The 60948-nt window shown below is 41.4% G+C and overlaps 1 protein-coding gene across 3 annotated transcripts; it reads right to left on the bottom strand.

The window, feature by feature from the left end:
* Nucleotides 1–2164: 2164 nt before the first annotated feature.
* On the bottom strand, nucleotides 2165–46426 carry TCEA1 (transcription elongation factor A1). 3 transcript variants are annotated; one of them, XM_075826243.1, is made up of 10 exons: nucleotides 46326–46426; nucleotides 42404–42466; nucleotides 40247–40352; nucleotides 39764–39851; nucleotides 34642–34793; nucleotides 27591–27647; nucleotides 25932–26086; nucleotides 9177–9323; nucleotides 6294–6365; nucleotides 2165–2793 (listed from the first exon to the last, which is right to left on the bottom strand). In XM_075826243.1, exons 2-10 carry the CDS (start codon nucleotides 42422–42424, stop codon nucleotides 2785–2787), a joined length of 807 nt encoding a protein of 268 aa, XP_075682358.1. In that variant the 5' UTR covers nucleotides 42425–42466; nucleotides 46326–46426; the 3' UTR covers nucleotides 2165–2784. The 3 variants fall into 3 exon arrangements, with proteins under 3 accessions (XP_075682358.1, XP_075682356.1, XP_075682357.1); XM_075826241.1 differs by having other exon boundaries at nucleotides 46131–46419; XM_075826242.1 differs by having other exon boundaries at nucleotides 34642–34790; nucleotides 46131–46418.
* Between the last annotated feature and the right edge of the window lie 14522 nt (nucleotides 46427–60948).

The following is a 60948-nucleotide window of genomic DNA, read 5'->3' as shown; positions in this document are numbered from 1 at the left end:
CACTGGGAAATATTATAAATTAGAATTTAATTGATAATATTTCCGGACTAGTGAAAAAAATTTAAAAAAAAATTAGAACAATGTTTAATCACCTATACTAATTATACGAATTGTTTAACTAAAAAAAAAACTACTTTTTTTTATAGAAACACTTTCCCTTTAAAGAGGATCTGTCACCACATTATAAGTGGCCTATATTGTACATGATGTGATCGGCGCTGTAATGTAGATTACAGCAGTGTTTTTTTATTTCGAAAAACGATCATTTTTTACGGAGTTATGACCTATATTAGCTTTATGCTAATGGATTTCTCAATGAACTGGGCGTGTTTTACTATATGGCCAAGTGGGCGTTGTACAGAGGAGTATATGACGCTGACCAATGAGAAACTCATTAGCATAAAGCTAATATAGGTCATAACTCGTCAAAAATTATCGTTTTTCTAAATAAAAAACTGCTGTAATCTACATTACAGTGCCGATCACATCATGTACAATATAGGCCACTTATAATGTGGTGACAGAGCCTCTTTAGGTCAGGCGAGTTTGCTGGCCAATCAAGCACAGTGATACGGTGGTTATTAAACCACATTGGTATTTTTGGCAGGTGCCAAGTCCTGCTGGAAAATGAAATCAGCATCTCCATAAAGCTGGTCAGCAGAGGGAAGCATGAAGTGCTGTAAAATGTCGTGGAAGACGCTGCGTTGACTCTCCGTGAGCCCACTCCATACTTCCCCCTACCCGGCTGTGAAGTAGCCATATATCGGGAAGGAGTTAAACAACCTTTATATATGACAAGTATTTTCGAAAAATATATTTTTTTAGGAGACTAAAGATTTTTCAAGTAAAACACATGCTGTCCCGGATGATAGGTCCACTATGTTCAACAGTAACAAAAAAGACTTTCAGAAAACTGCTAAGTTTTTTGATGTTCAGATGCTACATTAAAGTCTATAGTGCAATATGAAATGCACTTTTGGTGTAGCTTTTAGGCCTCATTTACACGAGCGTGTGCATGCCCAAAAGGCACTTGACAGCTCCGTGTGTCATCCGTGTATGATGCGCGGCTGCGTGATTTTCGCGCAGCCGCCATCATAGAGATGAGGCTAGTCGACGTCAGTCACTGTCCATGGTGCTGAAAGAGTTAACTGATCGGCAGTAACTCTTTCAGCACCCTCGACAGTGCATTCCGATCACCATATCGAGTAACCTGTTTTAAAAAAAAAAAAAAAGAGGTTCGTACTTACCGAGAACTTCCCGGCCGTTGCCTTGGTGATGCGTCCTTGGTGACGCGCCTCTCTTGACATCTGGCCCCACCTCCCTGGATGACGCAGCAGTCCATGTGACCGCTGCAGCCTGTGCTTGGCTTGTGATTGGCTGCAGCTGTCACTTGGACTGAATTGTCATCCCGGGAGGTCAGACTGGAGGAAGAAGCCGGGAGTTATCGGTAAGTCAGAACTTTTTTTTTACACGTTCACGTATATTGGAATCGGAAGTCACTGTCCAGGGTGCTGAGCCAGTTTAACTCTTTCAGCACCCTGCACAGTGACTGTCTCCTGCCGGGTTCGGTCAAAACGAGTTCGGCCGAACACGGTAAAGTTCGGTTCGCTCATGTCTAAGACACTCCGTTCGGATGTTTGTAAACAGAAAAGCACGTGGTGCTTTTCTGTTTACATTCAGTTTGACAGCTCTTGCGCGAATCACGCAGTTCGCACGGAAGTGCTTCCGTGCGACCTTCGTGGTTTTCACGCACCCATTGACTTCAATGGGTGCGTGATGCGCGAAAAACGCACGATTATAGAACATGTCGTGAGTTTTACGCAACGCACTCGCGCAAAATTCACGCATCGTCTGCACTGCCCCATAGAGTAATATAGGTGCGTACGAGACGCGTGAAAAGCACGCGCGTATATTACGCTCATGTAAATGAGGCATTAGGGTCAGTGCGGTCTTATTCAAAACGCGGAATGTTGTGAAAATGTTTTTGTTGTTTTTAAACATAGGCTTTTCTATAAAAGACTTAAAAAAGAAGTTTAAAAAAAACCATATAAAAAATGTAATGAAATGAAAAAAAAAAAAGCGTATACGTCATGGATGCCTAAAAGGATATTCCTCCAGCCTCCCAACCCCTCCAAAAAATAACAGCAAATAAATATCAATCCAGTAATTACAAACAGTCTCAGTTTTAATGAAAAGCTATATAAAACAAAAAATAAGCATGACAATTTTTAACAGGAATGAAGATCAATCTAACCATGACTTAACAAAATAACTTAATTTGGTGCCTCATAGTTAATTTTATATCGAATGATTAGAGCATTTCTAACATTGAATTTCAGGGAGGAATATTTGATCTCATCCATTGCAAACTATGTACATGTTCAGAACAGCTCAGGGGACTGCGAGGGTGCAAGACTATCAAGCATACAATACAATCGGCACATGATCTAAAGTCAAACGGATTCTTAAATGTTCACACAAGATGCCACAGCTGTATCCATAAAATTTAAATGTGGACTCTGTTATAAAAAAGATTTCTAGATTTTTTTTTTTTATATTTTTGCACCATAAAATTGAGGCTCTCAACTTTTCAAAAGGAAATAGTTCCAAATTGTTTCAGTCTTAAAATTCCAAAAAGATCCCACAAGTTGAATCCAGCTTTAATTAAAAAGAAAGAAAAAAAAAAAACAAGACGACAAAAACTGAAATTCTGGAAGAGTACTTTGTCTTCCCAATTACAAAACGGCCTCTTCCTCGGTGTTTAGTGTCAGAATACGATTTCTCTTAGCAAAACTAGGGGGAAAAAAAATAAATATATATACATATTAAAAAAACAACTAATCGTCATATACATCTTACTTGTGTTAAAAGCTGTAAACAAAGAACATTCACAATTTAAAAAAATAATTTAAAAAAAAGTGAAAAAAAGTGCTTGCGAGTGCGTGATAAAAGATACATGCCACTCGCAAAGCACACTGGATGCAAAACGCAAGGCACACTGACAGATTTACATGTGTTTTTTACACGCGTAAATCTATCACGGTCGTGTGAATGTAGCCCAACAATCAGTTTTTCCTGAGCTCCGCTCCAAAGGGGGATGGGCACTACCTGCTATCTTCTCCCGCACTTAAAAGCACTGCTGCACCCGGTCTACCAAACAATTCTGGGCCTGTTTACAATCAACTAGTGGAGGGTTCTGATCAGACACCGTAGCGGCAGTGATTACACTCCTCAATACTGAAATTGCAACACCAAGAAGGACAAGCCGTAAGGCTCTGCAAATCAAGGAAGTAGCAGGTGTCGCGAAGATCTGCAAATTATCACATTTTCAAGCACCAAGCTCCAATCCGCGGCATGGGGGGGGGGGGGGGGGGGCATAAAAGCCAGATTGAAAGCAACGTTTTTCAGCCACATAAAACCTCAAATCAGATCAAGTGGTGTGCGATGATTGTGTGATGCCTCCGGTTTGTCGACGTGACCGTTATCGCCACTTATCGCAAACTGAGAGGGACAGAATCCTTGAGCTGAGAGACCTGGGTTTATCACTCCGGCAGATCGCTACGCGCCTAGCCTGAGAGGTCAGCACTGTTCAACATTGCGTGTCCCGGAGATTGGGAGAACAACAACGAGTGGGAATGACAGCAAGAGGTGGGCGGGGGCGAACCTGTGCATGGACAGATAGTTAATTGAAAGAATGGCGCGTAGTGATCCATTCTGTACTGCAAGGAAAATTGGACGTCACATCCCAAGCCTAGCGCGGCAACCAGTGTCGACACAAACCATCAGAAGGCGTTTGCACGACATTGGGCTACGAGCCAGATGTCCAGCTACAGGTATTTAATTGACAACACGCCACCGCTCTCTAAGGCTATCATGGTGCATAGCAAGACGGCAATGGAGGTCTATCCTTTTCAGCGATGAGTCCCGCTTTTGTCTGGGATGCAATGATAGCCTGAGATTTGTCTGGAGACAACATTGGCAACGCTGTGCAGAGACCTTCACAGGGGAACGTCACACCGGCCCTATTCCCAGGATTACGGTGTGGGGTGGAATAATGTACGGTAGCTCAACCCCTCTAGTCTTCATTTCAGGTTCACTAACAGCTCGGCGTTACATTGATTTGGCCGTGGAACCAGTGGGACGGCCATTTTATCTAGTGTTCCAGAAGCCGTTTTTCAACAGGTCAACGCCAGTTGCTTGTGCTACTGTGATCAGCCTGCATGGTCTAAACCTGCTACCATGGCCCGCAGCGTCTCCTATCGAGCACATCTGGGATGTCATTGATTGGCATTTGCAAAGTAAGCTGCCAGCAGCCAATCTTGATGATGTGTGCCCGAGTGCAGTGAGCATGGCATAACATTTCTCAGTCAGCCATTAATAATCTCCTTTATAGCATGCCAAGGCGTGTAAGTGCGTGTATTTCTGCACTTGGAGCTCATACTCTATACTAAATGAATTAAGATGTTTTTAATATTTGGTTTCCATTTTTTTATGATTTGCAAAATCATTAACATGTCTATCGATCCTGTGATTACCCCAATTCCAAAACTTTTCTTTCTTGGTGTTGCAATTTCAAACGTTGAGGAATATATATACATAAGATTTTGCACTGGAATGATTGAGCAGTACTACTCTCAAACAAGAACTAATGTGAGATCTGTTTAGCAAGAGGAGCGGTGTGTCTGTAGGCGGGCTACCCCTCCCCACAAACACTCTGCCGATCCCCAAGACTGAAAACTCTGGTGCAGATTTACATAGGCTGGCATTTCACGCGCCAGTCTTTAATACATTTGGAACATTTGACTCCAGTAAGACCTGAATTAAGAGGCGCACGCCATCTTTGGCTGTCAGTGCCACAGAAATTCAAATCTACCCCTGCTATGAGCAGGGGTAGATTTGTGCCATAATGTATGCCAATTTCTGGAATAAATTATGGTAAATCTGGACCCTTGCTGCTAAAACCCACCCACTTTTCTGAAAAGTAGCAAGAACTGCGAAATTTCGCCAATTTTAGTGCAAATAGGACGTGCGTAAATCGTTCGATTTATTCACCTATTTGACTTTTATGCCTAATAAGGTGAAATTCCTTTTCAGTGAGTGCAGAGATTCTGAACAGTTCTTGACAGTGGCCTCTAATAAGTGGTGAGAGACGCATTTATCTTTAACCACACATATTTCAACGTTTATTATCTTTGAATACACTATGGATTTAAAGAAAAAAAAAAACACTAAGGGTATGTGCACAGCTCCTGATTTTCAGACGTTTTATATTTAGCAACTCGCGTTTTTCGCGAGAATGAAAAACCGCTCCAAAAACGTTTGAAGCAGTGACATGCACTTTTTTCGCAGCTGTTTTTTTTACACGGCCGTTTTTCAAAGCCGTGTGAACATACCCTAAGCATTTGTGGAGCCAGATTGTAGAACTTTATATGCAGAGAGCAGACAGACAAATCAAGGATAGGGTATGCACAAGAACCGTATTTCTCAGACTATAAGACGCTCTTTTTTTCCCCTTGAAACGGAGCTGTAATGTTTGTCTGCGTCTGCGTCTTATATCCTGAAGGCAAACCGTGTATGAAGAAGAGGAGACTGAGCTTGGTGCTTCAAAAGGTCCTTGCAGTGTAATGGAAGCTTCGTGTCCTGTGCGATGTGTAACGAATCGGAGTTCTGCTCAATGAACAGTCACATCTTACACACAGAGTTCTGTCATCGCACTGTTCAGTGAGCAAATAACAGACATTAGTACACACAGCGCAGTAAATCTGTGCAGATACCGATCTGCAAGGACCTTCTAGCCACGCCCCCTCCTATGTACAGAGCGACAGTTTCATCACTATTAACCTCTGTCTCTCTGGACCTCTGATGTCTGGCGAGTTCGGGGGGGGGGGGGGGGGAGGAGGGGGTGAGCACTATAGCGGTCAATATCTTGCATTTGTGTGTCTGACATTGCATTTAGGAAGTGCATTGGGGCACTGTGGCTGGCAGTGCATTGGGGCACCCTATTGTCTGAACATTACCCAGGAAATGTACAGTTAAAAGGCAAAACCTTTTTTTCTCCTATTTTATGCTACAAATTATTGGTGCGTCTTATGGTCCAGTGCGTCCTATAGTCCGAAATATACGGTAACCCCGCTCTAGTGCACGGTCAGAGCAGGAAACAGACGTCTACCCAACACACCTACGACTAATAAGGGGTGACGTTCTACACACTGATAAATGGCAAACTATGCAACAAAACGTAAGCTCTACCAATAATGTAAAATACAGCAATGCAGTACACTAGTATGTCTTACCTTCCACCGATTTCCGCATTCATTGCAGAACACAAACGTTGTCATAGGTTCATCAGCGCTGCGGGTCTGAACCTAATGAATGCAAACACAGTGCGTCAATTTTGGCAAGAATATTCCACTGCTGTATCAGTAAGAGGACACAGTCGTAATTATCTGTATTAGTAGAACTTTCTACAATAACTAGAATTACAATATTTACATGTGGAGAGCTGTTAACGGGAAGCCCTACCGACAACCTCCAGCTACAACAGCTGCCCAAGAACTAGTCTACTAGGGAAATTAATGGGTTTCTTTAATGAAGACCTCCAGAGAAAACCAACTTTCCATGTCTGCGTTCCCCACCTGACTGTATACCACACGCTACACTTTTTATGTATACTCTACTTCCTTATTGAACTGCTGTCTTGTCTGTGCTTTAAAAAAGCCTCCATCTTTATTCTTACATTTCCCCAGCTTTCTCCTCCTCTCTGTATTGCTATCAATCCCATGATGCTTCAGCACAGAATCACATGAGCAGATAAAGACCATACCATTTCTGCATGCTGGGGGACACGGATGATCATTTTCTCTATATTCTCCTAAATAATCTGAGAAACCATAAGTATACAGATTGGGAGGCTGCACTATATTATTCTACATTATACCTGTGTGACCTGTGTTATAACTTTCTAAGTATAATTGGTAGCTGATGATAGAAGCTTCTGTGCCCCCTGTGTATAACTAGTGCGGTGTAGGAACTGCTGAAGCCTGTGATTGGTGACACATAGATCTCCATAGACTCTAGTAGAAAAAGCGTGTCACCGGGCCTGGGTCACACTGCTGCTAAGCAACCATCCCAGTCTAATATATAGAGATAGTCTCTCACCTGTTATTTTCTTGCTGCTTCTGACACATGGAATACCATAATGGTACACATGGGAAACTTTAGCCTTGGCCAGAGTGCCCCTTTAAAAAGTCATATATAACATGAAACTTGGGGCATTAGTGGGATGATACAGGACAACTTGAGGAAGCGGACATCTGCGAAATGCGCGTCGGGGCGCACACAGTGATCATCGGGACACAGCCTAGGACACTCTATGGGTAAGATTATCCTGGCTACCCCTGTATTTTCAGGGCATGGTTTAGACTCACTTTCTTAGTACATGGTGCTCTTTTTCTGGACCATTTATGTCCCTCATTAGCATCCATACATACACTGAGTTTTTAATACCACAGTTTATACCAGTGATAGTCCTACTGCAAACCTATACAATAGGGGTTTAATACTTATGACTCTGGCTCTCCTGATGTATCTCAATGTCATTTTTAGTGAGTTTCTCCTGTTATACATACCTTTTTAATGGTTTGTTATCTTGCATATTTAATAAAGTTTTGTTTTGATATTTTCTGATAATATATTGGCTACAGACTCGGTTTCTCCTATATCTATATACGTATTATAGAGTTGCCTTATTAATACATATGGGAGGATGTTCCTTGGAACAACACCTAGCCCAGTAAACTTGTTTGCTCTTGGAGACTAAGGCCTCATTTACACGAGCGTGTGCGTTTTGCGCACGCAAAAAAACGCAACGTTTTGCGTGCGCAAAAGGCACTTGACAGCTCCGTGTGTCATCAGTGTATGATGCGCGGCTGCGTGATTTTCGCGCAGCCGCCATCGTAGAGATGAGACTAGTCGACGTCAGTCACTGTCCAGGGTGCTGAAAGAGTTAACTGATCGGCAGTAACTCTTTCAGCACCCTCGACAGTGAATTCCGATCACAATATACAGCAACCTGTGAATAAAAAAAAAAAAAAAAAAAAAAAAAAAAAAGACGTTCATACTTACCAAGAACTTCCTGCTTCCTCCAGTCCGGTCTCCCGGCCGTTGCCTTGGTGACGCGTCCCTCTCTTGACATCCAGCCCCACCTCCCTGGATGACGCGGCAGTCCATGTGACCGCTGCAGCCTGTGATTGGCTGCAGCCTGTGATTGGCTGCAGCTGTCACTTGGACTGAATTGTCATCCCGGGAGGTCAGACTGGAGGAAGAAGCCGGGAGTTATCGGTAAGTCAGAACTTCTTTTTTTTTTTTTACACGTTCATGTATATTGTGATCGGAAGTCACTGTCCAGGGTGCTGAACCAGTTTAACTCTTTCAGCACCCTGGACAGTGACTGTCTCCTGACGTCGCGTACCGGAACATTTTTTGCCAGTTCGGTCAAAACGAGTTCGGCCGAACCCGGTTAAGTTCGGTTCGCTCATCTCTAAGACACTCCGTTTGGATGTTTGTAAACAGAAAAGCACGTGGTGCTTTTCTGTTTACATTCAGAGTTTGACAGCTCTTGCGCGAATCACGCAGTTCGCACGGAAGTGCTTCCGTGCGACCTTCGTGGTTTTCACGCACCCACTGACTTCAATGGGTGCGTGTAATGCCCGAAAAACGCAGAAATTTAGAACATGTCGTGAGTTTTTTTCAGCGCACTCACGCTGAGCAAAGCTCACGGACTGTCTGCATGCCCCCATACACTTGTATAGGTCCGTGCGACCCGCGTGAAAAGCACGCGCGTCGCACGGACGTATATCACGTTCGTGTAAATGAGGCCTAATGGCTACAACTAATACTGTAGAAAACCCTTTAAACATAATCATGCAAAGCAATGAAGACGGATCATTTTTAGTTAAGTCTATATTATATTGTTGGGCATATTCATGACCACATCATCATGAACGTCCCATAGTCATGCATTTTTTTTTTTACCTGGTAAATTATTATTAGTTTGACTAGTACATGACAGGCTCGCTAAAACGTGAATTATTAAAAGATAAGAGCAATATTTACACATTACAAAAAACTAGAGCGCAAAAAGTTCCCAACAGTCTGGAGGAAGGAAGGACACTTACCTGTGTGTAAGTACAATTCTTCTTTTTGCATTTGCCGCAGGAGAACAGGTCCGTCTCTGTGCCACCAGTCCTGGCCATTTGATGTTCTCGGATGGCCTCCTTTGTCAGGTTCTTTCGCATTTCTTTAAGTTCATCGCTTGCCATTTCCTGGAGAGATCAGAAAAGAAATGTTACCGAGTCATTGAATGTAAATACCCAAGAGAATGGCGCACACGTATCAAAAGTAGCTTCTTTTTAGTCAAAGTCTTAAAGATATAAATTTGTTGTAACAAAATAGTTTAACTGCACAGGCCCTCTCTGATAAATCGGTCACAACATACATCACTGTCATTAACCCCTTAATGACCGGGCCTGAAAAGGCCCTAATGACCAGCTACATGTTTCAGTTTTTACCTCTCTGCATTTCAGCAGCCATAACTTTTACATTTTATCATAGACATGGCCGTATGCGGCCTTGTTTTATGCGGGAAAAAATTATTTTTTTCGTCGTTTGGGGGAAGGAAAAAATATATATAATTTTTACGGCGTGAATATAGGATAACGCGCTTCTCTGCATAGTTTTCATGGTTTATTTTTTTTTTACTCTTGTATGCTATGACACAGGCTGCTGTTAGGGCGCCCTAACAGCAGGCTTAAAGAACAGACAGCCCTGGGTTCCTTTGTAGGTCCCCAGGGCTGACTGCAGAGGGATTCCCTGCTCTTTGTTCACGTCACCGGGCTTCCAGTGATGGGATCAAAGAGGGGAGTTCCCTTTGATCTTGCCGCGGACACGGACCGCGACGATCAGAGGGTTAAACAGCTGGGGTCCGAATGTTTTCCGACCCCAGCTGTATTTAGCAGGCTGCTCTAAAATCAGGAGCTGTAAGTTACAGTTCCTGCTTAAAGGATGAGCGGTCACAGGAGCGCTCATCAGCCTCTTCTAGAGCAACGCCAAAAGACGTCGCTGTAGACTAAGCACCTGCACCGCCTGCCGTCAAAAGATAGTGGGCGGTCGTCAAGGGGTTAAAGGCGTTATCCGCAGTGCACTATAAACGGTATTTCTGTTTACTCACTATTTAAACTTTATTTCCAATTCTGCGCCATTCTCCTGGTGGTATAAGCCATGCCCCCTTGTTATGATCAGGACTATGGTCCATTACATGGAGAAGCATACGACTAGACACAACATCACTGTGCATCCTCCATTGTAACACCTGCGCTAGTTTCCAGGACGCACTGTGTTACAATGGTGGATGCACACGACCTGTCTAGTCACATGCTTCTCCATCCTTGGCCATATTATGGACGGTAGCCACGGCTATAAAAAAAAAAATAAAAAAATTATACTGTGGCTATAAGAAGGGGCGTGGCTTATGACCCGGGAAACCAGCGCTAAACTGGACATAAAGTGAAATAGTAAGTTCAACAAAAATACTGTTCATATTGCCAAACCCTAACTTTAATACTGGGTAACATTACTCCACTTTATCTATGCCAGGATCCGTGAGGAGCTGAGATAGGATTCTTTTTCTCAGTTGCGACTTTAAAAAGTCTGAATGAAGAAGTGCGCCTAAATCCTGGCCAAGCAATGGGAAGAGGGTCATGTGACACATCAAACTTTCACAAGAAAAACAATGGTGTGCTTGGTTTTAACGTTACTTTATTCTTTCATGAGTTATTTACAAGTTTCTGACCACTTATAAAATGTGTTCAAAGTGCTGCCCATTGTGTTGGATTGTCAATGCAACCCTCTTCTCCCACTCTTCACACACTGATAGCAACACCGCAGAAGAAATGCTAGCACAGGCTTCCAGTATCCGTAGTTTCAGTTGCTGCACATCTCGTATCTTCACAGCATAGACAATTGCCTTCAGATGACCCCAAATATAAAAGTCTAAGGGGGTCAGATCGGGAGGCATTTCTTCTGCGGTGTTGCTATCAGTGTGTGAAGAGTGGGAGAAGAGGGTTGCATTGACAATCCAACACAATGGGCAGCACTTTGAACACATTTTATAAGTGGTCAGAAACTTGTAAATAACTCATGAAAGAATAAAGTAACGTTAAAACCAAGCACACCATTGTTTTTCTTGTGAAATTCTCGATAAGTTTGATGTCACATGACCCTCTTCCCATTGAAAAAACTAAAGTTGGATACAAAATGGCCGACTTCAAAATGGCCGCCATGGTCAACACCCAGCTTGAAAAGTTTCCCCCCTCCCATATACTAATGTGCCACAAACAGGAAGTTAATATCACCAACCATTCCCATTTTATTTAGGTGTATCCATATATAAATAGCCCACCCTGTACATCAGCTCTTCTGCAGGATGGGAACAAGGTGCATCAATGAGCCTTGGACATCTGTGATACGATCACCATTTGCCCTTCCTTGGACCACATTTGGTAGGCACTAACGACCGCATACCAGGAACATCCCACAAGACCTGCTGGTTTTTTAGATGCTCTGATCCAGTTGTCTAGCCATTACAATTTGGCTCTTGTCAAAGTCGCTTAAATCCTTATATTTACCTATTTTTCCTGCTTCCAACACTTTAAGCAGCAAGCTTCAGTTCTTGAAGTTAAAGAGGCTCTGTCACCAGATTATAAGTGCCCTATCTTCTACATAATCTGATCGGCGCTGTAATGTAGATAACAGCAGTGGTTTTTATTTAGAAAAAAAATCTATTTTGAGCAATTTTAGATTTATGCTAATTAGTTTCTTAATAGACAACTGGGCGTGTTTTTACTTATTTTTACCAACTGAGCATTGTAAAGAGAAGTGTATGACTAAGACCAATCAGCGTCATACACTTCTCTCCATTCCTTTTTAGCAGTACTCGCAACACAGCGTGATCTCGCGAGATCACACTGTGCAGTCACATACTCCCACATTAACTTTACCGAAGTGTCTCGAGAGTGAATAGATATTGCCTCCAGCCAGGGCGCGATGTCTATTCACACTGCCGACAATTCGGTAAAGTTTCTTGGGGACTTACTCACACAGCACAGCGTGATCTCACGAGATCACGTTGTGCTGCGAGTACTGCTAAAAATGAATGGAGAGAAGTGTAGGACGCCGATTGGTCCACGTCATGCACTTCTCTTTACAACACCCACTTGGTCAAAACGTAAAATACGCCCAGTTGTCTATTAACCCGTTAGTGACCGGCCCATCGTGTTTTTACGTCTGTCACTAACGGGCCTTATTTCGATGCCATAGACTTTTTACGTCGCGGCATCAGAATAAGTTTACAGAGCAGGGAGCTGTCAAATCTCCCTGCTCTCAGCTGCTAGAGGCAGCTAAGGGCTGGGAGCGTCCCTGCTCTGCCGGGTGAGAGCGATATTAGTATCGATCTCACCCGTTTAACCCCTCAGATGCGGTGCGCAATAGCGAGCACCGCATCTGAGTGGTTTTGGAGAGAGGGAGGGAGCTCCCTCTCTCCCCCACCGACACCCGGCGATACGATGGCAGCCGGGGGTCTCATAAAGGCCCCCAGGTCTGCCTGGAGTGAATGCCTGCTAGATCATGCCGCAGGCATGACCTAGCAGATGCCTGTCTGTGTTAAACGGACAGGCAGTAATACACTGCAATACAAAAGTATTGCAGTGTATTATAAATGCGATCGCAGAATCGCATATTATAGTCCCCTAGTGGGACTAGTAAAAAAGTGAAAAAAAAGTTTAAAGTTAATTTGAAAAAAAAATGAAAAACCCAGCTTTCCCCCTCACAAAATGCTTTACTATTAAAAAAAACAAAATAAAGTTAAAAAGTTACACATATTTGGTATCGCCGCGTCCGTAACGACCCAGACTATAAATCTATTACATTATTTAACCCGCACGGTGAACACCGTAAAAAATGTAATAAAACACTATGGAAAAATTGCTGTTTTCTGTGAATACGGACTTTAAAAAAAAATGTGATAAAAAGTGATCAAAAAGTCGCATCTACTCCAAAATGGTACCAATAAAAACTACAAGTCGTCCCGCAAAAAAAAAGCCCTCATACAACCGCATCGGCGAAAAAACAAAAACGTTACGGCTCTTCAAACATGGAAACACAAAAAAAAAAAATTTTGAAAAAAAAGCGTTTTTACTGTGTAAAAGTAGTAAAACATAAAAAATCTATACAAATTTGGTATCGTTGCAATCTTAACAACCCGCTGAATAAAGTTAGTGTTATTTATATCACACGGTAAACGGCGTAGATTTAAGACGCGAAAAAGAGTGGCGAAATTTCAGGTTTTTTTCTATTTCCCCCCAAATAAAAGTTAATCAATAAATAATATGTCCCCCAAAATGGTGCTATTAAAAAGTACAACTTGTCCCGCAAAAAACAAGACCTTATACAGCTATGTCAACGCAAAAATAAAAACGTTATAGCTCTTGGAATGAGACGATGGAAAAACTTTAAGGGGTTAAGAAACGAATTAGCATAAATCTAAAATTGTGCATAACTTCCTCAAAATTTATTGTTTTTCAAAATAAAAACCACTGCTGTTATCTACATTACAGCGCCGATCACATTATGTAGCAGATAGGGCACTTATAATCTGGTGACAGAGTCCCTTTAATATATCCCACTCCTGACAGATGCCATTGTAACCAGATAATGTTATTCACTTCATGTGTCCGTGATTTTAATGTTATGGCTGATCTGTGTATTGTGAAATCAATCAGCACAGAATATTGGACCTTCAAACTAAAATTATGTTTTTAGTTGGAGATATATTTAACCAACCCCCACGCTCCATATTCAGCAGGTGTCAGCTGTAGGTTACAGCCGACACTTAATTCTGATCCTGGCTGTTTAACCACTTAAATGCTGTGGTCAAAAGCGGCAGTGGTATCTAAGCTGTTAGGTTATGTTCACATGCTAAACTAAAAACAGCGGTAAAAGCAGAATATTCCAGAACACATAAGATTCAATGGGATGATCTCCAAATTGATCATTACTATAAAAAGGTCTGACAAACACTGGACCAGCATAGAGATCGGACACCACTTGAACGTCTGTTCTCATCGGGTTCCACAACGCCAAAAGCTATTGCCACAATCTATAATCCATTATTGGACATACGTACTGAATTAAAACCTTTATATGCGATTGGCTGGGAAAAATTATTATCTATTCCACCTACTCCTGAAGAACGGTCTAAGTCTTTCATGCTCGGCCACAAATTCTCAGTCTCCTGTAAGGCTCAGGATACAAACGTTAAAATATTGTCCAGATGGTACAAAGTCCCAGTGCTTTTGCACAGGATTTAACACGTCTGATTTGTTGGCATTGCGACAGGCCAGGGGAATGTCGTCTCATATGGTGGGAATGCCCACCGCTACACATATTTTGGTGCTCCATAATATCTCTGATTTATAAAATTACCGAGATTACTTAAAACAATACTCCTGCTGCGCTGTTGCGGTCAATTATTCTGGGCTCCCCTAAATGTCTGTCTCGCACCTTACTTGGCCATCTACTGGCGGCAGCAAGAACAGTGATTCCCAGACACTGGTACTATTGTACCTACCCATATTGGAATGGTTTCAGGAAATAATCCATATCCAAAGTATGGAGGAATCGATGGCTCTATCAAATCAACGCTCAGGCATTTATTTGGGGGAGGGGGGGGTCTGGGGTCGTTGGCTGGAATATCGGAGCTTGCCAGACTTCCATATCCAAATGTCAGGGTAGGCCCAGCTTGTTCTGTCTACCCCATATCTTCATTATGGGATACACAATCCAAAGGAAGAGGCAGCACTCCAGTAGTATAAAAAAAATCCAAAAATGTATTCACCCAACATACAGGCAACGTTTCACCTTCCCATTGAAGGCATTGTCAAGTTTGGTGAATACATTTTTGGATTTTTCTATACTACTGGAGTGCTGCCTCTTCCTTTTGATTGTGGTCTGAGGCTTGCTTCAGGTTTTTTGTCAAGATTCCTTAGGATAGCACCCACCAATTTTTGGTTTATGCTACAGTGCAGCTCCTTATTTCGTTTGCTCCTTCATTATGGGCTATATGAATCCCTGGGATTTATAGCCGGTGAGTTTTATCGTGGAGTACGATTATACTACTTCCTCCGCTGGTGAAGCCTGATCTCACATAGTCTTCTACTTCTCTAAACTCTCTACCACACCAGCCTACCCTTCCTTCTTTCCCTTCCCTGTGAGCCGCATTTGTTACATTTCGAAGTTTGAATTGCTTTTATTTTTTGTATTTCACATGACTAAGTGATACCCTCGGTCTTAGTATTTCTGTGTATTCATGTTGCTTTCTGCAATAACACCTGACAGACTGTTAAACGACCTTTATAATGTGATACATAGCTTACTGTACTCAAGGCCGTGATTCATTGTTTATTGATCACCTTTGGCATTGTGCATCGCAATATGAAATTTTTGTTTGATCCTTTTTAATTTTCTGTTCGCTTTTTGAATTACTTGAAAATTTTTCTTAAAGAATTAACAAAAAACGGCTGTAAAATACAGAGCTGTTTTCAAGGGAAAACAGCATCTGATTTTCAGCCGTTCTTTAAGCAAATGTTTTATTGCGGCCGTTTTTGGAGCCGTTGTTCTATTGACAATGAAAAACTGCTCCAAAAACGGCTCAAGTAGTGACATGCACTTTTTTACGGGGCGTTTTAAAAAAAAATAAAAAAAAAATAAAAAAATGCCTCGTCTGAACGAAACGCTGTTTTGCCCATTGAAAGCAATGGGCAAAAGCTTGAAGGCGTTCAGCTTCCGTTTTTTCAGCCATTTTTCGGGGCGTTTACAGCCTGAAAGATGGCTGAAAATAAGCAGAGTTAATATACCCTCAGAAAGAGGCGGCAGCCCCTTCAACAGTCATCCTGCAACGCGATCACAGGGAGCCAATAGTTGTCATGGCAGCTTTGGGCTCTAATGAAGGCCCCCAAAGTCTTCCATCTTTCTGTCCCTTTTAGCTCTGTGTATTAATACACTGCAATACATAGGTATTGCAGTGTATAGTACCAGCGATCAAGTTCCCTAGGGGGACGAATAAAAAACAAAAATTAAAGAAACAGTTCAATAACATTTTGAGTAATGCACAAAAAAAACATTAACGTTAAAAAAAACAAAAAAAAGACCACAACCTTTTCCCATATTTCCCTTAAAGAGGTTTTCCAAGAACGAACAACTAATGACCTATCCACAGGATGGGTCTTCAGTATATGATCAGTGGGGGTCCGACACCCGGACCGATTAGCTGCTTTTGCCTCCAGGCACCGGACGTCTATGCCAGAAGCAGTTTGCTCCAGTCAAGAAATAGCGGCCGAGCTGCAGCACGGCCGCTATGCAGTGTACGGAGCCATCTGCTTTCGGCTATAACTACTGCATTCACTTCATAACATCTGGCATCCGGAGCAGCTGATCAATGCGAGGTCCGGGTGTCTGACCTGCACTGATCATATACTGAGGACCTATCCTGTGGATAGGACATCAGTTGTCCATTTGTCGAAGCTATTAAAATATCCCACCGGATGATCACCGTGGGAGTTTTTTTTTATTTACTACTCCAGAACAGCTGTTCTTGTGTCACCTCGCTTCCCCAAAAAATTGAATACAAGTGATCAAGTCATATGTACCCCAATAAAGGTACCACTTAAAACGACAGCTTACCCCGCAAAACCACTCAATCAATGGGAAAAAAAAAAAAAAGTATGCCGTAACAACGACACTCAAAAACCAATGGAGGAGTTGTTTTTTTTCCAATTTACCTCGCAAATAAAAAAATTTCCCCCAGTTTCCCAGTATATTATATGGTACTTTAAAATGGTGACATTACAAACTAAAATTCGTCCCGCAAAAAACAAGCCCTTAAATGGGTAATGTCGAACGCAAAAAATTTTTTTTTTAAATAAAAGGTTATGGCTGCTGGAAGGAAAAAAAATTAACATTAAAAACCAAAAAATGGCTGTGGCACCAAGGGATTTAATAATTCGCTGATCTCCGCCGTTAACCCCTTCAATTCTAATTGCAGCATTCAAAAGGAAAAAAAGTGTGGGGGTCCCTGTGACGCAATTCAGGAGCATAACTTGACAGCGCAGGGTTAACTTAAGGACCGCAGGAGTGTCCGACCATATTTCCCATACTAAGGTATGCCCTAATAAATATATATATATATATATATACACACACATACATATACATACACATATACATACACACACACACACACACTATAGTACTATGGTTAAAAATAAATAAAAAAACAGATCGCATGAAATAGAAAAAAAAAACATTAAAAAATAAAGCCACAAATGCACATCAGACACTATATAAACTTTATTAAATTTAAGTCCCAGGACATGAAATATACACATTTGGTATTGCAAGAGAAAAATAAAAAAACATTTTTCTGCATGATTAACAAAATAAGAGTTAATATAAATCAAATGGTCATGTATATGTAACAAACATGGCACTGAATTAAATGCCAACTTGTCCCACAAAAAACAGTCTCATACAGCTACATCGAACAAAATAAAAGTCAGTCAGTCGGGATGCAAAGAGGATAAAATAAAATGGTTCTGGCCCTCAAGACCAAAACTGGCGCGGTCAGAAATGAGTCCTATTGGGACAATAGATACCTAGGAGTTTCACTATGGCAAACCGATTACAAATATTAAACCGCAACTAACTCTTGAACAAATTTTCCATAAATCAATAGTACAAGGAAATAGAAGAAACTTTGTAATACAGTGCTGTAAAAAAAAAAAAAAAAAAAAAAGGATTTTCTATTTTTTGCTAATTTCGCACATTTAATGTTTCAGATCATCAAACACATTTTTATATAAGATAGAGACAATACGACTAAAACACAAAATGCAGCTTTTAAATGATCACTCCATTTACGGAGGATAAAGGTTTATTCTAAACCTATATTACCAATGTAAAAAAAAAAAAAAAATTAATTGCCCACTAAACCTAATAACTGGTTGTGCAACCCTTAACCGTAACAAATGAAATAGAACGTTTGCTTGCAATAACTGATGAGTCTCTAACGTTGTTGTGGAGGAATTTTGGCCCACTTTGCAGAATTATTTTAATTTGGCTACATTGGAGGGTTTTTGAGCACAGACTGCCCCTTGCCTTAGCATCTCAATGGGATTCAAGTAAGGACTTTAAATCAGCCACTCCAAAACCTTCAGTTTGTTTGCTTTGAGACATTCAAGAAGTGGACGTGCTTGTGTACTTCAAAAACATTGTCTTTCTGCAATTGGGCTTTAGGTCACGAAGTGAGGGGCGGACATTCTCCGCCAGGATTTTTTGAGAGAGAGAATTCATGGTTCCATCAATTATGACAAGTCGTCCAGCACCAGACCATCACACCACCACCACCACCACGTCGGACTGTTAGTATGATGTTCTTCTGGCAAAGCGAACACTGCATTCTACCATATGTAACGAGACCCAAGTCTTCCAAAAAGTTCCACCTTTTGATCAGCCATCAAAATATTAACCCAAAAGTTATTTTTGGTCAGCGGTGGTTTGCGACTTTTAACGCTCCCATGGATGCGGTTTTTCCCAGTGTATTTCTTATTGTTGAAGCATGTGCATTGGCCTTATATGAGACAAGTGAGACCTGCAGTTCTTTAGATATTTTTCTGAATTCTTTTAGGACCTCCTAGATGACGCATTGTTGCGCTCTTGGGAAAATTTTGGTAGTCCGGCCTGACCTGGGAAGGCTCACCACCATTCCACGTTTTCTCCATTTGTGGATAATCTCTCACAGTGGTTCGCTGGACTCCTGGAGCCTTAGCAATGGCTTTGTAACCCTTTCTGGACTGGTAGATTTCAATGACTGTTTGGCATATGTATTTGAATCTCTTTAGAACATGGCAAACAGGTTGTATTTAGGTGATGTTTAGATTCAAGATGTCTATAAATGTAATACTGTATAGGTGTGGCTAGTGAAATCGAACCCAATTTATTATTGAATTTGGATAACAAATAGGGATAAACAGTATTTTTCCTTCAATAAATAAAATCAACATTAAAAAACAATATTTAAAATCAGCGTTATCTTGGTCCAATATTAAAAGTAGTTTGATGGTCTGAAACATTAAAGTGTGACAAATATGCAAAAATAGAATTAGAAAAAAATAAAAAAATAAACTTTTTCACAGCACCGTATATCCATTAAAGAAAAATGCCTCTTTCTCCACTTATCAGGCTCATTTCATCCCCCTACTAACTTCATTGACTTTGAATTTACTGCTTTTTCCGTCTTCAGGAGGAGACAGACCATCAGCTCACTGAAGGATCAAGTTACAGCTGGCCATAGAAGTCTATGGAGGGGAAAGGGGAAGGCAAATAGACACGGATGTAGCTTACTAGTACGTTTCTAATGGACTAGTAGTTCACAGCTACACTGCTTATTACTGCTGTGCAATCTCCTCCATGCTGAGATTATATATATATATATATATATATATATATATATATATATATATATAGCAAAAATCCAGAACACAAGACAGCACTCCAAGTTCAGTGAAAGATAGGATCACTTTGATCACCACTTGCGACGTTTCAGCCCTACTCAATGGGGCCCTTTCTCAAGCAATCAAGCAAAGGCCCTATGGGTTATTCTAGATTATTTTGTTTCAACACTTTGGGCGATTTTCCATTTGAATCTCGATTTTCTTATTTATCTTGTTTATTTAACCGTAACACCAAAAGAGATAATTCAATAAATTTTAATTTATATAAATAACGTTAACATATATTGCTATAATTATTGTACGTAACTTCACAACTTTTAACCTCTGCAAATACTTTATTTTATCAAAAATACAATTATAAAAATGTCTATCTAATGGATTATAACTTGTGTTCCCCGGCAAGGAACAGGTTAACAATCTATCATCAATGAGGCACTGCGTGCACTAACATCCCCCTCTACCCGTCACCACCTCAGCCAGTCTCCGACATTGCCGGATTCACACGACCGTGATTGGACCATGAAAAATGGTCCGTGTGCCAGCCGGATTTCACAGCCCGACCAAGGTACACGTGAACGGGACTCCTGGCATCAGTCATTTAGGCTACAGTCACACGTCAGTGTAAAAAAAAAAAAAAATGGCCATTAAAAACTGATCAATGGTCAGTTTATCATGTCCATTTTGCATCTGTCTCTCCAAATTCTCATCTATTTCCAGTCAGTCTTTCAAAGATGGATTTCATTTGTCAAGGTAGATAGCGACAGTGCCCACATAGTGCCACCCCCCAATATAGTGCCACAGTGCCCATATAGACAGTGCCACACACCCCCCATGTAGATCATACCCCACCTTGTAGATGGCAGCACCACACCCTCTCCCTTGTAGATAGCACCCCAAGTAGATTGCAGCACCCCTTGTAGATAGAACCCCCAGATGTAGATTGCAGCACCCCCCCTCCCTTGTAGATCGCACCCCAACATGTAGATCGCAGCAGCACCCCCCCTCCCTTGTAGATTGCACCCCCGCCCCCTTGCAGATCACAGCACCACCCGCCTCCCTTGTAGATCGCACCGCTGTAGCTGCCACTAGGAGCCGAATCCCTGGCCAGTGGTTGCCGACGCTTTGGCTGGGGATTCAGCCCCCAGTGGGAGCTACAGCGGCCCCATCTATAAGGAGGGGGGGGGTTGTGGGGCGATCTACAAGGTACAAGGGTGGGGTGCTATCTACAGCAGCACGATCTATAATCTCGGCGCAACGGCACCACTAAAGAATCGTTTCTACGATTCTGTTAAAAAACAGAATCGTGAGTTCTTGAGGGCAAATTAATTTGATTACTCGCCCAGCCCTAATATATATACACATTATAATTATATACATATGCTAGAGATCGAAGGGCAGGATTATCCTCTATGTGTGCAGTGTATAGAAGACATGATAGCAGTTAGGGTCTGCCCACTAGCTCAGGGGCAATTAGAGATAGAGCCTGCAGAGGGGAAAACTGCTAAATAATGCAGAATACAAGTCATAATGGCAGAAATAACATTATTCCTCAAGTATGACGGCTTATTCTGAGAAGTCACCTGAAAGGTTAGGTACGCTTTAAAACAGGGGCAGGCAGACAGAAAGAAAGAAAGAAAGAAAGAAAGAAAGAAAGAAAGAAAGAAAGAAAGAAAGAAAGAAAGAAAGAAAGAAAGAAAGAAAGAAAGAAAGAAAGAAAGAAAGAAAGAACGAACTCTATATAGAACAGCTTTCCTTATTAACCCCTTCCCAACATTTGTCGTAAGTATACGTCATGGAAAGCCAGTGCTTCCTGCCAAATGTCGTATACTTACAACAAATGCATGGCACCGGCTCAGAAGCTGAGTCGGTGCCATCATGCCCCGGATGTCAGCTATATCTGACAGCTGACATCCTGCTGTAACGGCGGGGACCGAAGTTAGCTTTGATCCCCACCATTAACCCCTTAAATGCAGCCGTCAAAAGCGATCTCTGCATTTAAGGTGTTTGCAGCTCTTCGACACCCCAGCAATGAAATCGCCGGGGTGTCGGTGGCTGAAATGGCAACTGGAGGCCTAATACTGGCCTCCCAGTGTGCCTAGCACGGAAAACTTCCAGCCCCCGCCCGGAGGCAGTGCCTGAAAGGCTTCCGTAGCTGCCAGCAAGATGTCGCCGGCTCAGGAGATGAGCCGGCATCATCAGCGGTGGATATCAGATATCAGCTGTATGTTACAGCTGACATCCACCTGTAACGGCAGGAACTGGAGCTAGCACCGATCCCTGCCATTAACCCCTCAGATGCGATAGCAACCACAAAGATGCAGCGAGCAGAAAGCCAGCTGTGCCCTGCAATCGCACGACTGCAATTATGACATCAGGAGACCTAACAATGGCCTCCTGTCGGCCATTACGGAAGCAGATTAGGCCCCGCCCGGAGGCAAAGCCTAATTGGCTTGCTGTCAGTGAATGACTGACAGATCTAATACATTGCGCTACGTAGGTAGTGCAATGTATTAGAAAAAAAAACTGACAGTTGGACCTTCAAGTCCCCTAGTGGGACTAAAGTAAAATGTAAAAAAAAATGAAAAAAATTTGTAAAAAAAATAAAAGTTTTAAGCCTTAAAATAAAACAATCGCCCTTTTTCCCTTATCAAGTCCTTTATTATTGAAAAAAAAAATAAACCATATATATTTGGTATCGCCGCGACCGTAACGGCCTAAACTATAAAAATATGTTATTTATTCCATGCGGTGAACGGCGTAAAATAAATAAATAAATAAAAAACTTCAAAAAATAATGCCAGAATTTCTGGTGTTTGGTCCCTTTCACCTACAAAGATTGAAATAAAAAGTGATCAAAAAGTTGCATGTATCCAAAAATGGTGCCTATAAAACTATAGCTCGTCTCGCAAAAAACAAGCCCTCATACAGCTCCATCAACGAAAAAATTAAAACCTTCTGGTTCTCACAACATGGCGACAGAAAAAATACATTTTTACAAAAGTAATTTTATTGTGCGAAAAGTTGTAAAAACATAAAAAAGTGTTATAAATTAGGTATCGCCAGAATCGTACTGACCCGCAGAATAAAGTTAACATGTAATTTAGAACGAATGGTGAACACTGTTATATAAAACTCCTAAAAAAACTGTCAGAATTGATGATTTTTTTGTCACCTTGCCTCTCAAAAAACTAGGATAAAAAGTGATCAAAAAGTCACATGTACTCCAAAATGGTACTAATAAAAACGACTGCTCGTCCAGCAAAAAAAACAGCCCTTATACCACTACGTCTATGAAAAAATAAATTTGGTTAGGCTCCAATAAGTCCGGAAATAAAAAATATGCGGTTGTGCAGATCAGAGGGGAACATTTCGTCTGTTTCAAGAGGCGATTTATCGGGGCCCTAAAATTAGGGAAGCAGGAAGGGGAGAGCCCAAACATATCTGCTGGAAGCGACAGTGCCCGTATTATACCAGGACAACACTTCCCAGCAAAATTCCCCAAACTGCAAAGGTGCCGAGTGTGGACCAAAAGGGGGATAAGTAAAGACACCATTTATCAGCGCGACACTGGCCTATGCATAAAGGAGTGTCACAGCGTAACAAATATCTATGGATTATTTTATTGTTTACCCCATTATTATACCACCTGACTATGCCCCTGATATACTCTGCTCACATATGCCCCCTTATTATAAAAACGGAAACACCAGCAATACTCAAAACTAATTCCAAGCAAAATCTACGCTTCAAAAGCCAAATGGCACTCCCACCCATCTGAGCCCTACAGTGTGCACAAACAGCAGTTTACTTCCACATATATGGCACCGCCATACCCGGGAGAACCCCATGAACAATTTTTGGGGTGTGTGTCTACAGTGGCATAAGCTGGGCTGGTACTCACTCCTGAGCCCTGTCAAATGTTCAGGCAAAAGATTAGGGCGCCATGTAGGGTGATTCTAAAACCGGGAAACACAGCATAATAATTAGAGAGCTGTCTTGTTATGGTGGCATAAACTGGGCACCACATATTGACATATCTATTGAAAAATCCCATTTTCACTCTGCAATATCTACACTAATTTATGCAAAACACCTGCGGGGTTAACATGCTCACTACACCCCTAGGTGAATACCTTGAGGGGTGTAGTTTCCAAAATGGGGTCATTTTGGGGGCATTTCCATTGTTTTGGTCCCACAGGGGTTTTGCAAATGCTACTTAGCGACCAGAAACCAATCCAGCAAAATCTGTACTCCGAAAGCCAAATGGCGATCCTTCCCTTCTGAGCCCTGCCGTGCGCCCAAAAATGAGTTTATAACCACAAATGGGGTATTCCCATACTGGGGAGAAATTGCTTAACAAATGTTGGGGTTCTTTTTCTGCTTTATTTTTTGAGAAAATAAAAATTTTTGCACTAAGGCTACATAATTTTTATTTTCACTGCCCAATTCAAATAATATCTATGAAACACCTGTGGGGTCAAAATGCTCACTACACCCCTAGATTAATTCCTCAAGGGGTGTAGTATCACAAATAGAGTCCCTTTTGAGTCGTTTCTACTGTACTGATACCTTAGGGGCTTTGTAATAGCGACATGGTGTCAAGAAACCAATCCAGCAAAATCTGTACTCCAAAAGCCAAATGCAGCTCCTTGCCATGTGCCCAAACAGCGGTTTATGACCACATATGGGGTATTGCTGTAACCCAGAGAAGTTGCTTTACAAATGTTGGGGTTCTTTTTTTTCTTTTATTTGTTGAGAAAATGAAAAATTGAGCTAAAGCTACGTCTTATTGAAGAAAACGGATTGTTTTTATTTTCACTGCCCAACTCTAATAAATTCTATGAAACACCTGTGGGGTCAAAATGATCACTACATGCAATACATTTAGGTGTAGTTTCCTAAATGGAGTCACTTTTTGGGCGTTTTCACGGTTATGGTCCCTCAGGTGCTTTGCAAATACGACATGGCATCCTCAAACCATTCCTGCTAAATTTGAGCTCCAAAAGACAAATGGCGCTCTTTCCCTTCTAAGCCCTGCCGTGTGTCCAAACACCCGTTTATTACCACATATGGGGTATTGTTTTACTCGGGAGAAATTGCTTTGCAAATTTTGCAGTGCTTTTTCTATTTAGTCCTTGTGGAATTGAGAATAAAATAGCTAAACCTACATTTTCTTTGAAAGAATGTCGATTTTAATTTTCACTGCCTAATTCTAACAATTTCTGCAAAAAACCTGCGTCGTCAAAATGCTCACTATACCCCTAGATAATTTCCTTAAGGGGTGTAGTTTCCCAAATGGGTCACTTTTGGGGGATTTCCACTGTTTTGGCACCGCAAGAGCCCTTCAAACCCGACATGGTGCCTAAAATATATTCTAATAAAAAGGAGGCCCAAAATCCACTGTGCTCCTTTGCTTCGGAGCCTGGTGCTTCAGTCCATTAGCACACAAGGGCCACATGTGGGTTATTTCCTAAAACTGCAGAACCTGGGTAATAAATATGGAGTTGCGTTTCTCTGGTAAAACTTTGTGTTACAAAAAAATGGATTAAAAATTAATTTCTGCAACAACAAATAATGAAATTTGTAAATTTCACCTCTACTTTGGTTTAATTCCTTTGAAACGTCTAAAGGGTTAAGAAACTTTCTAAATGCTGTTTTGAATACTTTGAGGGGTGAAGTTTTTAAAATGGGGTGACTTTTTGGAGGTTTCTAATATATAAGGCCCTCAAAGCCACTTCACAACTGAACTGGCCCCTGTAAAAATAGCCTTTTGAAATTTTCTTGAAAATGTGAGAAATTGCTGCTAAATTTCAAAGCCTTGTAATGTCCTAGAAAAATAAAAGGATGTTCAAAAAACGATGTCAATCTAATGTAGACATGTGGGGGATGTTAATTAGCGACTATTTTGTGTGGTATAACTGCCTGTCTTACATTCAGTATTTAAATGTGAAAAACACCTAAATTTACTTGTATCGAAGAAATTTTGCCAGTAACATAAAGTCCAATGTGTCACGAGAAAAAAATTCTCAGAATCGCTTGGATAGGTTAAAGCATTCCAAAGTTATTTCCACATAAAGTGAAACATGTCAGATTTGAAAAAATGAGGCTCTGTCAGGAAGGACAAAAGTGGCCAAAGAGGGAAGGGGTTAACCTGCTTTCCGTGACTAACATTTACATTGATCCCTAATGGAAGAGAAGGTACAAGACTGGAGAACAATATTCTGTGTAAGAGTCAGTAAAAGATTAAACGAGCATATTGTCACCTTCCTTTCTGTACAAAATTTTTTTTACCAAGGCCCTGGTACTCACCTCTGCTGACATCCTGGCAAACACATCTGGGGCAATGTTGCCACAAAGCACATTTCGCCTCAAATTGGGATTTTTTGCATCCTTCAAGTTGGCAATTCTACTTCGAACTCTGTTCTTGTATTTTGCATCTGTGTTTTTAAATTCATGGTGGACAGGTGCAGTGGAGTTAAGTAATAACTTAGTACATATGCAAACATGTGTATGCAGGGCTGCACAAATTCCAGGAGACACTTAGTCAATGCTTTAGATTATAATAAAAAAAACCAAAAAAAAACAGCTCCATGCATGATCCACCACGCGTACTTGGGACACATAAAATACGTGACAGATTTATTAATTTATCTATATGCCAGTACATTAACCTATGCACTAATCGTACACAGCCAGTTGTAAAGCTATACCTAATCATGCCCTAACAACAAGAAACATGGTCGGTCAGACAGACTTGGGGTCCTTTAATGGACCCTCTGCTCTCTGCCCATACTGGGCATAAGTCTCTATCACATCACAGGGATTTACCTGTGACACGATCAAAGGGGGGGCCCCCCCACCTCAGAATCCCAGCATTCAAAGGGTACATGGCAGGTTTCTCGGATATCTGCCTTTGCCCCGCTCCTGATAGCATGGGCACAGTAGCAGTGTCTGTGCAACCAGGATGAGGAGTATGTTTTTCATGATCTGGCGACTGCCTGCTGCTCATAATGAGAATACTCGTCAACAGTCCTGTGTTACCCCCTTAAGGACACAGCCAATTTTGGCCTTGAGGTCAGAACCATTTTTTATATTTCCCTCTATGCATCCCGAAACTCATATGACTTTTTTGTGCGACGAGTTGTACTTTATTTAGGTACCATTTTTTGGTACAAATACATTATCGCTTAATTTATATAAATTTTTATTTTGGAGAAAATGCAGAAAGAAAAAAAAAAAAACAGTTCCACTGTAGTTTTAATATTTATTTTTTTTACACCATACACCGATCATAAATAATGTTATACATTTGTTGTTTAGGTTGTTACGGTCGTGGCAATACCAAATATGTCTATATTGTTTCATGTTTTGGGACTTCTATTTTAAAAAGCTTATTTATTGTAAAAAAATGTGTATGTGTGTATTTTAGTTTTTTATGTGACATAAAAAATTTTTTACATTCATTTAACTTTTTATTTTAATCCCATAAAAGGGATTTTTCATTTTGATTTTTTAACTGTAATGTACTGGCATATATGCCCTAACAATATGCTCAGACAGCCCTGGGGTACTTCAATGGACCCTGGACTGTCCGACCATACAAGTTATGGGCTTTGATCGCGTCACAGGAATTCTCTGTGATGCGATCAAAGGGCAATCCCCCTCCTTGAACGCCGCAAACTGCTTTTATCGCGGCATTCAAGGGGATAACGGCGGAGAGATGTTTCTCTTCTCTCAAACTGTTAGAGCGGGGCCGTGGCTGTGTATTACAGCTGTTGCCCCGCTCCCGATCGCGTGCGGAGACGGCTGTCACACAGGACGAGAATGCTCGTCCTAATGCGTGACGTAACCGCAGCTCAGGACGAGCATTCTCGTCCTGTGTCAGCAACCAGTTAACGCACATGAAATCAAGCTAAACCCGATCTAATATCACATGGAAATAATCAAAACCTCATAATAAAAGGATATCTTCTTCAATTTGAGCTCCAAGCTCTTCATCATCCGCTCCAATAGTAATGTAGTCATCTACAAAGGAGAAATAGAAAGCAAATACATTTGAGGAATGTATATTACCGAGACACAGACCGGCAGAGAGACACGTACAGCATATGCAATACTGAGGACAACAGAAGCCAAATACAACTGTATACAGAGCAAACCACCTAGCAGCGTCCTTCATGATTTTTAAGGGTATGTATCTAAGGAAGTCGAGAATCGCAGCCACAAGGCAAACTGGAGTGCCACCCATAGTAGAATATATTTAGTATATAATTCCTTTAACCCCTTAGCGCACCATGACGCACCGGTACGTCCTGCATTGAACTGCTTTAAGGCACAGGGACGTACCGGCGCGTCCTGGCTAATTTCTGTCACCCTGTCAAAGGACAAGGTGACAGAACTGTGCCGTCAACTGTTTATGACAGTTGACCGGCACAGTAAGACGGCAGGGGACCATTCACAGCGGTCTCCTGCCGGCGATCGCTGTGATTGGTCAGTCAAAGCAGACTGACCAATCACAGCTCCATGACGTGAGCCAGCGCTATCACCGCCGGGAATCAGCTGTCCGACGCCCCTCTGCAACGGCCAGGACCGGAGCTAGACTCCGATCCGGCCGATTAACCCCTTCGATGCATCGATTAACGTGATCGATGCATCGAAGTGTCTTGTAGCCTGTCGGCAACCATGATGGTTGCCACGGGCGCGGGTGTCAGCTGCTTGTCACAGCTGACATCGTGCCCTAACGGCCAGGACCGGAGCAAGGCTCCGATCCGGCCGTTTAATCCCTTAGATGCAGCTATCGCTGCATCTAAGTGATTAGATCGTACCCTATGGTTGCTAATGACAACCATCGGCACCCGCGGGTGTTCCGATGGTTGCTATGGCAACCATAGCCTAACAATCGCTTCCTAGTACGGAAGCCTATTAGGCCCCGCCGGGAGGTGAAGCCTAATAGGCTTGCTGTCAGTGAATAGCTGACAGCTCTAATACACTGCACTATGTAGGTAGTGCAGTGTATTAGAATAGCGATCAGGGCTTCATGCCTTCAAGTTCCCTAGTGGGACAAAAAAAAAAAAAAAAAAGTTAACAAGTTAATAAAAATTTTGTAAAAAAAAAGTAAAAAAAAATAAGTTTCATGTTAAAAAAACACTATAACAGCCTTTTTTCCTATAATAAGTCTTTTATTATAGGAAAAAACAAAAAACAAAAAAAAAGTACACATATGTGGTATCCCCACGTCCGTAACGACCCCAACTATAAAAATATCACGCTATTTTACCCGTACGGTGAACACCGTAAAAAAATTAAAAAAACTATTCCAGAATCGCTGTTTGTTAGTCACTACCCCTCGCAAAACAGAATAAAAAAAAAGGGATCTAAAAGTTGCATGTACCCCAAAATTATACCATTAAAAAATGCAGCCCGTCCTGCAAAAAACAAGCCCTCCCACCGCTTTTTTGACGGAAAAATAAAAAAGTTATGGCTCTCAGAATCTGGCGACACCAAAAATACATTTGAAACAAAAGTGATTTTATCGTGCAGACGCTTCAAAGCATAAGATAAACTATATACATCTGGTATCGCCGTAATCGTACCGACCCGCAGAATAACGTAAAATTGTCATTCATAGCGCATGGCGAACGCCGAAAAAAAAGAAATAAAAAACATCAGAATTGCAGGTTTTTGGTCACCTTGCTTGCCAAAAAAAATGAAATACAAAGTGATCCAAAAAAAATAAATAAAAAATAAAAATCGCATGTACCCCAAAATGGTACCAATTAAATCTACAGATTGTCCCGCAACAAATAAGCCCTCACACAGCTCCGGTGGGGAAAAAATAAAGACGTTTTGGCTCTCAGAATATGGCGATGCAAAATGTGCAAAGTGTCCAAAAGCAGATAAAAACCTGTGTGGTCAAAATGCCTTGAGGGGTTCAGTTTTCAAAATGGGGGTCACTACTTGGGGGTTTGTTTTACTATTTGACCTCAGAGCCCTGCCGTTGTGGGCTAATGCTGCGAAAATCGCCAAAATAGGTCTCACATGCGCCTTTCACTCCTAAGCCCTGTCATATGACCAGGCAAATGATAAATGCCTTGAGGGGTGTAGTTTACAAAATGGGGTCACTTCTCATGATTTTACACTCTACTCTGGTACCGAAGTACGCTCTGAAAATGCGACATGGCGCCCATATACCAGTCCAGCAAAATCTGTGCTCTAAAAGACACGTGGCACGCCTTCCATTTTGAGCTCTGCCATGTGCCCAAACAGCAGTTTAGGGCCACACATGGGGTATTGCCGTACTCGGGAGAAATTGGGTAACAAATGATGTGTTGTTTTTTCTCCTATTACCCCTTGTGGGAAAAAAAAATTGGGTGCAAAACTACATATTTTGGGGAAAAAAATAATTTTTCATTTTCACTGCCTCATTCTAAAACAATCTATGAAACACCTGTGGGATCAAAATGCTGAGTACACCCCTAGATGATTACCCTGAGGGGTAAAGTTTCCAAAATGGAGTCACTTCTAAGGGGTTTCTACTGTACGGGTACTTCAGGGGCTCTGCAAATGCGACATGGCGCCCAAAAACAATCAACCAAAATCTACATGCCAAGTAGCACTCCTGCAATTCTGAGCCCTGCGGTGTATCCAAGCAGCAGTTTATAACCACATATGGGGTATTGCCGTACTCGGGAGAAATTGCTTTACAATTGTTGGGGCACTTTTTCTCCTTTATTCCTTGTGAAAATGAAAACAATTCAACATTTTAGTGGAAAGAATGTAGATTTTCATTTTCACTGCATAATCCCAATAATTCAGCAAAAAAACTGTGGGGTCAAAATGCTCACTATACCGCTAGATAAATTCCACGAGGGGTATAGTTTCCCAAATGGGGTCACTTTTGCCGGGTTTGCACTATTTTGGCCCCTCAGTGGCTTTGCAAATGTGACATGGGGCCGCAAACCATTCCAGCAAAACTTGAGCTCCAAAAGTCAAATGGCGCTCCGTCCTTTCTAACTTCCGCCATGTGTCCAAACAGCAGTTTATTACCACATATGGGGTATTGCTGTGCTCAGAAGAGTTTGCTTTACAAATATTGGGGTGTTTTTTCTCCTTTATCTGTTGTAAAAATGAAAAAAAATCTGAGCTAAAACTACATTTTATTAGAAAAAAATTTAGATTTTCAATTTCACGGCATAAGTCCCATAAATTCAGCAAAAAATATGTACACTACACCCCTAGAAAAATTCCTTGAGGGGTGTAGTTTCCAAAATGGGGTCACTTTTGGGGAGTTTCCACTGTTATGGTCCCTCCAGGGCTTTGCAAACACGACATGGCACCGAAAACCATTCCAGCAAAATCTGCGCTCCAAAATCCAAAATGGCCCTCGTTCCCTTCTGAGCCCTGCCGTGGGTCCAAACAGCAGTTTATTACCACATATGGGGTATTGCCGTAATCGGGAGACATTGCTTTACAAATATTGGGGTGCTTTTTCTCCTTTATTCCTTGTAAAAACTAAAACATCGTATGTTTTTTCAGAAAAAAAGTAGATTTTCATTTTCACAGACCAGTTCCAATAAATTTAGCAAAAAACCTCTGGGCTAAAAATGCTAACTATACCTCTTGAAAAATTCCTTGAGGGGTGTAGTTTCCAAAATGGGGTCACTTTTGGGGGGTTTCCACTGTTTTGGCACCACAAGACCTCTTCAAACCTGACATGGTGCCTAAAATATATTCTAATAAAATAGAGGCCCCAAAATCCACCAGGTGCTCCTTTGCTTCGGAGGCCGGTATTTCAGTCCATTACCACACTAGGGCCACATGTGGGATATTTCTAAAAATTGCAGAATCTGGGCAATAAATATTGAGTTGCATTTCTTGGGTAAAACCTTCTGTGTTACAGAAAAAACTGTAGTACAAATGAATTGAGCAAAAAAAAAAATTGAAATTTGAACATTTCACCTCTACTTTGCTTTATTTCCTGTGAAATGCCTAAAGGGTTAAAAAAAAAAACTGAATGTGGTTTTGAATACTTTGAGGGGTGCAGTTTTTTAAATGGGTGTTTTATAGGGGGTTTCTAATATATAAGGCCCTCAAAGCCACTTCAGAACTGAACTGGTCCCTGAAAAAATAGCCTTTTGAAATTTTCTTGAAAATATGAGAAATTGCAGCTAAAGTTCTAAGCCTTGTAACGTCATAGAAAAATAAAAGCACGTTCAAAAAATGATGCAAATATAAAGTACACATATGGGAAATGTTAACTAGTAAATATTTTGTGTGGTATTACGATCTGTTTTACAAGCAGATTTAGAAAAATGCAGATTTTTGCAAATTTTCTCAAAATTTTGGTGTTTTTTACAAATAAATACTGAATTTAACGACGAAATTTTTTCAGTATCATAAAGTACAACATGTCACGAGAAAACAATCTCAGAATCGCTAGGATAGGCAAAAGCATTCCGGAGTTATTACCACAAAAAGTGACACGTCAGATTTGCAAAAATCGGCTGTGCCACAAGGCCAAAATAGGCTGTGTCCTTAAGGGGTTAATGTCTATTAAAAATATAAAGCATCTTTATAACCCTTTCACTTCCAAGGACATACGCAATACGTCAGGACGTGAAACACTTGTTGTGGTTTACAAATGATAGTGGGCGCAGCTTTAGGTGCAATATGTGGGGGGTTGCAGCACTCTGTAAAGGATCTGCCAGGCACAACTTCTGTGTATACGCCCATGGGTAATCAGTCTGCACCTGGGTCTATGTCTCTGAGACTGACTCCATCTTCCACCACTCAGGATGGCAGGCTTAGGAGTGGGAGAGCCTATCGCAGCCTGGCCAGACGGAGCTAGCTCCCGCCCTCTGTCTATTTATACCTACCTTTCCTGTTCCTCCTTTGCTTGTGATTCTTCTCGTGTGGTTTCCTGGCCTTGCTGCAGCTTCTAGCTATTTGACCTTGCTTCATACTGACCCCGGCTTACTGACTACTCTCCTGCTCTGCGTTTGGTACCTCGTACACTCCTGGTTTGACTCGGCTCGTTCACCTCTCTTGTTGCTCACGGTGTTGCCGTGGCCAACTGCCCCATTTCCCTTTGCTTGTGTCCCCTTGTCTGTCGTGCACCTACTGAGCGTAGGGACCGTCGCCCAGTTGTACCCCGTCGCCTAGGGCGGGTCGTTGCAAGGAGGCAGGGACTGAGTGGTTAGTAGATTAGGGCTCACTGTGTTTCCCTACCCCCATCATTACACACTCATTTGAAGTCAGGAAGCACCTCCGGCTCTGCTTGTGCCAGGCTATTAACCACAAACAAGAATAAGCATTATTTTTAAACTTTAATACAAAATTGCCATCTGTTCATCCTCAATGTTGGATAGCAGTAAGGAGCTTAAATGAAGTGGCGATCGAGCAAGCGTCTGCCGTTCCATTCAGTGTCTATTCTCGCTGCATAGCGCTGTACTCAGCAGTTTCCGTCATTACCATAGACTTTGAATGGACCGTCAGTGTGCATGCTCAACTGCCGCTGAATTCAATCTCCTCCTCTCTACGGGAAAGTGCAGAAAGGAGGAGCGAGCGGTAATTTTGTCAGAGTAATGGTGTGTAAAAAAATAAAAAGCCTAAAAATTCATGTTTGTAGCCAAAAATCTGTGCCAAGCAGAGCCAGAGATGCACAACTCCTCTGAAAAATAAAAGTTTAAGCCATAGCCTCCCAGATCAGAAGGAACAAGTATTCCAAGCTGTGCCATGATCCTGCTGTATACTCATATGATACTAAATATATTTCGAACGTTAGAAAATATACATTTCCTGTCATCAAGGGCCACCTTCAGCACCTTCTGCATAAAAAGAAAACAATAAGCGTTGTGTCAGCTATGGTGCCTTATGAAAGTATTAAATAAAGAACTAAAATTAGAAAAATAAAATGGATTTTAAATTTGATTTTAATGTATTGGACCATAAAAAAAAATTACAAATTGTTAAAGTGGAGTTAAAAAAAAAAAACAAACAAAAAAAAAACAAATACTAACACAGAAAACCTGAAAAGTTATAAACCCCTAAATAAGGTCTTGTCAAAGCAATTAACTTCAGAAGTCACATAATTAGCTGAACAGGGGAGTGTGCAAAAGTGTCACATGATGTCAATATACAAAACATTCCCCTGTTCTGAAAAGCCTCCGTGTCTGTAACCCCAGTAAGCAAGAATACCAAGGAGCTCTCCAAACAGATCAGAGACAAAGTTGTGGAGAAGTAGAGATCAGGGTTGGGCTAGAAACAAATATCCAAAACTTTGAATATCCCACGGAGCAACATAAAATCCAATGTGGCAAAATGGAAAGATATGGCACAACTACAAGCCTGACAATACAAGGCCGCCCACCAAAACTCACAGACCAGACAAGGAGGGCATTAATCAGAGATTCAAAGACACAGAGGATAACACTGAAGAAGCTCCAAGGGTGGCATACACGTGAGGAGTCCATCAGTATACAATCGCCATAGGACGGTTATGAGCCCTACACTCCAGAGTGGAGCCTTATGGAAGAGTGGCCAGAAAAAAAAAAGCAATTGCTACAAGAAAAACACGTTACGAGTTTGCCAAACAGCATGTGAGACTCCCCAGCGTAAATCGCAGAATTTGCGCAGCAAAATACGCATGTTTTATGTGCGTATTTGCTGCAGACCCCCTCCCCCCCCCTTTCTACACTGAAAAGGCTGAAATCTGCAGTGAGAATCCAGAACAGAACAGATTTTCGCCCATGAAAACGTTCAGCAGCATGCGGATGAGCTTTGTGCAAATCTCCTACACATTGCTGGGACTGTAATTCGCTGCAGATTTTCAGCATGGAAAATCCGCAGCATTTCCATCCGGTGTGAATCAAAGCCTAAATCCCCATGCAGCAGGTAAGTGACCTGTGCCAATATGAATTAAATCTGAAAAGTGAAAGTAGAATGAACAATACAACATGTGACACCGGCTTGTGGCTTTCTGACGCCATCTAATGAATACCACGGTTTTTACAGCACTCACCTCCTGTTTTGAGAGCTGCAGAAAGCAACTCTCTACACTTGATTCTCACGGAGTCTGATGTAATGGGCGCTCGAGGGAAAGATGTAAGGAATGTTTCAGAAGGGGCTACGCAATCTTCTTTCCGCCCACTGGAACTACTGCTGGAACTGCTACTGAGAATAAAGGTAAAGCAAAACAGTTAACGGCCAAACTTCTAGTTGTAAACAGAGGACTATAGTTTTGAAAATAAATAAATATATATTTTATATATATATATATATCTCGTTGCATTTTGTATTCCATTTTTTTTCCAGTGTTATTTTGCATGTAGTAGATTCCGCAAACTGCAAGTTAAGCACAAGTTGAGTTACTGCTATTGGCTCGCTGTTATCAGTAATGGTTTCCACTTTGAATAGAAGTTATTTTTGTTACTACTTCTTTTTTTTTTTAACGCTCAAAGAGAACCTTTCACCTGCCCATACATGTGCAGCATGTAATAGGCAGGGCTGCACAAACCCTGGGGCACTTTAACGTTTTTTCCTATCCTCCTCCGATATTTAGATATCAGTGCCGTTATATTGGGCACCTGATATTTAAATAACCGCGTTAATGGGGCATGTAATTGGCAAGGGGGCGTGTAACATCGCTGTGACACTGTCCAATCAGCTACGGACAGTGTCACAACAAGAGCTGGAGAGAGAAGAGAAAAGAGTGTGCGCGTGCAGCTTGGAGCTGTGCGCGCACGTTCTCACTCTTCAGCTCTCGGCAGACCGGAACGACAAGGCTGTGTGATCTCTCGCAAGAGATCAGTCTTGTCGTTCTTGTCTGTAGAGCTGAAGAAAGCGTGCACGCGCATTCACGCACAGCTCCGAGCTGCGCGTACACACGCTCTCCTCTCTCCAGCTCTTGCCCATGTATGGGCAGGTGAAAGGTTCTCTTTAAAGAGGCTCTGTCACCACATTAGAAGTGCCCCATCGCCTACATAATCTGATCGGCGCTGTAATGTAGATAACAGATAGTTTTTCTAAATAAAAAAAACACTATCAATTTTGAGCAAGTTATGCCCTATTTTAGATTTATGCTAATGACTTTCTTAACAGACAACTTGGCCTGTTTTTACCTTTTGACCAAGTGGGTGTTGTAAAGAGGAGTGTATGACACTTGGCTATACTTGAGAAAGGTCCTGAGGGATTGAAACGTTGCATGGGTGATTAAAGGTTTGCTACGTTTTGGAAGTGCTGCCTCCTTGTCTATTCACACTCTCGACACTTCGGTAAAGTTTGTGTGGGACTTCATGACAGCACAGCGTGATCTCGATGTGCTGTGTGAGTAAGTCGCACACAAACGTTACCGAAGTGTCGGGATTGTGAATAGACATCGTGTCCTGGCTGGAGGTGATGTCTATTCACTCAAGACACTTCAGTAAAGTTAATGTGTGCGTAAATGACAGCACATCGTGATCTCGCAAGATCACAATGTGCTGAGTACATGAATGGAGAGAAGTGTATGACGCCGATTGGTCAGTATCATACACTTCTCTTTACACCACCCACTTGGTCAAAAGGTAAAAACACGCCCAGTTGTCTATTAAGAAAGTAATTAGCTTAAATCTAAAATAGGTGCTAACTTTTTAACAATTGATCGTTTTTCTAATTAAAGGAACAGTGTCACCCAAAAAAAATTTTTAATATGTTAAAGATGTTAGTGCTTTATTAAAAACGTTTGGATTCATTTGTGTGTTTGTGTGTTACTTTTTTTTATTTTTACACTTTTTCTTCCCTATGGGGCCTGCCATTTTTTTTTCCATTTCTGTATGTGTCGATTAACGACACATACAGACATGGAATACGGCAGCTCCAGTCCCATAGGGACTGCGAACGGGGCCCGTTCCATCCACTATCGTGTACGCCGCTGTGTGGGAACGGCGCATGCGCCGCTCCCACACAGTTCAATTTGAAATGCGCGCCGTCCGGCGCCATTTTCCTGTGGACCGGAAGTCGCGGCCGGACAGTAAGATTACTACTTCCGGTCGCGGCTTCCGGACTTGTGCACATGGAGCAGCGGCAGCAGACGGAGCGGACGGACCGGAGGGAGTGGCGGCGACTGGAGCAGGTAAGTTATTTCTATGTATGTTCGTGTTTCAGTGTGTGTTTACTACTGTATGTAAACCTTCTACACTGTGTGTTAGCTCAAAAAATGGCGACACAGTGTAGGAGGTTAGACCGTTCAAACCCCTCGTTTCTCCCGGCACTAGCCAGGATAAAGGAGGGGGGGATTCTGAGAGCTCACTAGAGCGAGGGATTTTTACCCAATTTTGCAGCATAAAGCAATGTGGTTGCTTTACCACATGCAATGCTGCAATTTTGGGAATGGCTCCATCTAGTGACCAGCAATGGAAAATATTATAAATTAGAATCCAATTTATAATATTTTCTGACTTGTGAAAAAAAAAAAAAAAATTAGAACAATGTTTAATCACCTACACACTAATTGTTGAACTAAAAAAAAAAACAAAAAACATGTTTTGCTGGCAACACATTCCCTTTAAAAAGCACTGCTGTTATCTACATTACAGCGCCAATCACATTATGTAGGAGATAGGGCACTTATAATGTGGTGACAGAGCCTCTTTAAGGTGAAGACAGGATAGGGGTTGAAGCTCATGACCAGAGTGTCAGTTGAAATGTGCAGAACTCACTCACGGGCTTATTAAGAGCTGAAAAATCAAAAAACAAAAAAACACACACATACTGTAGCCATTTTAAGTTCAGCTGCAACCTATGTGGTGTGTAGCAGTCAAAACAAGATTTATCCTTGCTGTTCCTTGATCTGTATCATTGAGATAAAGGGTTCTCCAGGAAGATTATGGAAGATCATAATCTAAAGCTCCTATTACTCCGGCCGAAGCATCGAACAACAAGACATCGTTGATCACCGCTGGTCTGCTCCTGTCACAAGGAGCAATGTATGGGGACACCGATCGCTCATCCCCTTACATCATCACGACGTCAGCGGGTCTCCCTGTTTATACAAGGAGATGTGCTGCCTTCAACAATAATATTTCACTTTTTTAAAATGATACGAACAGCAGATGAACGAGCGTTTGCCCGTTTACACAGGGAGATGTGCTGCCGACAACGTTAATATTTTCAGCATATAAAATTATGCGATCAGCTGATGAACGAGCGTTTGCTCATTCATCGGATGATCGTGCCCTGTTTACACAGGGCAATTATCTGGAATGAGTGTTCTGTGAACGCACGTTTGCCCTATAAGTGGCCAGTGTAAAAGGGCCTTCACTGCAATGTTATTTTCTTTTCCATTCACAAAATTAAAAATAAACGTCACAATGCACTTGATTCAGCAGTGCTCATTGACATTTCTAATGTTCACCTATGGAACATTTTGTATGGAAGAGAGACCGACACTGATGTCCATTTCAGTTGGTAACAACAATTTTCAAGGAACAAGGCAGCACATCCTTGTGCTGCCTTGTTCCTTGAAAATTGTGGTTTCCATTTGTAGATCCTTGGATCAGGTTCCTGCAAAGGCTTAGCACCCATCATATTACATCAAATATTCTCTCCGGTGCTGTGATCATCTTCCTCTCTCCATGTCAATTCGTAGTCATTGACAACAGAAACCGGTTTCTTTAAAAGGGATTGTGTCATGTCCGACATTTATGGCATATCTACAGGATATGCCATAAACGTCAGAGATGCGGGTCCCAACCGTGGGACCTGCAACAATCTCCCTCCGACTACTGCATCCAGACAGAAGCAGTGCACAGCAGGACAGGTTTCCGGAAACAGCCGTCCTACACAGTTTCTGTGACTCGCATAGAAGTGAATGGAAAATACAGAAACAGAATAGCACAGTAGCCAGAGGCCACCACACCTGGTGGGACGTGGTCGGCGGACGACCGCACGGTAGATAGGTGTGGTTACCGCATCTACAGATGTGTCCTTTCTTTGCTCAGCATATCCCGAGCACAAAATGACCAGCTTTGAAGAAAACCCCCCCCAAAAAAACATGATTTTGTGATGCTTTGTCACGAGATGTCTATGCTATATGTGGCCACCCAGGAGTTGTGATGTGTCTTGAACCCTGTTACGGGTTTTGCTGGCATGTCGCAATATTTTATTAAATTGGTTTGATGAGAAATTAAGAGTCCTTAACAAAATTTGAGCAAAGCTAAGGTGGACATATCTGTACCGGACATTTATGGCATATCCGGTTGGAAATCTCTGAATTCAATCCTTCTAAAGTCTTGACTGAAATGTTCCTCTAATATTAAAGAGGCTCTGTCACCAGATTTTGCAACCCCTATCTGCTATTGCAGCAGATAGGCGCTGCAATGTAGATTACAGTAACGTTTTTATTTTTAAAAAACGAGCATTTTTGGCCAAGTTATGACCATTTTTGTAATTATGCAAATGAGGCTTGCAAAAGTCCAAGTGGGTGTGTTTAAAAGTACAAGTCCAAGTGGGTGTGTATTATGTGTGTACATCGGGGCGTTTTTAATACTTTCACTAGCTGGGCGCTCTGATGAGAAGTAACATCCTCTTCTCTTCAGAACGCCCAGCTTGTGACAGTGCAGATCTGTGACGTCACTCACAGGTCCTGCATCGTGACGGCCACATCGGCAGCAGAGGCTACAGTTGATTCTGCAGCAGCATCAGCGTTTGCAGGTAAGTCGATCTTACCTGCAAACGCTGATGCTGCTGCAGAATCAACTGTAGCCTCTGCTGCCGATGTGGCCGTCACGATGCAGGACCTGTGAGTGACGTCACAGATCTGCACTGTCAGAAGCTGGGCGTTCTGAAGAGAAGAGGATGTTACTTCTCTTCAGAGCGCCCAGCTAGTAAAAGTATTAAAAACGCCCCGATGTACGCACATAATACACACCCACTTGGACTTGTACTTTTAAACACACCCACTTGGACTTTTGCAAGCCTCATTTGCATAACTACAAAAATGGTCATAACTTGGCCAAAAATGCTCGTTTTTTTAAAATAAAAACGTTACTGTAATCTACATTGCAGCGCCGATCTGCTGCAATAGCAGATAGGGGTTGCAAAATCTGGTGACAGAGCCTCTTTAAGCCTAGATATAACCAGGAATAAAAGCCTGGTCAGAATACCTCTCTTCCTTTGCTTCAGGACTGTTTTGCGCAGGTGGGGGCTGCTCTTTCTTCTTTTCCTCTGTATCTTTTTCGGCTGATGGGCCATCTATATATAGTGTAGAAAATAAATATATAAAATAAGCAGCTTATAAACGCTTTATTTACCCATTTACCATGCAGAGGTTTAGAAAGAGAAATAACATATAAATATATTTCACCACAAACCAGGAGGAGATGAATGAAACCTCAATCCAATATTAGGTACAAACAACTGGGATCTAAGCACAAGGAATAGACACGGATGCAAATAACTGCAGAAAAAGCCTCCGGACATTGATAAAAAACAACCGCATGCGATTAGCAAGCAAGAACGCCACCTTGTTACACAAAAGAACACATAACAGCTCGCATGTCTGTACAGCAAGTAGATAAATGTTACTACAGGGATGAGACATCCAGATTTGACATTAGAACATATTTGTAAACGAAGGTTTGTGTTACCGAGCAGTTTTTTCCAGGATTTGATGAGGGATTTGGCTAGAGATGTCACATCCTCATCTGAGCTTTGTTTACGGATGGCGTTTACAGACATTCCAATGCGGGTAGACTATAGAAAACAAAATGAAAATGTTCTGCTAAGAATAAAAATTATTTACAACACTAAATATCAGAGTATGAATGCGCAAGAACATGAGTACGAGCACCATCAGAAAGACAGACCCGGGGGCGACAACAATCGTGTGACTTCGCAGTTGAGCCGTTGAATTTAATGTCCAGGACAGACAAAACATTTTATAGTTTTTAAACCAGCGATTTGAAGATACATCAACCAGAAAAAAAAACTAAAGTAACTGGACGTGATCACCGACGTGCTAGTATTTTCCTTATTTGTTTGTGTAATTGATAAATACAGAACTTATTTCTATGAAGTAGAGAAGGACAGGAAATATATTGATGTCCATATACGCTGGTGTTGGCGGAGACTTTTTTTAGATTATATTTTAGGCACCATGTCTGAGGAGGTCTTGTGGTGCCAAAACAGTGGAAACCCCAAAAGTGACCCCATTTTGGAAACAACACCCCTCAAGGAATTTTTCTAGGGGTATAGACAGCATTTTGACCCCACAGGTTTTTTGTTTCTATTGACACCATTTAAAGTGCCATATAATGTACTGGGAAACTGAAAATAAAATTCTTTGCGGGGGTGAAAATTGGGAAAAAACTGATTCCTCCATTGTTTTTGGGTTTCGTTTTTACCGCTTTCACCGTCCAGTAAAAAAAGACAACTTCACTTTATACTGCGGGTCAATACGATTACGGTGATACCAAATGTATATAGTTTTTTTTAATATATTCTACTTTTACAAAGAAAAAAACAACTATTTGTTAAAAAAATAAAATAAATAATTGTTTAGTATCAACATTCTGAGAGCGATAACTTATTTTTTTGTGAGGGCTCACTTTTGGCAGGACGAGCTTTCGTTTTTATTGATACATACAACTTTTTGATCACTTTATTTAGAGATAAGGTGACCAGAAAAACAGTAATTTTGGCGGTTTAAATTCTTTAATTCTTATGGCGTTCATATAAAACATCAGTCTTCATTTATACTGCGGGTCGGTACGATTACGGCGATACCATATGTATATCGTTTTTTTTATGTTTTGCAGCGTTTGCACAATAAAATCACTTCTTTATAAAATAATTTCGTTTTTGTGTCACCATATTCTGAGAGCCGTAACTTTTTTATTTTTCAGTCAAAAAAGCGTCATAAGGGTTTGTTTTTTGCGGGACGGGTTGTAGCTTTTATTGGTACTATTTTGGGGTACATGCGACTCTTAGATCAGTTTTAATTCTATGTTTTGGGAGGTGTGGTGCCGAGGAAAAAAAAGCGATTCTGGCATAGTTTTCCGATTATTTTTTTTCGGTGTTCACCGTGCGGGAAAAATAACAGTTTTATAGTTTGGGTCATTACGAACGTGGTGATACCAAGTACGTGTACTGTAACATTTTCATCCGATAATAAAATTATAGAAAAAAAACAAATTTTATTTTTACACTTTTGTAAAACATTTTTATAAACTTTTTTTAAACCTTTTTTTTTTTTTTTGCCCTGCAGCACTGAGCGCTGCTAGAATACATTACACTACCTAGTAGTAATGTATTGCAATGGTTAGTGTGACGTCACAATCACTCTGACAGTAAGTCTACGAGGACCAGCTGGAGGCTGGTCATCATAGGCTTCCATACATGGCAGACACGGAGGCCGTTGTCTGGCTTCCGAATGCCATCACAACCACCACAATTGCATGGGGACCCCCTAAATGCGGCGATCGCAGTGGAGTGTGAGCTGTCGGGACAGCTGGCCTCCCGGTTCCCAATGTCGCCAACAGTGCACCGGGAACCTCGCAGTAACTGTACGTCCTCGTGCGCTAAGACACTGGCCACCCGGACGTACAGTTGCGTCGTGGTGCACCTAGGGGTTAAGTGATATTGTGCTGTCGGGCTCAATCAATTTTTTTGGGGGGCTATTGGCAAGGGCCCAGTTTTGCAGACTATTTATACTGTCATCGTCTATGGAACTTTCAGTGACTGCGTATAACATGCGGTCGCTCTACAGATCCGTAGATATCGGTGTATGCAGTTCTGAAACTTACCTGAAGAAGCTCCAAAGTCATTGGAAGGTTTTTAAGTTCTTTTAGTAAATCTAAAGCCCCAGCCTATAAAAAAAAAAACGTAACAGGAAAAATGAAAAATAAAAAAAAAATTACAAAACATCATAGAAGCAAGTTTAACTAAAAATATAGAAATGATATCAACGTCAGACTGTCATATGCGAATTGTAGTCATGGGGATTAAAGACTGCATATGTTTTAGACATGAGTGGAGGTGTCAGCGGTGGGACCCACACTGATGGTTTATGCCAATAATATTCATCAAGTTTTGGCAAATATAGCTAGAAGTAGTGAATACATGTAGTGTGACGACACTAAACATACATTGCTTTCTATGGACATATGTCTTCCATAGTCACTGCCTGTATGGACGTGTAGCACACAAGACCTCCTGCAGCCGCTGGCCACCAAGACCATGCTTTAACGGGGTTATCCGATTCATCATTTTCAAGTGTCCCTGAACAATAAAAAAAAACAAGAACACCGTACTCATCAGTCCTTCCTCCAGGCGATCCAGCGCGAACGCTCCAGCGTCCCTCATTGTAAGGGTATGTTCACACGCAAACTCAAAAACGTCTGAAAATAGGAACGGTTTTCCCTCGAAAACCGCTCCGTGATTATCAGGCGTTTAAGCTAAAAATGAATTTGCCGCTTCTTTTCAGGTGTTTTTCATAGTGTTCAATGGAAAATTAGCTCCAAAAAACGCCCCAAGAAGTGACATGCTACTTCTGTTTACAGAGTGTCTTTTTACGCTCCGTTTATTAAAACAGTGGCGTAAAAAAAAAGACGCCCCGTATGAACTACACGCTATTTTTCCCATTGATTTCAATGGGCAGATGTTTGTAGGCGTTCAGCTTCCGTTTTTTGAGGCGTAAACGCCCCAAAATACGTCTTAAACACTGCGTGTGAACATAATTGTTCACACGCAAGCAGCATGTGACAGCTGCAGCTAAACAGAGGGCTCAGCGGTAATGTGATTTATTCCTGGCATGACGCCACAAGTACGATTTATCACTACTGAGCCCTTCGATTGGCTGCAGTGGTCACATGACGCATACATGTAAATCACTGGAAGGGCCGCCGTAGCGTATGCGCTGGACCACCGGGGGAATGGATATGTTTGTGCTGTTTTTATTTCAGGACATACGCAGCCATTAAGTACCCAGATAACCCCTTTAGTATGGAGCGGGCACACGGTAGTCAGTGGCAGGTGTAGATCATGTACAGGAATACAGTTACACATGTCTGGGGAAAGCTATTGGCAAAACTCTTCAAACGTGCATGGCAAACAGATGGCGGTAACAGCAACGCTGCAGGTAGAGAAGCTCCGGTGGTCAGTGTATGTACTGCAATCCTCCTGCATGTCGGCTCAGTCTTCATGCAGTCACATTACATATGATCTCAGGCCCATGTACAGACATGATGGCTTCACAGAGACCGATGAGACATGGACCAGGATTATAGTACATGAGAATTCTGCAACATTTGCACAAGCAATTTAATGTAACTTTTATCTGCTTATAAGGCCTTATTCACACGTACGTATATTACGCGAGTAAAAATCACGCGCGTCGCACGGATCTATGTTAGGCTATGGGACGTTCAGGCTGCCAGTGATTTTCACGCAGCGTGTGAGCGCTGCGTAAAACTCACCATGTGTCCTATATTTGCCCGTGTTTCGCGCAGCACGCACCCATTGAAGTCAATGGATGCGTGCAAATCGCGCACGGCACACGGGAGCACTTCAGGTTCGTGTGAATAAGGCCTAAGGGTAAGAACATAGCAGGTGGCACCTGCAAGCAGCCGAAACAAAGCCCCCATGTGGGGTGAATGGCTGCACGATAGAGCGAAATTGATCAGCCATTTGCCACTGCATGGGGGCATGGATTTGGCTGCGAGTGCTGCCGCACTGTGCGTTTTTACCCTAAGGCCTTGTTCACACAGTGCATATTCACTGCAGATTTTGCCTGCATTTTTTTTATGCCAAAACCAGAATTGGATCCAGGAGAGCAGAATTATGAGGCCTTCCTTTATATATTTCTTCTGTTTAGGTTTCGTTGCTGGTTTTGGTTCAGAAGATGCATGCAAAATCTGCACTGTGTGAACAAGGCTTAAAGGCATTTAAACATGAGCCAGCTCTGCTACAATTCAGAAGAACTGCTTGCTATGGATAAACACACTAAGGCTCTGTTCACATCACGTCAGCCTTCCGTCAGGTGTATTGCACCTCTGACACAAGACTCTGAAGTACGCCACGGTATAGGCGTACAGTGACATACATAGGCTCCCATGTATTAAAAAAGAAAATATACCACACAGGATGCATCCGCATAGAAATGCGCAGTAGATTACACTTTTATATACAGAAAAAACAAAAAAAGGTATAGTGACGGATACCCGCCTGACAGCGGCCACTCCTTAGGGCTCCGCTCACTCACTGGAGACCAATGAGTACGTTTGGCATATACACCGGGAGCTTTTCCCAGAATATACCCCAAATGTAAGGCTTAAACGTGATGTAAACAGAGCCGAAAAGAGGTGATCAGAGTGTAAACAATACAACGGAGAGCACAACACAAGCACATGACATCACATAACCGCACCATCCAGGGCATTCATGTATGACAATATATACACACACACACACACACACACACACAGATATATGCAGTAGTCCTGGACAACACATGGCTGCTTGATGCGGCGTCATATGGACAATTTTATTAAACTAGAGAACTACATCAAGAGCAACCCCCTGACGTTATCACTGGTCATCGCTCCCTTTATAAACCGCAGCCAGACCAACAATAAGCACGCAGACTAGTCACACTGACGGCAGCCTGTATTCTGTGATGGAGCACGATGTGATGACTGCAGACTAGTCACACTGACGGCAGCCTGTATTCTGTGATGGGGCACGATGTGATGACTGCAGACTAGTCACACTGACGGCAGCCTGTATTCTGTGATTTGGAGCACGATGTGATGACTGCAGACTAGTCACACTGACGGCAGCCTGTATTCTGTGATGGGGCACGATGTGATGACTGACACTAACAGCTCCATTAAACAAGGTATACAGAATACAGGCTGCCATTACCTGCAGACTTCAAACTCCATTGTCAGACAGATACTCATGAACACCACTGACTTCTAATTAGACCCGCAAGGTATGTGGTATTTTTGTATGTGTGAACAGCGCAGCAGACGGCGCAATGCTTGCTGTCAAAAATACTGGACTTTCCGACGAAGCGGCAATAACGCCAGTGTGAACAGAGCTGGCATTAGGGAATAATTCTACTACGATTATGAAGAAATTGTTGATAATGTAAACCTCTTCAGTAATACTACCAGCCTGAGGTTCACAGACCACCATAAACAGCAGCCTATACTCTGCTGGAGGGGTATTACAGATAACAGCGCTGTATTGATGAACTATCATTACAGCAATGTCCTTCTGTATTAACGTAGCATCAACCAAGAAGGCGGCCAGATTTTCCGGTGATGAATATGATATAAAGGCCTGGATGACGCATGCGTGCTTCTCCTGTAGCCGATCTTCTGTGACCACGTTATCCGGTGCCCGGAGATGATCGTTACACCGTATAATAAACATCAGCAGTGACCCGCCAGTGCAGGCCGCGTCTCTCCAGCAGGCAGCACGCACTCCAGCCGCTCACGTGTCGGCCATAAAGTGAGCAGCACTGACCGTGTTCTTCTTCTGCACCATCCGCTCCATCTTCTTCGCGATACGGATGATCTCCTCCCCGCCGAGCGCGCTCATGTTGGATCTGCCCTGCTCCCCGAACACCAGTACCGCTCACACACCCCCCGAGCAGCAAAAAAAAAAAAAAACAACGTTCGGCAAAACAGATAATTTCCCGCTTAGCGCGTCCTCACACACCCCGGCCGGAAGCTGTTCCCGACAGTGCTGAAAAGCGAAGCCACTGCTATGTTGTCATTGAACTCCGGCTCTGCCTCTTCCTGTTACGGCACGACGGAGTCTCAGCTCCACCCAATTCACCTAACGTTCATCTAGGAGTCTCAAATGTCGGTGCGCCACCTAGCGTCTGGAGGTAGAAGCGCATTGTACCAGCTCCATGCTACAAGTAGATCAGACTACAACTGTTGTAGCTACAGCGCCCATGCATGATACACTGAGGGATTGCATTAGCAGTTCCCAGGATTCAATATATTTACTTTTTTCCCCCAGCAATAACATAAATTGACAGCATTAGAGATAAAACAGAGGGCAATGCCAGACTTTAGGCTTTGTTCACTCTTGCGTCATGGCTTCCAACGTACATGCCGCACTACTCTTGCCATCTAAAGTGGCGGAAAGCCCAATTAATGCAGATGTGAGCATAAAAGTGGCAATTTTTTTGTGGGCCCATTTTTTTGTGCCATAGTGGCACCCGTGAGTGTGCCAGCCACAAGTCTCCCATAACAAAAGTGCAATCTATAAATACAACCTGACAAAATGGCAGACACAAATATGGCCATAACAATACGCCAGGCGCAAAACTCCCATAAAAACGCACTCAAGCGTTACCTACTTCTTGCGGGCTGGGACCGCTGTGTTCCGGCATCTTTTCCAGTCTTTCTGTGTCTGACATGTGAACACTAATTTGTAGCAGCTTTCTACTTATTATTTGTTTGCACAACTGAGGCATAGAATCTGAGTTTGCCTTTTTTAGGATCCAGTTGTATTTACCAGTGGCAAAGATATAGCATGTAGTGTTTTTGAGTCCTCCCCCCAAAAATAAATAAATAATTAAAACAAATAATTGAACTGATCCAAAGAAGTGCGTTTTTGCATCAGTTTCCACTCTATCTGTCATAGCATTTGTGCTTTCACAGCAGCCGCCTGGCTTTAGACTTCTTTCCTTTGCTGCCCCGCCCGCTCGTTTCCACAGTAGGTGCGCCTGGTATTTTCCAGCACTGTGAAGTTACAAAGCATAAGGAGGTATGAGTACGGCCTCATTCATACAGCAGTATTTTGGTCAGTATTTGAAAGCCAAAACCAGAAGTGGCAGATAAACAGAAAATATAAATGGAAAGATTTGCAGCTTTTCCGTGTTTAAATGCTACTCCTGGTTTTGGTTAAAAAATACTGAAGCAATAGGTCTTCTCAGTATTACGCAAAGACCAAGTAGATAATCCTGTTTTTACAAGAGACACATTTTCGTCACTCTCACACGCCCGCTCTTTCGCACTCTATTTACCCCCATTGGTTCCACAGCACACATTCTTCAGCGTCTAGAGGCACCAGTATAGGGATTGGCAAAAATTTGCCCTTTACTGTATTGGCCACTCCATTAGACCCGAATGCGAGGTATACATTTGTGAAGGGATTGATTGGAACCACTTTGGTCACTCTAGCTAACTTCTATGTACCCAATGTGGATCAGACCAGGTGGCTGGCAACTACTTTCGAAACACTTTACCTCTTTGCTGAAGGCATAGTCGTCATATGGGGAGATATGAATTGTGTCCATGACCCCATTTTAGATATGACATCTCGTTCTCCTTCATTGTCACAGAGAGCCAGGAGGAGTATTGGAAAATGTTAACGACCTATAATCTCACTGACCCTTGGAGGAATCTGCACCCCAATGTTAGGGACTACTCTTTCTATTCCCCAGTACATAACACCTATCACAGCATAGACCGCTTTTATATTACAACTAGATACTTACTTGACGTTCAGGCAGCGGATATTGAAATCATGACAGTCTCGGACCATGCCCCAATTTCTATTACTCTTTCCATTAAATCCCTGCCTCTTAGGAGTGGGACTTTGGTTCTGAACGAGACGTTACTGGGAGAACAAGGGAATGTCGACCTCTTGCTGGGACGTCTGAAAGAATACTTTACAATCAATTGTAATGGTGAGGTCTCGGTACCAATTGTGTGGGAGGCACATAAATCGTATATAACGGGGGAACTAATTTCACTGGGAGCGAGGCTCAAGAAGGCTAGATCGCAAAACATAAACTCACTACTGACCCAAATCTCATCACTAGAATGTGTAAGTAAGAGATCTAGGTTAGAGGACATGCAACCTGACCTTCTCCGCCTGCGGAACGAATTGAAAGACCTATTAAATATAAAAGCAGGAAAAGCCTTACAGAGGTGCAAATATAAGTATTATGCCCATGGGGATAAAGGGTCTAAGGTGATGTCAGCAATAGTGAAGAAACAAAAACAGAGTGCATATTGCAAGCCTAACTCTAGATGATGGCAAGGTGGTCTCAGACACCTCAGACATCGCCTCAGAGTTCCACCGGTTCTCTACTTCCCAGTACAACTTAGGAGATTCCCAGCCTGGGTTGAGCATATCGGATAAGAGCAACCTAGTTGCTGCCTTTTTGGGCTCAGTACAACTTCCCAGATTGTCTGAGACGGATAGAGAAGCTTTGCTTGGGCCTTTCACACTAGAAGAATTAACTAAAGTACTTTCATCTATTCCAATTGGCAAGAGCCCTGGACCTGATGGGTTACCGATTATATATTATAAAAAGTTTTCTGATATTCTGGCTCCACATTTTCTCTCCCTCTGTAATTCCCTCCTACTAGGACAGAGCCTCCCTATACAAATGCTGGAAGCATTCATTACTCTAATACCTAAAGAGGGTAAGGACCCACAAGGTGTGCCAATTATAGACCAATCTCCCTTTCAAATGCAAATACTAAGTGGTGGGCAAAACTTTTTGCTCAACGCTTACAGGGACTTCTCCCTAAACTTATATCACCGGAACAGACGGGGGTTTGTTCCAGGACGAGCGGGTAGGTTTAATACTAGTAGAAAACAAGAGGAGAAGTTCTCCAGCTCACCTGACACGAGAAATTGGTGTCGCTGTCAGCGCCTGGATGTTTTCCGTGTCGGCACACGATACAGGAACAAATGTAGCAAAAGGAGGTTAGATCCAGCGCTTTGGTAGAAGTAAAATAGAAAAAGATTTTTCCAAGTTTAATTGAGTTGTATTAAAAAGTCCATTTGTAGTATGGTCCCGGTGTGTGGATAGAGGGAAGGAATGATCCTGTTAGCCTACGCGTTTCGGACGAAGCGACGTCCTTAGACTTGGCTGAAGTGTGTTTTGAAACTGGCGCTCTGGCCTATTTATACTGTGTCCGGGGTGACAGCTGAGTCCTGATTGCGTTTCACGTCTTAGCGTGTAACATGGAACGCAACCCGGAAGTAAAGTAATGCCGGCGTATGGAGCGCCCGCTTTGATGTCTCGTAAGTTCTCTTTCATTATTAAGTGACATGCCCTGTGAAGCAATTTGTATTGCTTTGCTGGACTGTATTATAAGTTTTATCTTGTAAAGTGTAAGTATAACATTGAATTGTTCAGGACGCTTGTAGAGTAGACTATAATACGTGGTCACATGTGCGTTCCAGGTCACATGACCATGTGGAACGCAAACATGCTGCACGAATCTACGACATGTAGACTGGACGAGCAGATGTCATCCTGTTTCTACTGCATGTAATGGGTAAGCGTTTTGATTCTTCTATAGTTGACAGAACTTATGTTTGAGTACTGCTTTCTAGGAAATGTCAATGTTAATGTGTCTATAATTATAGACATAGCTGGTTGTCATTCGGATCACATTATTATAATATTGATGTAAAAAAGTGGCCAGATTGGGACATCTTGCGCATCTAAAGTTCAATTTACACTGATTTGGATGGTTGGATCATAAGTGCATAAGTAAGGAAAGTGAAGTGAAAATAAAGATGACACTAAAATGTGAGAAAGTAATGCATGTCAATCAGCATATGTTATGCATGCACCACGGGGGGTGATTGTTAAAAACATGACTATATGAAGAAGTTATTGTAAGGACAAGATATCAATATTTGTTGTATTATATCATATGATAATTTATTGGGACTGTATGTAGTAGGTTGGTGACATGTTAGTACCCTCGTTTATCAACTTAATATTGGAACATAAGTTCCTTTCTCAAATTTAGACCATCTGGAAATCTTGTTTTTAGTCTATAGATCCAGAAGGCTTCTCTTAGGTGAATTTTGTTTTTTATGTCACCTCCTCTTTTTGGCATATGAATTTTCTCAATGGCGTAGCAGCAAAAGGTTTTGGTTGTCCTATTGTGTTTGTGTATGAAGTGTTTGGATGCGTTGGAAATGTTCACAATGTTTGGATTTCTGACATAGCTCAAATGTTCCAGTATTCTAGTTTTTAATTTCCGGTTGGTGCAGCCCACATATTTCAAAAGGCATTCTGTACACTCGATGATGTAGACAACAGATTCCGTGTTACAATTTATATAATTTTGAATAATGAATGTGTCCGTTTGAGTAGAGTTGCTGAAATTTTTGGTGGGGTGTGCGTAAGAACAAACTTTACAGGGGTGTTGACCACACCTGTAAAAGCCTTTGGTTTCCAACCATGTGGTATTTGTTTTGTCATGTGAACTGAAATAGGACGGAGAAAGGACACTGCCTAGGGACGGCGCTTTACGAGCCACTATCCTAATCCCTCCTGCCAAGATGGTACGCAAACTGTCGTCCTCCATGAGGATTGGTAAGTATCGATTTACTAAATTTTTAATTTGAGAGAATTGATTACTTTGTTGAAGGATTAATGTAGGCTGACTTATGGTGTTTTGCTTAGTGGTGGTTTTCTTATGGTACTCAAGTAATTGTGTTCTGGGTTTTTTGGACATGATATCACTCGCTCTATTCAGTGTCCACTGTGGATATCCTCTTTTGGAGAGTCTTGATTTTATCTGTTCTTCTTCTAATATGAAACGATTATGTGAACTGCAGTTCCGTTTCGCTCGGTGCATCTCCCCTACTGGTATGGCTCGAATGGTTTGTTTGGAGTGGTTACTTTTGGCATGGAGTATATTATTTGATGCTGTTGGTTTGCGATGTGTTTCGGTAGATATGATCTGACCCATTTTGCCACTTAGTTTTAAATCTAAGAAGATAATCTCCGTTGTATTGTGGTTGTGAGTAAATTTAAGATTGCATTTATTATGGTTTAGACTCTCAACGAACACTGGGATGATGTTAATATCTCCTTTCCATATGAGTAAAATGTCATCAATGTATCTACCGTACCATTCAATGCAATTGCTGTATATGTTGTTACTAGAAAAAATGTGGGACTGCTCCCACCATGACATGACCAAATTTGCCACTGAGGGGGAGAACTTAGCCCCCATAGATACACCCTTTAATTGAAGGTAATATTTTCCATCGAATAAGAAGTAATTATTTGTCATTAGAAACACCAGAACTTCCAGTATATAGATTTGGAATTTTTTATCATAATTACTGTGTGTAAATAGGTGTTCTTCCAAGGCAGTGTAGGCTATTTGATGGGGGATTGAGGTGTACAGTGAGACTACGTCACAGGTGAGCCATGTATAACTTTCTTGCCACCGTAGGTTGCATAGTGAGTTTAGGACATGTTTGGTATCGCTTAAGAAGCCAGGTGTTCTTTGTACCAGAGGTTGCAGCAGTGTATCCAGCCATTCTGATAGTCTCTCTAATATGGATCCAATGCCTGAGACGATGGGTCTCATCGGTGGAGGGAAAATTTCTTTGTGTATTTTAGGAAGTGCGTGAATTATTGGGGTGATAGGTTGATCAATGTATATGAAATCCAACTGTTTTTGAGTGATGAAACCTTGTTGTAGGCCATCAGTAAGTAATTTTTTCATGTTGAATTTAATATTATCTACTGGATTTTTGTCTAAATTTTTGTAAGTTGTTGTATCTGATAGCATGGTCAAAATAGAGGATTTGTAGTCATGTTTATTCAAGACCGTGACATTGCCGCCTTTATCAGACATCTTAATGATTATTTCTTTATTATCATGTAATGATTTGACTGCTTTTCTCAGACCAGCTGTCATGTTAGTTTGTTGTTGCTGAGATTTTGTTGTATCTGCCAGAGTTTGTAATTCATTTTCTAACACCATCTGGAATTGGTCCATGGAATCTGTGCGTGAACCTATTGGGTAGAACTTAGGGTTTGATGTTTCAAAGTTGGTAGCAGTCATAACTGTTTGATTTGGTTTTTCAGTGCACAGATGGTCCAAGCATACAATGGTTGAAAGTTCCTGAAACGAGAGATTGGATTGGATATGAGATATGTCCACTGGTAATTCTTCAGTAACGTTGGTTGTGTTTGGTGAGCATATCATGGTATTGATGACCTCTGTTGTAATTGCTGGTGCTGAGAAGTGTTTTTTGACCGTCAAATTGCGGATAAATTTGTTGATATCAAGTATGGTGTTGAACAGGTTAAAATTATCTTTCGGGGCAAAATTGAGGCCCAATGATAATGCTTGATTTTGTTCCTTGGTTAGTGATATAGAGGATAAATTTGTAACATTCGATTCTAATAATGCTGAAATTTTCGGGGACGGAGGCGACGATTGGGATCTTGATTTGGTCTGTTTGTGCTTCCTACCGCCCCTCCTTCCTCGTTTTTTGACTGGTGACCTGAAACGTCTTGTCTATGATTTGAGTAGGACCGTGTTCTCATACTTTCATCCTCTGAAAAACCTTCTGCTGAGTCTGGCTCTGTGGAGCTAAAGCTGACTCTGTTAGGTAAATCTCTGTATTGGTTATGTTGATAATTCCGTTTTTTGAGTATGGGTCTTGGTCTATTGTAATTTCTTTCTTTCTTGTTCCAGGTATAAATTTCATTTTGTGCATAATCTTTAGTATCTCGTTTGAACTTGCTCTTTTTCATTTCTGCTATAGATCGATCAAGTTTGTCGATCGCTGATGATGTACGCAGATGAAGAAAGGAAAAGGAAGGTGAGCTGGAAAATGCTTCTATCTGTTTCCTACTGTCCAGTATTTGTGAGTCTAATTCCAACAATTTCAGTTCCTCCTGTTTTGTGATCAATTTCATTAGTTATGGAACAGTCAGATAACGTTTCGTTCCAATCCTTGATGAAATCTTCAGTATAGATGAAAGTGGGTGTCTTTCTCAGTCTTAGGCCTCTTGGTATCATGTCCTTTGAAATATAATTTTTGAGAGTGGTGAGGTCCCACCAAATTTTGGCCTGTTGGGCTAGTTGTTTTTCCAGACTATGAAAAAGATCCTCCATGTTAGATTCATTTTCGGTTAGGTTGTTGTTGCCACCAAACACTTTCTCTGCTAATTCCGTTCGAGTTAGCTGGATCTCATTAGCCATGTGAAATGGATTGTGTGTACAGTCCCGTGTGTCCAACAAGAGTCTCCAGAAATTAGTAATGTAGCTCCGGTGGTTTAAAATCAAGTGATAGCAGAATAGCCAATGTATAGTATAAATTATGCTGCAACTTGCTGTAAATTGAAATCCAGCGTGATCGAGGTGTCACGGATACATTTAGAATGTGCTTTTTCCTTGAGCAGACTTATGTTAGCCTCTATCACACACTATTGAACATAGAGGGAAGTAGCAACAGTAAAGACAGATATTTTGTAGAGCTCACTGTTGTTCAATTATGGACATTAATGACAGATGTGAGCACGTGAGAAACACCGATATCATAGTAGTAGAAAACAAGAGGAGAAGTTCTCCAGCTCACCTGACACGAGAAATTGGTGTCGCTGTCAGCGCCTGGATGTTTTCCGTGTCGGCACACGATACAGGAACAAATGTAGCAAAAGGAGGTTAGATCCAGCGCTTTGGTAGAAGTAAAATAGAAAAAGATTTTTCCAAGTTTAATTGAGTTGTATTAAAAAGTCCATTTGTAGTATGGTCCCGGTGTGTGGATAGAGGGAAGGAATGATCCTGTTAGCCTACGCGTTTCGGACGAAGCGACGTCCTTAGACTTGGCTGAAGTGTGTTTTGAAACTGGCGCTCTGGCCTATTTATACTGTGTCCGGGGTGACAGCTGAGTCCTGATTGCGTTTCACGTCTTAGCGTGTAACATGGAACGCAACCCGGAAGTAAAGTAATGCCGGCGTATGGAGCGCCCGCTTTGATGTCTCGTAAGTTCTCTTTCATTATTAAGTGACATGCCCTGTGAAGCAATTTGTATTGCTTTGCTGGACTGTATTATAAGTTTTATCTTGTAAAGTGTAAGTATAACATTGAATTGTTCAGGACGCTTGTAGAGTAGACTATAATACGTGGTCACATGTGCGTTCCAGGTCACATGACCATGTGGAACGCAAACATGCTGCACGAATCTACGACATGTAGACTGGACGAGCAGATGTCATCCTGTTTCTACTGCATGTAATGGGTAAGCGTTTTGATTCTTCTATAGTTGACAGAACTTATGTTTGAGTACTGCTTTCTAGGAAATGTCAATGTTAATGTGTCTATAATTATAGACATAGCTGGTTGTCATTCGGATCACATTATTATAATATTGATGTAAAAAAGTGGCCAGATTGGGACATCTTGCGCATCTAAAGTTCAATTTACACTGATTTGGATGGTTGGATCATAAGTGCATAAGTAAGGAAAGTGAAGTGAAAATAAAGATGACACTAAAATGTGAGAAAGTAATGCATGTCAATCAGCATATGTTATGCATGCACCACGGGGGGTGATTGTTAAAAACATGACTATATGAAGAAGTTATTGTAAGGACAAGATATCAATATTTGTTGTATTATATCATATGATAATTTATTGGGACTGTATGTAGTAGGTTGGTGACATGTTAGTACCCTCGTTTATCAACTTAATATTGGAACATAAGTTCCTTTCTCAAATTTAGACCATCTGGAAATCTTGTTTTTAGTCTATAGATCCAGAAGGCTTCTCTTAGGTGAATTTTGTTTTTTATGTCACCTCCTCTTTTTGGCATATGAATTTTCTCAATGGCGTAGCAGCAAAAGGTTTTGGTTGTCCTATTGTGTTTGTGTATGAAGTGTTTGGATGCGTTGGAAATGTTCACAATGTTTGGATTTCTGACATAGCTCAAATGTTCCAGTATTCTAGTTTTTAATTTCCGGTTGGTGCAGCCCACATATTTCAAAAGGCATTCTGTACACTCGATGATGTAGACAACAGATTCCGTGTTACAATTTATATAATTTTGAATAATGAATGTGTCCGTTTGAGTAGAGTTGCTGAAATTTTTGGTGGGGTGTGCGTAAGAACAAACTTTACAGGGGTGTTGACCACACCTGTAAAAGCCTTTGGTTTCCAACCTTGTGGTATTTGTTTTGTCATGTGAACTGAAATAGGACGGAGAAAGGACACTGCCTAGGGACGGCGCTTTACTAGCCACTATCCTAATCCCTCCTGCCAAGATGGTAGGCAAACTGTCGTCCTCCATGAGGATTGGTAAGTATCGATTTACTAAATTTTTAATTTGAGAGAATTGATTACTTTGTTGAAGGATTAATGTAGGCTGACTTATGGTATTTTGCTTAGTGGTGGTTTTCTTATGGTACTCAAGTAATTGTGTTCTGGGTTTTTTGGACATGATATCACTCGCTCTATTCAGTGTCCACTGTGGATATCCTCTTTTGGAGAGTCTTGATTTTATCTGTTCTTCTAATATGAAACGATTATGTGAACTGCAGTTCCGTTTCGCTCGGTGCATCTCCCCTACTGGTATGGCTCGAATGGTTTGTTTGGAGTGGTTACTTTTGGCATGGAGTATATTATTTGATGCTGTTGGTTTGCGATGTGTTTCGGTAGATATGATCTGACCCATTTTGCCACTTAGTTTTAAATCTAAGAAGATAATCTCCGTTGTATTGTGGTTGTGAGTAAATTTAAGATTGCATTTATTATGGTTTAGACTCTCAACGAACACTGGGATGATGTTAATATCTCCTTTCCATATGAGTAAAATGTCATCAATGTATCTACCGTACCATTCAATGCAATTGCTGTATATGTTGTTACTAGAAAAAATGTGGGACTGCTCCCACCATGACATGACCAAATTTGCCACTGAGGGGGAGAACTTAGCCCCCATAGATACACCCTTTAATTGAAGGTAATATTTTCCATCGAATAAGAAGTAATTATTTGTCATTAGAAACACCAGAACTTCCAGTATATAGATTTGGAATTTTTTATCATAATTACTGTGTGTAAATAGGTGTTCTTCCAAGGCAGTGTAGGCTATTTGATGGGGGATTGAGGTGTACAGTGAGACTACGTCACAGGTGAGCCATGTATAATTTTCTTGCCACCGTAGGTTGCATAGTGAGTTTAGGACATGTTTGGTATCGCTTAAGAAGCCAGGTGTTCTTTGTACCAGAGGTTGCAGCAGTGTATCCAGCCATTCTGATAGTCTCTCTAATATGGATCCAATGCCTGAGACGATGGGTCTCATCGGTGGAGGGAAAATTTCTTTGTGTATTTTAGGAAGTGCGTGAATTATTGGGGTGATAGGTTGATCAATGTATATGAAATCCAACTGTTTTTGAGTGATGAAACCTTGTTGTAGGCCATCAGTAAGTAATTTTTTCATGTTGAATTTAATATTATCTACTGGATTTTTGTCTAAATTTTTGTAAGTTGTTGTATCTGATAGCATGGTCAAAATAGAGGATTTGTAGTCATGTTTATTCAAGACCGTGACATTGCCGCCTTTATCAGACATCTTAATGATTATTTCTTTATTATCATGTAATGATTTGACTGCTTTTCTCAGACCAGCTGTCATGTTAGTTTGTTGTTGCTGAGATTTTGTTGTATCTGCCAGAGTTTGTAATTCCTTTTCTAACACCATCTGGAATTGGTCCATGGAATCTGTGCGTGAACCTATTGGGTAGAACTTAGGGTTTGATGTTTCAAAGTTGGTAGCAGTCATAACTGTTTGATTTGGTTTTTCAGTGCACAGATGGTCCAAGCATACAATGGTTGAAAGTTCCTGAAACGAGAGATTGGATTGGATATGAGATATGTCCACTGGTAATTCTTCAGTAACGTTGGTTGTGTTTGGTGAGCATATCATGGTATTGATGACCTCTGTTGTAATTGCTGGTGCTGAGAAGTGTTTTTTGACCGTCAAATTGCGGATAAATTTGTTGATATCAAGTATGGTGTTGAACAGGTTAAAATTATCTTTCGGGGCAAAATTGAGGCCCAATGATAATGCTTGATTTTGTTCCTTGGTTAGTGATATAGAGGATAAATTTGTAACATTCGATTCTAATAATGCTGAAATTTTCGGGGACGGAGGCGACGATTGGGATCTTGATTTGGTCTGTTTGTGCTTCCTACCGCCCCTCCTTCCTCGTTTTTTGACTGGTGACCTGAAACGTCTTGTCTATGATTTGAGTAGGACCGTGTTCTCATACTTTCATCCTCTGAAAAACCTTCTGCTGAGTCTGGCTCTGTGGAGCTAAAGCTGACTCTGTTAGGTAAATCTCTGTATTGGTTATGTTGATAATTCCGTTTTTTGAGTATGGGTCTTGGTCTATTGTAATTTCTTTCTTTCTTGTTCCAGGTATAAATTTCATTTTGTGCATAATCTTTAGTATCTCGTTTGAACTTGCTCTTTTTCATTTCTGCTATAGATCGATCAAGTTTGTCGATCGCTGATGATGTACGCAGATGAAGAAAGGAAAAGGAAGGTGAGCTGGAAAATGCTTCTATCTGTTTCCTACTGTCCAGTATTTGTGAGTCTAATTCCAACAATTTCAGTTCCTCCTGTTTTGTGATCAATTTCATTAGTTTTATGGAACAGTCAGATAACGTTTCGTTCCAATCCTTGATGAAATCTTCAGTATAGATGAAAGTGGGTGTCTTTCTCAGTCTTAGGCCTCTTGGTATCATGTCCTTTGAAATATAATTTTTGAGAGTGGTGAGGTCCCACCAAATTTTGGCCTGTTGGGCTAGTTGTTTTTCCAGACTATGAAAAAGATCCTCCATGTTAGATTCATTTTCGGTTAGGTTGTTGTTGCCACCAAACACTTTCTCTGCTAATTCCGTTCGAGTTAGCTGGATCTCATTAGCCATGTGAAATGGATTGTGTGTACAGTCCCGTGTGTCCAACAAGAGTCTCCAGAAATTAGTAATGTAGCTCCGGTGGTTTAAAATCAAGTGATAGCAGAATAGCCAATGTATAGTATAAATTATGCTGCAACTTGCTGTAAATTGAAATCCAGCGTGATCGAGGTGTCACGGATACATTTAGAATGTGCTTTTTCCTTGAGCAGACTTATGTTAGCCTCTATCACACACTATTGAACATAGAGGGAAGTAGCAACAGTAAAGACAGATATTTTGTAGAGCTCACTGTTGTTCAATTATGGACATTAATGACAGATGTGAGCACGTGAGAAACACCGATATCATAGTAGTAGAAAACAAGAGGAGAAGTTCTCCAGCTCACCTGACACGAGAAATTGGTGTCGCTGTCAGCGCCTGGATGTTTTCCGTGTCGGCACACGATACAGGAACAAATGTAGCAAAAGGAGGTTAGATCCAGCGCTTTGGTAGAAGTAAAATAGAAAAAGATTTTTCCAAGTTTAATTGAGTTGTATTAAAAAGTCCATTTGTAGTATGGTCCCGGTGTGTGGATAGAGGGAAGGAATGATCCTGTTAGCCTACGCGTTTCGGACGAAGCGACGTCCTTAGACTTGGCTGAAGTGTGTTTTGAAACTGGCGCTCTGGCCTATTTATACTGTGTCCGGGGTGACAGCTGAGTCCTGATTGCGTTTCACGTCTTAGCGTGTAACATGGAACGCAACCCGGAAGTAAAGTAATGCCGGCGTATGGAGCGCCCGCTTTGATGTCTCGTAAGTTCTCTTTCATTATTAAGTGACATGCCCTGTGAAGCAATTTGTATTGCTTTGCTGGACTGTATTATAAGTTTTATCTTGTAAAGTGTAAGTATAACATTGAATTGTTCAGGACGCTTGTAGAGTAGACTATAATACGTGGTCACATGTGCGTTCCAGGTCACATGACCATGTGGAACGCAAACATGCTGCACGAATCTACGACATGTAGACTGGACGAGCAGATGTCATCCTGTTTCTACTGCATGTAATGGGTAAGCGTTTTGATTCTTCTATAGTTGACAGAACTTATGTTTGAGTACTGCTTTCTAGGAAATGTCAATGTTAATGTGTCTATAATTATAGACATAGCTGGTTGTCATTCGGATCACATTATTATAATATTGATGTAAAAAAGTGGCCAGATTGGGACATCTTGCGCATCTAAAGTTCAATTTACACTGATTTGGATGGTTGGATCATAAGTGCATAAGTAAGGAAAGTGAAGTGAAAATAAAGATGACACTAAAATGTGAGAAAGTAATGCATGTCAATCAGCATATGTTATGCATGCACCACGGGGGGTGATTGTTAAAAACATGACTATATGAAGAAGTTATTGTAAGGACAAGATATCAATATTTGTTGTATTATATCATATGATAATTTATTGGGACTGTATGTAGTAGGTTGGTGACATGTTAGTACCCTCGTTTATCAACTTAATATTGGAACATAAGTTCCTTTCTCAAATTTAGACCATCTGGAAATCTTGTTTTTAGTCTATAGATCCAGAAGGCTTCTCTTAGGTGAATTTTGTTTTTTATGTCACCTCCTCTTTTTGGCATATGAATTTTCTCAATGGCGTAGCAGCAAAAGGTTTTGGTTGTCCTATTGTGTTTGTGTATGAAGTGTTTGGATGCGTTGGAAATGTTCACAATGTTTGGATTTCTGACATAGCTCAAATGTTCCAGTATTCTAGTTTTTAATTTCCGGTTGGTGCAGCCCACATATTTCAAAAGGCATTCTGTACGCCTCGATGATGTAGACAACAGATTCCGTGTTACAATTTATATAATTTTGAATAATGAATGTGTCCGTTTGAGTAGAGTTGCTGAAATTTTTGGTGGGGTGTGCGTAAGAACAAACTTTACAGGGGTGTTGACCACACCTGTAAAAGCCTTTGGTTTCCAACCATGTGGTATTTGTTTTGTCATGTGAACTGAAATAGGACGGAGAAAGGACACTGCCTAGGGACGGCGCTTTACGAGCCACTATCCTAATCCCTCCTGCCAAGATGGTACGCAAACTGTCGTCCTCCATGAGGATTGGTAAGTATCGATTTACTAAATTTTTAATTTGAGAGAATTGATTACTTTGTTGAAGGATTAATGTAGGCTGACTTATGGTGTTTTGCTTAGTGGTGGTTTTCTTATGGTACTCAAGTAATTGTGTTCTGGGTTTTTTGGACATGATATCACTCGCTCTATTCAGTGTCCACTGTGGATATCCTCTTTTGGAGAGTCTTGATTTTATCTGTTCTTCTTCTAATATGAAACGATTATGTGAACTGCAGTTCCGTTTCGCTCGGTGCATCTCCCCTACTGGTATGGCTCGAATGGTTTGTTTGGAGTGGTTACTTTTGGCATGGAGTATATTATTTGATGCTGTTGGTTTGCGATGTGTTTCGGTAGATATGATCTGACCCATTTTGCCACTTAGTTTTAAATCTAAGAAGATAATCTCCGTTGTATTGTGGTTGTGAGTAAATTTAAGATTGCATTTATTATGGTTTAGACTCTCAACGAACACTGGGATGATGTTAATATCTCCTTTCCA

The sequence above is a fragment of the Rhinoderma darwinii genome, chromosome 5 (assembly GCF_050947455.1).
Source record: "Rhinoderma darwinii isolate aRhiDar2 chromosome 5, aRhiDar2.hap1, whole genome shotgun sequence".
NCBI classification, from domain to species: Eukaryota; Metazoa; Chordata; class Amphibia; order Anura; family Rhinodermatidae; genus Rhinoderma; species Rhinoderma darwinii.
Note: the sequence above shows the minus strand (reverse complement) of the source record. Positions and strands in the feature narration are given on the sequence as shown.

Coding starts and splice junctions, on each gene's coding strand:
- TCEA1 (XM_075826241.1), bottom strand. CDS start 46,205: ATGAGCGCGCTCGGCGGGGAGGAGATCATCCGTATCGCGAAGAAGATG. Junction 42,467..46,130: donor TGGTGCAGAAGAAGAACACG/GTCAGTGCTGCT, acceptor TTTTTTTTATAG/GCTGGGGCTTTAGATTTACT. Junction 6,366..9,176: donor AGAATTGTACTTACACACAG/GTAAGTGTCCTT, acceptor TGCATTCATTAG/GTTCAGACCCGCAGCGCTGA.